This window comes from Tauraco erythrolophus, chromosome 14 (genome assembly GCF_009769465.1).
Source record: "Tauraco erythrolophus isolate bTauEry1 chromosome 14, bTauEry1.pri, whole genome shotgun sequence".
Lineage (NCBI taxonomy): Eukaryota > Metazoa > Chordata > Aves > Musophagiformes > Musophagidae > Tauraco > Tauraco erythrolophus.
Genome location: NC_141478.1, coordinates 13,660,908 through 13,732,996, shown reverse-complemented (window position 1 = coordinate 13,732,996; position 72,089 = coordinate 13,660,908). Strand labels below are relative to the sequence as shown.

General features: G+C 46.3%; 1 protein-coding gene across 1 annotated transcript; it reads right to left on the bottom strand.

The window, feature by feature from the left end:
* Window positions 1-24,798: 24,798 nt before the first annotated feature.
* On the bottom strand, window positions 24,799-33,533 carry MAPK6 (mitogen-activated protein kinase 6). Its single transcript, XM_009990361.2, is given in 11 exon segments — window positions 24,799-26,955; window positions 27,592-27,793; window positions 28,432-28,596; window positions 31,734-31,878; window positions 32,601-32,747; window positions 32,749-32,786; window positions 32,789-32,839; window positions 32,842-32,916; window positions 32,919-33,023; window positions 33,026-33,052; window positions 33,055-33,533. Coding segments are annotated over 11 exon segments (2,151 nt in total). The 5' UTR covers window positions 33,152-33,533; the 3' UTR covers window positions 24,799-25,856.
* Between the last annotated feature and the right edge of the window lie 38,556 nt (window positions 33,534-72,089).

Genomic DNA, 72,089 nt, shown 5'->3' with positions numbered 1-72,089 from the left:
CACCGTGCACTGGTGGGTCCCTCAGGGTGTCCCTGCGTGTCCAGGATCAGGGTGGGGACCGGGAAGCATGGGAAGGCAAGGACTGGATTTGCAACTACAGCTCAGGGAGCAAGAGGAGCGGTTAACGCAGAAAGGTGCTTGTGGTTTCCTTTGAAACTAAAAGGCCCCATAATATTTCAGGAGTCTGACAGCATCACTGGGTGGCTGCGGAACGCTCCATCCCGGGGCTGCTGGGGCGTTCCAGGGGTCCACCGAGGCTGAGCCCCAGGTTGGGGTGTAACACTCAGCTGTAGGTGCCCTGGAACAAGTACCTGTGAGGAGGGATGAAGAGGGTGGGTGTTGTGCGGGGGGAGGCAGCCAGGCCAAACCCAGCTGTGAAAGGACCACCTGCCAGAGTGGCAAGCCCGGCTGCAGCCTGACCACAGCTATTCCGGTGCCGAGCGAGGGCCGAGCATGGAGGTGTTGCCAGTAAAAACGCGCACTGGTGTCAAGCAGGGAGGGAGGAGGCTAGGATGGAGGAGCGGCATGGCGAAAAGACACCCCAGCTACAGGGAAGGCATGAAGGGATGGGGTCTGCTGGGTGCCTGCCGTGTGGGGAACGGCGTTCTGGCTGCGGTCTTAGAAAGGTAGGCTTGGATGTTTCGGGGAGGATGGCTGAATGATGGGTTTACAGCCTGCCTCCAGCTCATGGGTGTTTGGCAGGAGTTTGGGTTCTCTGGACCTGGCTGACCTGTCTCTGTGCCCCAGGGACATCTCTGGGTGCTGCGGTTTCCCGGTTCGCCGACCCTTTGCCTGCCTCCTTAGCAAAATTAGAGCAGGCCTGACCCAGAAAGCTGGATGCAGAAGTGATCAATAATGATGGCAACTGGTCGGCAGCACTGCCTGGGGGCTCTCAGTGGTTTAGTCCCAAAATAACCAAATGGGTTCAGAAAAACTGTAGGCAGTATGGCTCTGGTGGCTGGGGCATTGGCTGGGGGGCTTCAGCCTGTGGTCCGAGGGCCACAGAGGGCAAGGCTGCTGGGAGATGGCTCAGTTTACTGTGCCCCATCCCTTGTGAATGACTTGGGTCCTTCTGGTCTCCCTCACCCGCGATGGTGGGTTTGCAGCAGGTTTTGCTGCTCGAGGAGTGCGTTCTGCAGCAGCAGCGTGCAGCAGGCTGGGACGGGGGAGGTGGTGGGGGCCGGTGCTGCGGGAGGGGGACGTGGTCCAGGCAGCTCTGGGTGTGATGGCTCTGTGTGTGAGTGCCTGCGGAAGGAGACGCTGCTGCTTATCCCTGAGCGCGGTGCAGATAATTGCTCCTGGGCAAGAAAGCAGTCCCTGTGTTTAAGGAAACAAACAAATCCTCAAGAACGTCCTTCTGGAGGAGGTTCTTTTGCATCCCTGGGGGACAACGAGGGCTTTGTAGCTGCCCAGGGCTCTCGGGAACCAAAACAGCCTCGGTATGAGCTCAGCGGCTGTAAATCAGCGGCTGCGCCGGGTGCCAGCGCTGGGTACGTTCAGTGCTGATTGCTTTGATCTGAAATGCTTTTATTTCGTACCCTCTACAGAGATAGACACAAGGTCAGACTAATGGCTGATACATGAAAAAAAACGTATGTGGCCTGTATTGATTTTGCAGTGATTAACGATTCGAAGGGAGGGCGGGTGATTCATGCCCACGAGCGGTGCCTGGAAATGAGCGATGCCGACCGAGGTGGCCTTTTAATGCCAGCATCTGTCCGGCTCCCCACTGCCCGGGGGCACCGGCGCCACTCTCACCCATGTCCTTGCACCAGGCAAACACACGTCTGTGCGCACTGAGCTCTTGCACCCACGTCAGAGTTGCGTTTGCCGTGCTCTCGCTGTCCCTTTTGGAAGGGGATCTAGAGTAACCGGAGCTAAACCCTTGCTGTGCTCTTGCTGGCAGATCTTGTGGAAGCTCTTCCGCTGCTGACCAGGTGGCCCCAGAGGAGAGATGTGTGGAGGGCCTGGCACAGCGCCTTGCCCCAGCTCACGTCGGGAGGCATCCCCTGGGTTCAGCCCTTTGGTTTCCAGCCTGTGACCTCCCAACGAGGGCACTTCAAAGCTGGTTGCTGCATTCAGCCTTGTAGGCGATGGTTTTTGATATGCTTTTCCACCTCCTTGAGCGTGTGGGGCTCCCCGGAGGCTGCCGAGCCGCGGCGGGGTGGGTGCTTTCCTCCTGCGGCCCTCCTGTCTCAGCCCACCCCGTGGACGGGAACCGCAACCTCCTTGTTCGCTTTGTGCCATAGATGCAGCTGGAAACTGCACGGGGAAGTCATCCTAATTTTGGAGGGGGAAATCAGATCTGGGTGGCGGTTATGCAACTTTCCAGTTTGGGGTTTGAGGAAACATGCCCCTCCCGGCTGCTTTAGCCGTGTGACCATGACTACAGCCGTGCCACCCGGGCTGCTCGTGCTGGGTGCACCACTGGACGCGGGCTGTCTCGCTGAGCTGCCCACAGACCTGCTGCATCTCTTCGGGCCTGAAGACTTGCCACAGTTGGGGTCCCGCTTGTCGCCAGCACTACTGCTTATTTTTTTTCCCTCTCGCAGTTGCTGATGTCTTTCCCTTGCTCACAGCAAAGACGTGTTCTCTCTCGGGTGGCGTCATTGAGGACGCGATGCTTTGCTGTCGGAGCAGGTGGTGGATTACGGTGGTCACTGTCCTGAGGCCGTGCGTCCATCACACCCCACCAGGGGTGAGTGCTGAGGCAGTGGCACAGGGGTAAACGTGGGCAGGAAGGGGTGTGAGGTGGGACCACTGGCACAGATGGGAGTTTCCTTTGGCTTTGTTCCATATGGATGGATTCGAGGGGAGGAATTTCAGAGTTGGTGGTGATACCCGTGTGTGTATCTGTGTGTGTGGTGGGGCGGGGGGGGCGGATGTTGGTGACCTCATCACCCAGCCTTGTGGCCAAGCCAGTCAACCAAGGACAACTGATGGTGGTGCCGTACTCCAGTTGCCGGGGGTGCCTGGGTTCCTCTTTGCGGGAAGTGAACGCAGGTGAAGGTCCCCAGGTGCAGGGTGAGTTCAGGTTGTGCGGATGCCAGCACGCACAAACCCGTTCAGCCAGAGGATGCAGGGGATGCACAGCCATCACAGCCCCGCCAGGGCTGCCTCCCAGCCCCTCCATAGCAGGAGCTGTAGAGATGCTTCAAACGTGCCAAGGAGATGAGGGAGCTGCAGATGGCTGTGAACTGAGTACACTGAACTAAGCCCGTGTCCTCATGCTCCCCCAGCCTGAGCTCCGCAACCCTCCCTGGCCCCCCCCGGGCTGGCGGCACCACCTGGGCGCAGCCGGGCAGACATACCCCTGTCCTGGGCAGCCCTCACGCTGCGGCAGAGGCAGTGGCACCCCTCGTGCCCTACGGGAGGGGCACAAGAAATGTTCCCAGTGTCAACCCGAGGTGAAAACGTCCACCTGCGAGTGGCTGTGGTGTGGTGCGCACGCTTTGCCCTTCGCTTTGCCCGCCCTTAGCAGATGCTGGCTCCGGGTGTAACTGGTAACAGCCCCAGGGTAACAGCCCCAGTGGGGTCTCCATCCCTGTTCAGGAGTGGCCAAGGGCTGTCAGCTCCCTCCAAGGGACACTTTGGGGACAGGAGACGTTGGCCCCAGTGCCCGCGGCATGGCAGGAGAGGGTGGGGACCATCCCATGGAGGCACATGCAGACACTGTGTGCTCCCAAAATAGCTCCCAGGCCAGGTTGGTTTTCCTGTTTACTCCCTAAGTGGAAAATAGGAAGACAGTAAAAAACCTCATCCCCGTGGCTATAAAAAGGCTTCGTTGTGTGGGCACAGGAATTTTACCTTCTTTCCCTTTTTCTCCCAGCCTGGCAGAGCCTTGGCGGCGCCAGGTGTGTGGCGTGGGCTCCAACAGCAGCAAGGCCAATGAAGAGGGATGCCAGGAATAGCAGCAACCGCAGGAGATGCTTCTGGGCCCAGTCACCGAGCTGCTAGTGAACAGCAAAACATGAGGGTCCTGGACCAGACACGCAGGGTTTGTGTCGGTTGTCTTGGGAACATGAAGCCCCCATGGAGTATGCCCAGCGCTGCCCCAGCGGGGCGCAGGGCAGCTGAGGGCCACTCACAGCTTCAAAGAGCAGGACAAAAGGTGAGGAAACCACATCGTCCCTATGGCGTTTCTTGGGCAGATTGCAACAAAAGGTCGACAAGGTGGGCTCGGCCAGCGGAGCGAGGGGTTGGAGCAGATAAGGTACTGCCATGCTGGAAAACTGACCAGCGTGTGTTTTGGGTTTACAGGATCAGACTGGGTTATGGGGATCCTAAACCCTGCAAGCCCAGAGGTGTTGCTAAACCTTTTTGACCTGAGATTGTTTGTTCAAAAAGATACTGAGAGATGAAATCTTTCTTCCCTTCGTAATCTTATCTGAAGCCTCCCAAGTGTCCTAGAGACTCCTCAGGAGATAACAACTGAGCACAATAGAAGTCCAAGAGCGTTTATTTCTGAGGCTTGAGACTGGGGAGTAGCACGGGTTTCTTGGTCACCCTTATTTGTCACAAAGAGAAGGAAAGGACACCCAGAGGTGCCAGTATCTTGCTCAGGGAGCGAGAGGGCTTTCTTGCCTCCTTGCTCCTCTGGGGAACTGAAGCTGTTTTGAGGAGGACAGTCTCAAAGTCGATTTAGCTGATAACTAGGAAAAATACTGCACAGGAGCAGTAGGCTGCAGCAGCCCATGTCTCAGGCATCCGGCTGCCTGGGCCAGCACGATCTGTCTGTCAGCACGATCTGTCTTTGGTGCATTTGTTGTGGATAGCCTTCAGGTGAGAGGCTTTCTCTTGGATACGGTGGTGTCGCAGGCACAAACACTGGTGATTTGGAGCAGATCTGGTGGGTTGTAGGTGGCTTTGTCCACGCTGTGTGTCTACCCTCCCAGCAGGAGAGAAGCTCCTGTGCTGCGAGCCCATTCCTCTTGCTGAAGGTCTCTGCTGGGGAGGGGTTGTGGACACCAGAACAGACGTGTCATCCAAGCAGCACTCACACTGGGCCCTGCTCAAGCATCTTTGCTCCTAATAGGATGAGCCTTGTTAGTTCCATGAGGGTCCATCATGCTCCGTCACAGGGCTGGTCCAACCACCATGTCCTGTCTCTGAGTCTAAGCTTTAGCTGTGATTTTTTATAGTTGTCCATAGCAAAACATTTACTGCATGTCCAGTGTGACCACCTCTGGAGCCAGGACCTGGATTCTGTGTTAATTATGGTTGTTTCATCCAGGTCATTGATTAAAATTATGAAATTTTGAAGAGGGAAGAAGAAAATTCTTCTCAGAGTGTCTACTTGATGCTGGTTCATGACTTTGAATTTGTTTTCAGACCTATGAATTGGCCATTTTTTGTCACAGTTATGTGCTACATTACGCTTTGCATTATTCTAGTTCTCAGTCAAAATGCAATACCGAGTAAGAGATGTACTGGCGAGTAAGAAGGTCTACCAGTGAATAAGCATCCTGTGTCAGCACCACAGCAAGTTACTGTGACCAGATCTGTTTTCTGTCAACTTTTCTCCATTACCAGAAATAAAACATTTAAGGGAGGGGAACTGAATTAATCAGCGTGTGCCTGGACTCTGGGTCATGGTGACCCGCCTTTGGCATTATCCTGTTTACTCTTTCAAAATTCTGGCATCTTACTTTTCTTTCAGATGAGTCTCTCAGTGGCTGGAGTGAGGGCAGGACCCACGGCCGCTCCCCGTGCCAGTGCGGATGTCCTCGGTTAGTCCAGATACAACGTGTATTTTAGGAACAAATGAAGCAGATGTGAAGGATACTCCAATGTCGGGTTCTTCTGAGCAAAACGAACTAATGGGACAAATGAGCAGTTCGCCACCCTACTGTAACGAGTTTGTTAATACAAACCAGCTCACAGGCAGTAAGGACACTCTGTCAAAGCAAATGGATTTTTTTCCACCCTTTTGCTCACCTGCTGCAAGCCCTTGGGCAGCCACTGGCGAGGCTGTTCCCCGGCGAGCGAGCGTGCCCTTGGCTTTTTCGTGCTCAGCCCCGTGCTGCCTGCGGGCTGCTCGTCCCGCTGGCCTGGCCGAGGGGTTTTACCTGCTGTGGAACCGGCCAGCGTGGCCGAAGCCTGGGCGCGGGCCCTGGAGGAAGTGGGCGGCAGGGTGTGCCCCGTGCCACAGGGGCGCGGGGACGGGCACGGCGGGGTTAAAGCCCTTCGCCCGGCTCTGCTGAAAACCCACGTTGCATGGTTCGTGTGCGCAGGCTGCTCCGGTTCGCCTGGGGTTTACCACACGCTCCCGTCGCGCTTGCGAAACGCTGCTATCGCAAATCGCAAAACCCAACCTCGTCCTCGCCTGGTGAGAGCGAAACCAGCACAGCTCTGCACGGCGCCTCCGGCGTCTCCGGTCTGCCGAGCGCTCCTGCGGGGCGCGGGGTGACTGCTCAGAGATGCTTCGCTTTGCTGCTTTGGAACTTATTTTTTTCGTTGCAGACTCCTTGGCCCGTGAAAGCTGTCGGTAACCACTGTGGCCAGCATACCGCTGCCTTGGCTACTGGCCGTGGCGCGGCTTTTTGCCGAGGGCTGACATATCCTTTCCATGTGCGAATGTGCTGCAGCACAGGTGAGGCTGTCAGGAGCCGGCGTGGGGCTGCTCCTGAGCAGGGGGACTGGCTGATGGCAAAGCCCATCTCGCCTCCCCACCCCTGCCCCGTGGGGCGAGCAGCACCCCTCGCGGGGTCACCCTGTCCCGCTGGAGCGAGACAAGCAGGGCACCCGCTATCTCCCCACTGCCCGTGCCTGTGTTTTAACCTTGATATCTCGTTCTGTCCCGATAGCTCCTGCTGTCCCAGCCCTTGTCACCGTGATGGGATGATGGTGGGGATGAATGCATGGGGCCGTCAGCGCTGCAGGCACGCAGGGCCACCGCTCCTGCCTTCCAACACCATGTCATATAGGGGGATCATATGGCGCGTCTTGCAACAATAATCAAGTGACTCGGAAAATCAGGACGTGAAAGTGCTTTGGCAACGCCAAAAGCAAGATGTAAGGAAAAAATTTTCCCCTCTCCTTTCTCCATGAAAGTTCAATCCTGTGCAGATGATGTGAAATTTTTTTGCAGTGCTAGAGGCTGGCTGTGGGACACAAGTACTTTACATCAGGTACAAGGATCTTCTGCTTCTAAAATAGATGAGCCACTTCAGAGGGGAGTCTTTAGGCCTTCCAGACAAGAGATAATGACAGAAACGTAATGTTGTTGGAGAATGGCTGTAGGAAATGCAATTGCTAATGGCCAGTCTTGATGTTCTGCTGCACTTTGTACTTAAAAGTATGTGTTTTATCATGATGGGTGAAGGGAAGCTGAACTTTAAAGGGCTCACCTTGCTGTAGCAGGAGGCCTGCGGGTGAACATCCAGCTTGACCCCAGCCCAGGTCATGGCGCTGGGCAGAGCATGGGGTGGTCCCACTCTCTCTCAAATTCTTAGTTTTGCACCTTTTACTTTTTGTTAGTGCAAAGATCTTCTTATCCACTTGCAAGGAGTTAATTTTCCGAAGGCCTGTAGTGCTTTGCCTGGGTGCCTTTGGCACTGGCCATGCAGGCATGATGGGCTGCCATTTGTGCTTTGTCCTGCAGGACGGAGCCCGCCTGGGTTCACGAACCCCAGCAGGAAGGTTTTGGGGTGCCTGGGGTGTCTGTACCTCTGGACTAGGCATGTGGATACACTCACGGCGCAGGGCAGGCACAACCAATGCTGCCCTGGCACAATTAGTGTTTCTAAGTGAACACTGGGCTAACCATCGACGCTCGTAGTTCCATCCTCACTTGCCACCGATGTCAGCTCACTGCTGGGCGACACCAGACGATAACTAACTGCAGGGTGCAGTTCGGTTGGCACCACACACCCAGCCAAGGCAGCAGCTGAGCCTCTGCGTTAGGAGGCTTTAAACACCACCGCTGCTGCTGGAGCAGCTGGGGGCATGGGTGCTAGCCGGGCCCCTTGGGATCGGGCTCCCTGGCTGTCCGGCTTCCTGCGGGACCGTCCCTCCTTCCCTAACTCCGTCCCCCTGCCTCCTTCCTGCCCCGGCCCCGTGGCAGGGTGCAGGGTGGGCAGGGGCTGGAGGAGCTGCAGGCAGCTCCCACGGCTGGCCTGGCCTGAGCGGACGGAATGCATAGCGCCAACTGTATCTAGAAACAATTTATATATACATGCACACAGAATTTGTATAGATACACACAGGTTTGTATGTATATATATACACACGCGCACAAAAACATGTGTATGAATGTATATATCCATACACACATAAAAATGTGTGTACATGTATATATTTTATATACATATACATCCACGTATACACATATATACACGTATACCCACATACATATGTGTATATGTATATAAATGATATACATATGCATGCATATACGCAGACGTGTGTGTAATATGTGCATACATATGATGTGCGTATGTATATGAGATATATAGTGCATATATGTGTTCGATTTACATGTGCATGTGCATAATTTTATATATGTGTAAAAACTGCAATTGTAATATTTCAGCCCCAGAGCCCGGGAAGGTCAGAGCAGGCTGCAGCCCCCTCTCTTCCCCTGCCCAGCCGCCCCGGTCCCGCCGCCGGTGGGCGTGTCCCGCCGCCGGGGGTGTGGCTGCCCGCCGTCCCCCGTCTCTACGGGCGCCGCTGGCACGCGGAGGCGCAGCGCCGCCTGGCGGCGGGAGGAGGCGCAGCCGCCGCGGCACGGCGCTTCCCGGCTCCGCGGGGACCTGCGGCTTCTCCCGCCCTCCGACGGCGGCGGGGCCGGGCTCTGCGGGGCACACGAGCGCCAGGGTGTGCACAGCCCGGCTGGGGGCGTGCCCTGCGTTTGGCCGTTTTGGGAGGAGACCCCGCACGAGCCCGGCCAAAGGGTTAGCGTTGCGTCGTGGCGGTAGGAGGCTTCGCACTGCAGAAAGGTCTGAGATGAACAGGAAGAAGATGCAGATCCTTGATACAACAACCTCTATTTATACAAGTGTTTTTCTCAACCTTAAAGATACTACCCTTCCTGTTTAGGTCGCTGCATGGTGAAATCTAGATTTGCCTGAGGCGGTAACAGGATGGGCACGATGCCAGGTCAAGTAGGGCTTTGAAAAGACTGGTACTTAAAAATCTTATGTGATTCAGCTTTAAAATATATAGTAGAGAAATGGAAGAAATACCTTCTTCTGGAGAAGAACAGAGTTTTCAAATTTATCTCTTTTAGAAACGAGTTTTCACACATACACATCTTGCATCCCATTAGAGTTGCGCTGCTTGTGTTGTCATACCAAAGACTGTCCTAAGAGCTTGTAAAATTGAAGTCATTTGGGAAATATTTGCTGTGCCTGAGAGGAGTGAATGTTGAAAAGAATCAGAGGTAAAGCAGGGGGATGTCCTGGCTTGGGCTCAGACCCGCACGCCGTGGGGGCAGCCCAGCAGCAGCCTGGTGCAGAGCTGCGTTAGACTGGAGCAGCGTGGTGGGGCGGCTGTGGGCACGGCCATGCAGCCTGCAGTGGGGATTGCGGAGCTTGCCTCCTCCCAGGCCTGAGTTTTGGGCTGACTGAGGCAGGGCACCCTCCACCTGTGTCCAAACGGCTCACAAGGGAATGGTTTAGTTGCTTTGGGGAGCAGCTGCAGGGTAATGAGAGCACTGCCTTGCAGAAAAACTGCAATAAATGATCGGGTTTTGATCTCACTTGAACTGAAACAAGCTAAAAAAAAACCCCAACCCACATAGCACAACCTAGCAGCCGTGGATTTATGCTTGCCGCTGATTTCACAGCACCATAGAAGTGTGGAAAAGCTGATTGAGCTTCTGTGTGTGCTGAAGCGCAGGGGCTGCCTTGGATGTGTGGGGCCACAGCATCGCCTCTCGTTAGCAAAATCCCTGCCAAATGCAAACCCCTCCCCGTCACTTCAGCCAACACTCCCCTCCTGAGAACCAGCTAATCTTTGTCTGCCTCGGCCTTTCCCAACACATCCTGGTTCACGAGTTCAGTGACTTCAAAGTTGCATCTGATCATTAACCCTGAAAGATCAGAGATTACTGAAGGAGTTTAAAACGGCGTGTTTGAGATGCTGAGGGCACAAAGTTCAGGCAGGCACAAATCTGCGCCCAAATCCCAAGACAATCTTCTCAAAGTCCAAGAGGCAGATGCAGACCGAGCGTTTGGTTCAGCCATGTGATGCCTGAGCACCGTATCAGTTTGCGTCTTCATTTCTTTTTAAAGTTGCTTTCATGCAGCTGCTATTTTCAAAACCCTGAGTTTTGGGTGCTTCTGGCTGTGCGGTCTGTGGGGAGCGTGGCTGAGCTTACAGCTCCCGGGAATTCAGCTGGAGAGACAAGAGAGTTCAAGTAAAAGCCCTGCAGTCAGTTCTTCATTTATGCCAGAGACTTTGCTAGAAGGATACTCTTTCCTTGTGCATTTTCTGTCGTTTTATTCCTGATATGATACGTATAGAAGAAAGTGCTGTTGTGACCATGTTATACACAAAACCAACAGCAAAACAGAAGCTCTATCTATCATGGGTAGTTTTCTTTTCAATTTGTTGTTATTGCCATAAACTGGCTTTCAGTATTGGAACCACAGGGAAACTTAGGTTGGAAGATGCCTCCTGCGGCCAGCTGGTCCTTCTCTTGTCCAGCATGGGTCCAGCTCGATCAGGCTGCCCAGTGGCAGTGAGCCCCATGAGCCTGAGCAGCGTGAACCACGGCACTGCGGCAGCGATTTTGGAAGGATCTGAATGAGAGCTGAGTAGCAAAGACATTGGTATTCTCTTTGATGAGATTTAATCGTAATGCAACTCATTAGTCTTCAGGGTGGAAATCTTGAACCTGATGGTGCCAAAGGATTAATTTAAATCTAAATTCCTCAGGTATCACCTCAAAGAATGGGAGGTGAAGGTCACGTAGTGAAGGAGACCCATGAATACAGCCCAGTTTGTAATGTCAGCTCCTCCTGTGGGTAGAGGTCCAGCCCCAGATGCCCCCAGGGCAAAGCTGATAAAGGGCCGAACCCTTTGTGCCTTGCTGGTGCTGAGGAAGCTGCTGGAAGTCCAGGGTGCTGCTCCTGGAAGTCATTAAGGGGTCCAACCGTTCAGGAAAAACTACCCAAACAGCCAGAGTCAAGCACGAGCTGAGGTTGTTGCTGTTTCTGTTTATCAGCTGTTTTAAATCTCTGCTATACAGGAAACTCGGACCAGCGGGTAAGCCGGAGCCCTGCAGCATGGGTGCTCCATTGGGAGCTGATGGTAACGCAAGCTGAGCTAGTCAAGGGCAAGCAGTGCTGTCTGGAGAGCGAGAAACCATCTCACCTGAAAATCAGGACATGATCTGCATGCTTGCTCTGGAGCCAGGATGCCAGGACTGAGCCTGGCCAGCACCGGGACGGCAGCGGGCTGCCAGCCAGGCTGCCAAGCACGAGAGCGTGGTGGCCAGGCTCTCGCTGCACCGGATACAAAGCACGATTCGTCTTTTGTCTTTCAGCTCCTAAAATTGTCCCACATCGCCTGAGTGGGCTGGCATGTTTTCAGCACTGAAAACCAGGTGTTGCCAAACTCCCAGTGGTTGTTCTTGGTGCTCTATGCTGGTACTCTAACAGAAGTATGCACGTCACGCCTTGTGCACAAACAGGTAGGATTTACTCCCTTAACAAGGGTCAGCTCTGTTTTCGGCTGCCTTTCTCTCCGCAGAGATGTCTGTCTAGCTCAGAAATGTTGCCGTCAGCTTTCCATGAGCGTGAATTCGGTAACACCCTCCAAAGCAACACACGGTCCTCTCTCGGCCACTTGCTACCTGGCCTGCAGTAGCTGCTTGGTTTGTGTCTGCAAAAATACTCACCTGAATTTTTTTCTGCTGGTAAGACGACTTCTTTTTTCAATCTGCAGTTTTAGACATTAAAGCCAGAGTTTAGTCACCAGCTCTGTGCATCATAACCTGTCTGTGGGGGCAAATCTCTCCTGTGCCATTCAGAGTCCCCCTCGGACATGGGCTGGGAGGAGGGCAGGCAGCACAGCTCTGACGGCACTGGTGCACGCAGGGTAGGATGGCATCTTCCTGACTCCAGTGCAGCAAAGTTTTTGCCTTATCTTGCTTTCATGTGCACTTGATGCAGGCTGCTAACGGAAGCTCTCAAACCAGCCCCATAGCCACTGCTGCAAGCCACGCTCCTCCAGCACCCTGCCTTTCTGCAACGAATACACGGCAATTTTGGTAGCTCAGGGGTATGGAACAGAAAGCAAGCTGGGAAGGAGCACAGCATTAAAAATAAGCTAAGAGAGCACAGCAGGAAAAGTGTGCGAAGTAACCTGAGCTGTCACGGGGCAGCACTCACACCGTGGCCAAACCAAGGCTTCCAGCGAAGCCTCCAAGATGGCCAAAGAAGTGGTGCCAACCCACATGGACTGAGGCTTGCCAAGGGCTGCTGCCAGGAGCTGCTGCTTAAGTTGGCTTAAGTTTTAATGAGTGTGGCTCACAGTCTTATGTACGTCTTCATGCTGAGTGCCGCATCAGCCAGCTTCAAACCAGGAAAAATAAGCAAAATTCTTCTAGCAGATTTCTTCGCTTTTTTTTTTCTTCATACTTACTGGAAAAATAAAGTGGCACAATAACCATCTTCTCAGAAATGTAACAAAACAGTGTAAGAGGAAGGGGTGGGTTTTAGCTATAGCTTAGTTTTTGTGGGCCAATCACTGTAACCAAAAGGTTGTTTCCTTAAGGAATTGTAAGCACAAAATCCCAGTAGGGAAAGCGTTTGGTACATTTTTGCAAGCAGAATGGCTTCAGGCTGTCTTTTTACCTGATTTTAAAAGCCCCAGAGAAAAGCGAGAGCTACCTCTGTATACTGGGATACGGAACAGTGAGACTGTAAGGTGGGAAATACATGGTATGTCTTCGATTTGGCGGGGCAAATGTGGTGCTGTCACCCTGTGGGGCTCCACAGCACGTTGCCCAGGCACGGTGCTGAGAACTCAGCGGCTTCTGCCTATGGTCACATCAGCTGGGCACTTGGGAGGAAAGTGGCCTTAGTGCAGGTTTCTGCTGGATCGAGGTACAGGGAATCACCGTTGCAAGGGGCCGCCCTGGGCTCGGCGTCACTGCTGAACTCACTCCCAAATACCAAGCACTGGCAGTGCACGAGACTTGCAGGCTGCAGGTGCTCTGCCCAGGCTCAGCTTTACTTCATATGTTGAGTATATAATATATACCTACACGTATATAATGCATACACATTATATGTGTATATAATAGATGCACATGTAGGTGTGTATATACATATGTATGCATACAGATAGATACTATGTGTATATATGTGCATATAATATATGTGCAAACATATATGTATAGGTGCACATATACTTATATATGTGTAGGTATATATGTATATGCTACACATACATGTTTATATAGTACATGTATATATGTGTATGTACATATAATATAAAGTTATATATAATATAAAGTTAAATGATAATGCTATAGTATGCAATAAAACTTTTAGATATATATATATATATGCATACACATGTGTATATAATACAAAGTTATATTACATATAAGATAAGACAATATATAAGCATGTGACTTTATATATATGAAATATATTATATATGTATATATATTAAAAAAAAACCCAACCTTTTTTTTTTTGCTTCACATTCCCCAGCCCCATCCTGTTGCTGGCAGAGCCCTTGTTTTTGACAGCAGTACCAGCACCGGCGGTTAGACCAAGGGGCATCATTTCGTCCGCTTTGCTGCCATACGCAGGAGCCAGCGCTTTGCTGTAAGATGAGCAAACCGAGTTTTGCTCCTGACTTGCTTTTGGCATCTTATCGGGCATTTGGGGGGAGTGAAGGGGTCTCTGTGGCCCTGAGCGTACACAGGAGTGTGTGTTTCTCTCAGTACAACTCTGTTCTTCACTGCGATGGGATGTTTTCAGTACTAACAGAGCGGTGTTACAACGCGAAGGTGGTTCCAGCTGCGCGATGCGAGCCGTGCGTTACACTGCCCTGTCTTCTGGCTGTGAGGCAAACACTGATAAAGGATAAGTGAAATCTGAGCTTAAGCACATTGTGTTGAGGTTGTTTGACTGCAAAGGTCCGTGGACCCCTCTGGAAGCTGCAAAACACATCGTACCTCCTCCCTGGAGAGGAGAGGGCCGTGCCCTGGCAGCTGCCCTGCTCCAAAACCCTGCACCGGCATGGCTGCGTTGTCAGCACCCTGAGCAAAAGGGGGTCTCAGGACCTCGCTCTGCTATGCATTCTCACAGACACCTCCTGTTTAAGTTCCCAAAAGCCTTCCATGTACATGACTGCTATTAATTTAAATTTAAAAAGCTGCCGCACCCAGCCCCGTTGCACCTGAAGGCACACCTGAGGCTCGAGCACACCCTCTGTGGCTGCCAAGGTGGGCTCAGTGCGGGAGGTCTCAACACTCCGTGACCACTTGTAGGCTGTAGATCTACTTTTTTTCTTTTTTTTTTTTTTTTCTTTTTATCTGTGTATGACTTAAATAACTTTTGGAGTCAGAAGCACGTGTACTCCAGATGACTACTGATTTCCAAAAGGGATGCGACTGATGAATCACTGCAGGTCCAGCTCTGGATGATGCCCAAGTGCTGCTTCCCCCAGCGTTCACCACGCACCTGCCAGGAGTTACTGCCCCAGCAGGAGCAAAGGCAGCAGAGACAAGAGGAATGGTTCATTTCCTCCGTAATGCACCACAGAAACAAGCTTTATGAAAAATAGAGCACAGACCAAGATGGAAGGGCAACAGTCATTGTCGAAGGTCACACGTACCATTTCTCTCTGGCAAGTTTGCCGTCCGTGACTGACAAAGTGGGACGGATCAAGTGTCTTCCAACAGGCCGGGATTAAAAACGAAATCATGTTACTTGAGAACTGACAGTCCCACCAGCAATGACAGAGGCTGCTGACAGTTCTGGCTTCACAATGAAAAGCATCTTCCCCTGTTGTCAAAAGAGGCTTCTCCCGTACAGGAATAAATAAGACGTTATTTGAATGGAAATGTTAATGGCAAAGAGATATAAATCATATGGGTCTGTTGTAAAAATACACTGCAGCTGAAAAATGTGTTCTTGTTCTCACATCTATGAAAATATATATATGTATGTATAAACAATGCATATCTCTACATAACTCTCTCTATATATATATAATTCTACGCATGTGTTGTACACATGTCCAGTAGCTAAAAATACCCAGTAATGATTCCTTACCCTAAGAGCAAACGTTGGTGCAATGCACTGAAGGCTGTTGTGCAAGATTTGACTAAGTATCTTTCCCATCATAAAGGTCGTAACGTAGCAACCACTGTTTTCTGCTCACAAGACACTATTTTCAAGCTAATCATCGCTAGCCTTATTAGTGGCCACCGCCACGGCTCCTGGTGCACTGCTGACTGTGTGAGAAGCCCAGTGGCTTTGATCAACCACTGTCTTGAGGAAGCTGGCCATGGGGCACAGGCACTGCAAGCAGGGGCTCACTCTCCCTCCGATAGCATGCTCCGCCTCCGCCGTGGCAGAGTTGTTTAGCACAGGAGCCCGAGGTGCTCGGCCAGCCTCACCGTGATGCAAGCTGCGCCTGCCTGCAGGACCCGGCTTGTGGCCACGGCTTGGGAAGAGCCCGCAGCCCAAGGCCGTGCTGCAAACCCTAAATTGAGGGCAGTCAGCACGCTCCTTTACTATGGCATATGTCCTGTAAATATATAGACACACACACACATACATATGTACATCCCTTCATGCACATAGGGATGAAGGAGACCACCCAGTTTGAAGTTTGAACCCAAGGGACAGTATCTGCAGCCCCCAGCTGCTGAGCCTGGCTGACCACCACCACCATGAGAAACTGAGGTGTCCCCAGTGCCCTGGGGGCCGATACTGATGGGAACACCATAGGAGGCTCCTGCGGTTGCTGCTGTGAATGAGTCCCCAGGCAGAGGGAAGGAAGGGACTTCAACTTGAGAAGCACCGACCCCAGCACGTCTCTCCGGGCAGGCACCGTCCCTGGAGGGACAATGGCTGTGGACAGGACAGGGACTGGCTTGTGACTGCGGACTCCAGCGCGGTCCCGAGCCCATGCCCTGCCAGGCAGGCACCCGCACCGGGCACTGCTGGCGTTGCGCGTGCTCCTGCTGAGCTCGTAGCTGATGGAGCCGTCGGTTGCAAAGCCAATATGGGGTTATATAAAAGTAAAGTATTTATATAAGCCTATTTTATCTGCAAATCATTTATATTTAGAACACCTATTTCTACTGGAAATGCTAAAACCGTGTTACGTAAGAGCTTGTTTAAATCCTTGGCTTAGGGTTTGGGCTGGGGGGGTTGGTTAATGCATGGTGCATCCAGGCTGCGGTCTGTAATCACAGCCTCAACAGTCTGCCAAAAGCTGGTCTGGAAATCCGTTTGGCTTTCGCTCCGCGCTGCCCCGACAACAGCACAACGCTCCGCTGGCGGGAAATTTTCCTGTCCCTCGGTGCTGCCTTCAGGTTTGGAAATTTTCGTTTGCAACGCTGAAGATGTGCTGCCAACATAGCGGAGATGGCAGCTCAGCGCTGCCCGGCCAGCTTCCTACTGTCCAGGCTGGTACAGCGGGCAGGGACGCTGCTGACATCATCCGAGTGACAGCAGCAGCATTCTCAGAAATGAAAAAAAAAAGCATTAACTGGAACTGACTATTTAGCAATATAAAATGACTTACCTCTGCATTCATGCAACAATATTTTCTAATGAATTAATTATTCCCCAAGGCCTCCCCTGAGGGAAGGCAGAAAAGACAGTAAGAGTTAAAGCTGAAAATGACTTTTTCTCCTTACCTTAAGTCTTCTTGCAGGTGACTCAGACTCCAGCATCTTGGAGAAGCGCGGTTTGTCTCAACCCAGGCGATGCTTAACTGCTCCGTCTTCCACTGTCCCTGCTCTGAAGTGGAAAAGACAACACGCACGTTGCTCAGGGGAGCAGGAAAAAAGCTGTTAACACCCAACCCTGTTGCAAAGCCTTCTGAGACTTTCTTTCCTTCACCAGGAAGCAAAGGGGGCTTAAATTGTTTGAAAATGATCTCATTCTCAAATTTCTGTGAGCTCAGCTGTGTGGGTGAAGAGGCTGGGGAGGTGCACAGCAGCGGGTGGTAACAGGGTGCCCTGACCCGGAGGCAACGTGCCCTGCTGGCAAATTACTCAAGGACATGAGCAGTGAGGTCTCCAACTTGTTTTTACAGCAGTTTCCTGAGCGTTTTTAAGGAGAAGGTGGGGGAAGGACCAAGGTAGCCTGCCACTGACCTGCTGCCGCTCTGTCCTCACTGCCGGGGCGCAGGATGTCTGTGCTGGGGAGCTGCTGCTTTCCCAGCCCTGAGCTGCCTGAGCCTGACCTGCTGCTGGGCCACCATGGTCCCAGGGGACAGAGCCTGGTGCCAGGCGGCTGCCCTGCCTGCTCACCCTGCCTGCCTGCTGCCCTGCCCACGTCCCCACCGTTATGCATGACCACTCAAATAGCTTAAGCAAATTCGTCTCATACTTCACTTAACCCAGATGCTGTAAATTGGATTAAGTGATGCCTGAAGAGATTTCTAGAGCCAATATTTAAACTAACATGAGTTTGAACTGTTTTCTGGGCTCCCACAGGGGTAACCCCCACCTCCAGCGTGCAAGGGGCTTCCCAGCTGTGGCTCCATGGGTTTGAAGTCAGTTCTCCTGTGATACTGCCTGCAGATGCCAAAATTCATCTCAAAACCTGCAACAGTGAAGAAGCTCAGCTTAAAAAAATATATCTTTTAACTTCTGCTTAGACAAAATTGTACTGAAGCTGATTGCTAAAGGAGCTGGGCATCCCCTGCTCCAGGAGCTGCCTGAGCTCCCGGGCAGGCAGGCCCCTAAATCCAGCTAACTATTTCACTTTAGGCAGTCCATCACCTTCTAATATTTCTCACCTGTCACAGAAGTCAAGTGATGTAGTGAACATCTGTGATGTTCAGAGATGAGAGCAGCACTTTGACAGTTTCATCAACCTGGAAGGCAAAGCTGTCTCATTTTTGAACGTGGAAGAAGAGAAACGGAGGCTATAGGAAATACCAGTCACATGGGCATCCTAAGGACCCAAACCCAAGAGCGAAAGGCCCCAGTGATGGACGTGCAAGGGATCTGATGAGCCGGCTGAGCACCGTCAGCAGCCATCCCGGCTGCGGCAAAAAACCCTCCGAGGGTTCACAAACTGGCTACCGGTGATGGGTACCAGCTCCCTCATTTGCAGGGACCCGCTGCCCCTGCCGTAATCCACACCGGTAACTGCTGCTGTCAGCCCTGGAAGGAAAGGTCAGTTAGCAGGAGAAAAACAGTTGGGTTTTTATTTTGTCTTAGGCTGGAAGGAAGCCATGGATCGCAGCTCAGGGAGCAGACTGCCATCAGCTGAGAGAAATACAGGTCCCGAGTGACAGCTGAGCTGTGAAATAGAGCTTCGTTTCGCTGCTTGGCAGTGCCTCTTTATTTATCAGTTTAATAAATATGATGGCAGGCTGATGTGTTGCAGGGAATGGTTTTGATCTCCACCCGACGAAAAAGAGAGCAGGCAGGTGTTGAGAGAAGGTGAGTGAAGGCATTTGTGTACATAGCCATAATCCGTCATCTTTTGGGGGACACAAGATGCCAGCCTGCTGCCAGCAGAGCCGCGCTGCCGCTGCCGTGGGGCTTTGGGGTGCACCTACCAGCATGTGAGCAACAGGGTTTCCCCAAAGAGCCCCTGTGTGAGAGCCTCCCCGCTCCCGGCAGCCCTCCGCAGCCAGCCCGCCCTCCAGCCCGCCCTGTTCCAGCTTTCCACATCCTGTTTTCTCCGGGGTTATTTTAATCTCCCTGTTTCCCATCATATTTTTCCTCCTGCCCATGCCAATGCAGAGGGGACTGTAGCTCCTGGCAGGCGGGGCGGAAATCTCCTCCCTGGGCTGCGCCGCATTTTGGAGGATGAGCCAGACTCCCCCTGGTCGTGCCTGGCTCCTCTCTGCTGCCAGTGCTGGTACCTGCTGCTGGCCCCGAACCCCCACCACAGCCAACCGCCCACTTCACATTGAGTATTTTGAGTTCACTCAGCCACTAAATCACTCAGCAACTCTGTGCTTCCATATTTTGCTCCATGGTGGCTGAAGAACCAAAAATCTGTTTCACTGACATAATCGTGCTTTTAACAGGACAAGAGAAATGATGCAAGGTATTGATTAGCCATCCAAGAGCCACACAGATAGACAACTAAACTCTTTCATGTTCCTCCTAGCTAGTGGTGAATTTTTGGCAGCTGCAAATGGTGAGGCACTCGATGCCCACCCAGCTTGCCACCGCTCCACTTGGGCTTTCAGGATTTGCGTTACTCTTGGATCTCCTCTGCCCTGGATGATGAATCTCCTTGCCCTGTACAGGTCCCTACACCAGTCACAGGGAAGTTTTGTACCTTGTCTCCCTGGAAATCCATGCTGTGCCTTATGTGATGCAGTTAGCAAGGTCAATAGACATACAGCCGTAAGTGCCAGCAATACCCCAAGGACATTCCCGTCGGCTCTGCGCTTCAACAGCTGTATAGGCTGGCACCTTGCTGCTTCCCAGGGCTAGGTGTGATGTAAAATTGAGCGACTCAAAGAGTTGAGGGTCTCTCTGCATAAAGCAAGTAAAAAGAAAATAAAGATTCAAGTAAAACCAGGGAAATATCATGCGTAAGGGTCCAAAAACCAATTTAGTATGTAGAAAGTAACTTTAATTTTTCAGTATGTGTCAACATCACATTTGCTAAGAGACTCTGTAGCATTAGCAGAAAAAAACCTGAGGCAGACATAACGCAAAATAAACCCCAAACCCATCTGCTTTCTTAATCATAGGCTTTCAAAATGTCTCTGCTAGCTTTCCAGCTATTTCAAGAGCTATGCTGTTAAAACCTACATCCAAACAAACACAGAAGTCACAATAAATCTGTCAGTCAGCTATTCAGGTCTATGGCTTTAAACGATTAAAAATGATAAAATTCAAGACAGACATTAAACGGAAACGTTTCTCTACAGCCTTCTACCACTGAAGATGGAAGCTCTAATCCAGTCTGAACAGCAGCTCCAAGAACAAGAATGAGAAAACATCCTTTTATTGCCAGAATCCAGGTTTGGAGGACCCATAGCTGGAGCCTGACATAAACGGACAGCGTGTCTAAGGATCAACCATCTTGTAAAGCAAAACTCTACCCTGGCTACACTCGTGGTGTGGAGACACCTTTTTGGGAAGATGCTGTGGAGATGATGACACAGAGAAACGATTAGGTTTATACTTACCTTGCACCAGCCACAGTGGGATCAGTGTGGCAAAGTAGCTTCCACACTGGACAGCATGAGGGCCTTGGGGTATGGCTTGAGGAACATGGCAAAATTCGGGTATAAAGGAAAGCCTGTATTTTATTAGGCCTCACATCTCTTCTGAGAGTGGCCAGTAATCTTTAACCAAGCAGGCAGCTCACCTGCACACCTTGGGCTATACTCAGCCACGAACGATTACTAGAAGAATATAAGCCTAAACCAGAAGTTACAAGAAATTTGGAAAAATTAAAAGTGCGAGTGAAGACGTAAGAAATGTGGAACTATACCAAATTAGGACAAAAAGTATCAGCCTTCTACCAATTAGGAAACAAATGTTAAAACTGAAAAAAAAATCCAACAAACCATCAGCCACCAATTTAGCAATGACTCCCTATCCTAGGAACACCGATGGAGTGTTATTATCAGTAAGGGTAGATTAACCCAAGTCCCTCACTAATGCAGAAGTCCTTCCCCATGTCCTGTTCCGTATAGCTGTGCTCTTACTCAGCAGCCCTCCATCCCAGGGGACAGCAGGGGACCCCTGGTCCCGCGGCAGTGCAGGATGCACGAGCCGGAGCAGGAGCGCAGCCCCCTCGCCTGCAGTCCTGCGGGCAACGGCAGCCCAGCAGCTCTGTTTTATCAACAAGGGAACCGAAGCCAGGGAGGGTGAGCGGGTTGTGAAAGGCAATGGCACTGCTGGCTCTGGAGCTGGACAAGCCATAAGTTCCCTGTCTCACAGCCACCTGCAAAAAGGACACATTTGTATTTCGCACCACACATAACAACAGCCAGGCTGGGTGACATAAAGGTTAAAAGTAATTTTGGCTGCAGCAGACCGGCACATAGATTACGAGAGGAATTTTATTATCAGTGTTCACTATAGAAGGGCTGCTCTGCAGTCAGGATGCAACAGACAGATTCCAGAGAAAAGCCAACGACATTACGTGACTGCTGCCAGCTATCGACACAGCTATTTGCAGAGTGCGGCCGTACCCGGCTATCACCGTGTCCCCACGGGCTACCAGGGCAGAGCTGCCTCTGCCCATGGTCTGGTGCATGCAAATCACCTTATCAGCGATACTAATTCTCAGTCGAAAGAAGTCATTGAACTTTTCAACAGTCAATATTTTAAGGAGTTCTCAAATAGCACTCGGAGTAAGCAGATAACCATTTTAAATATAGAGACACGGGAATGGAACGCCGAGAGCACTGCGTGCCAGCAGTGATCTGGATTATTTACTTGTTACTAAATACCCCACAGCATTACTTCCCAGGTTGTTCAGCTCAAGCCTGACGCAAACGGTTGCAGAACAACAAACAAGAGTTTGAAGGATTTTGTAAGCCCTGAAATAATTCAAAGAATAAGGAACGAATTAGTTCAGGGCTGCTGTTGCTCAGGATTGCATCTTTGGAAGAAGGAGGATAGTTTACTGTTTAATTATGTGTAAAACCTCACTGAAGGTTTGACAGGCACTTCCAAATCTCAGCAACAGAAAAGCAACGTGAATATAAATAAAGGAAAGAAGACTTGTGAGAGCAGATTTAGTTCAAGGATGCTTTTCCCCTCTATCGATACCCAGAAATAATCTGCACCACAGCATGTCACTGAATTCCTCAGGACCCTAAGTACAATTCTCTGTTTTGCAGTATACACGCCTGTGGAGCAGGGGATGAAAGTCCACACATGGGAAATCTTGCTACCTCTGACTATCTCAGAGTTTAGAAGGGGACAGAAAAAATAGCAAAAATAACTCCAGAGCAACATTAGTTCCATATGGAAGAAAAGCTCTCCAGGAGGAAACCTCTCCTCCCGTAAAAAAAAAAAAAGCATTAAAAACCTGTTTGCAAACTCATGCTGCCAGGCAATAAGCCAGACCAAAGTGAGAACTTAGCAAGGCTTTAAACGCAAGTACCAGCCATGCTTCTAAGAGCTTCTGCAACCCAGAAAAAGCAATAGGTGACAGGAAAACAAAGTAAATTAAGGCATAGAGATTTGGCTGTAGGCAGCAGACTCCTTGCTGCAGATCCAGGCTATCCTGCAGCCTGGGGCCGAGAAGATGCAGCAGCAGATGCAGCAGCAGGGACTGCCCAGCTGCTCCGTTCCCAGCTGGTCTGCAGAGCCTGGTGCCGAGCCCACAGCCCCGGCAGAGCAGCTGTGCTCAAGGCAAAGACCAGCTGAGGCACACTGCTCCTGCTGTGATCACACCACCAACAGCAGCGTGAGCAGTGTCTTACATGATATACATAGCAACTCTTATTTAATTAAAATGAAATACAATTGTGAGAAAGTTAACTGACCATGACTGAGAACTCCTCATCAGAACAAACTGTCCAGCATTGCCAGTTTCCAATTATTAGATCTCATGTGATGGCAGTACATGTAGAATGCTCTGTTCTGGTCTGTTCGTAAGGGTAAACATCACCTCTTCTAGCTAAGGTTCTTGTTAGATACACTTAAAAATGCTGCCTTGTAACCAAAGCCCACGAAGAGAAGAAAAGGTATTTTTAAAAGATGGTTAGCATCCTCATTTCGTATTTGCTTTTTTGTTAAATAAGGGTGTTCCATTTTACTTGGCAAGCACCTTGGCAAGAAACAGTGGTCCCTTTATCTGGTTTATGATTTAAGCCTCTTCCTTAACTTGTTTTTAAAGACAATTCAGTTGCTAGGTCACAGTCAAAAGGCTACGCATGTAGCTGTCCTATTTTTTTTCCTGCAGGGAAGGGCATGGCTGATTAGTGTGGGACAGAGATCATCTTCCACCTGCTAGCAGCACCCCACGAAACCCTGCACTTTCTGCAGACTGCTCTCCCAATGCAGGACTTCTGCAGTTTGCCAAGGGAGAACCCAACACCACACTCAAGAGCGTCTTCTCTTTCTAGCAGTAGATTTCGTTTTGCATGGTCCTTACAATGCACTTTTACTTTCTTTGTCTTCACATAGGGAATTTTATGTACTAAGCCAGACTGCCCAGCTGTACCCTCCCATGATCGTGGATGGAGCCTGTTGGGAGAGCAGGGTTTTCACCAAAGCAGCCTGTACAGCATTGCTCCCCCAGCACAACTAGAAGTCAAAGACAGTGAAGCACTGCTTCGCTTGACTCTCCCTGTCCTTTCTGAGTGTAAAATGTTCCCTTTCTAACATCACAGGTTTCTCAAGTACTGTTGAGTTTCATTGGCGTTCTTAAAAACACAAAAAGATACTTCTTTTGCACAAGATGTGTTTTTAGCCAAATTTTGTTTCCAGTTTCTAAGCTCTTCCCACCCACTGCTTTCATCCCATCTCAAAAAAACCCTGCCACACCACTTCAAAACAGTCCCTTGCAGAGGAGAGGACCACCAGCCATTTCTTCCTCTCCACAGCCCCATACACACAAACTGATGCAGCTACATAAACATTCACATACCATGGCCAAGGACACACACTGTGTCCCATCTCTTCAGGTGACCATTTTCTGCCATGTCAAAGGGCAGCTCCTTGTTTTAGGCAAGTTACAGATGTGCTACCTGCCAGAGGAGCAGGGAAAGAGGGATGGAAAGATTTGGAGGAGTTAAGACATTGTCATGGAAAAAGTTGTAAAAGTTTGCCAAAAGATACAGCTTTAACATACGGCTAATTAACTCCCTCGGGAATGGTTCTGACAGGAGGAACTGCAAGAGAAATACATACTGATCTTAGGGCTTGCTGCAACAGAGACCCAAGCTGCACATCTTGAAACATCCCCCAGGAGTTACCTGGTCCTGCTCCTGAAGTCTCCTTGAGAAAGCGCTCCAGACAGGCTCTTGGCTGAGGGACCTGCATGATTACCTTCACTCCAGGCTGCCAGCAACACAAAGATGCTCACGGCAGCTTTTCCACTGTCCACAGCACTTTTTAACACTATCCTGTCTAAAAAGCTGATAAAGCAGTAACGCTCACTTATACTCTGGAAGTCAACTGTACTTTCAATAAAATGGCTAATGATGCTACTGTACACTTACGCTTCCACAGACATACCATTACCCAGGGTTTTATTCAATACAGGCTGTAGGCACTGGGACAGAAGTCTACTTCTGGAGTCTCCTTTCACTGCGCTGCATCCTCAGCAGCAGCACTTCTAGGGCAGACTGCAAGAATTTCTCGTGCTTCCCTGAGCACCGTGTTAGGGAGCACAGGCAAGCAGGCCTGCCTTCACAACCCAGCCACCTGCACGACAGCAGCAGCTCTTATCTGTCATTGTACAAAGCACCAAAAAACAACAGGGATTTTTGCTGGCCATGTTTTTATTTGTTTTTCGTTTTAAACAGGGGAGCCAATGATACATCCAGTATTTCAAAAGATCAGAAAGTAAAACAAATTTTCAGAAGACCGAGATGCTACATGCTATATTTAACCTAATTTTACTCATGCTTGCTTTTGAGGGGGGTTGGGAGTGGGACAGGAATCATTCAGTAAAAACATACAGTAAAAACAAAATGTCTCACCATATAGAACTTTAACCTACAGTAATGTTGTACCTTAATTATTTCCATGCACACAACTAACATTACAAAATTTTTTAAAAAATGAACACAATTAAGACTTCTAGGAGCATTGATAATAAAGCAATTCCTAATTTCTTTTGTAGAGATCAAGCACCTCCAATTACAAATTCCTATACACAGTGAGTGCTTTACTTGAAATGAAAACTAAAAAAATGAAAACAAAAAATGTATTGGATAGCCTCAGAATAAGCCGATGTTAATATATATCCAGCTATGTAGGCAATAAAACCATAGTGCTAAACAAAAACTTTTATCTGAAAAGTAACTCAAAAATTAAGTTGACTTTCTATAATTACAGAAATATACTTATTTGCTAAAATAAATAAAAGTGCTGCATATTAACACTTCACTATAAAGAATGCATACCAGAACATTTATAAATATTGAATGATTTTCAATAAGAATAGCTACTACAATAATGCTGGCTAAATAGAAGTGCATAATGAGAAGCACTATGGGTGGTTAATGTTTTGCCACATACTGCTGTTACCTTGAGGTAGATAACACATGCGTACCAAATTCTGCATTCATTTCAGTTGCTGCTGGTATCATGTGTCTAAGAAATGTGTACAGTATGAAAAAATCTAAAATATGCATGAATGAAAAATGTTTTGGGAAAAATAGATATTTTCATGCAATTATGTACAGTCTCACTGTGTAAATTTCAAGGCAAGGTTCTTTTTCTGCAAAACATGGACACTGTTTTACTGAGAGAATGTTTTTTTACTTTGTTTAGTGCATTTTTTGTTACCTCCTGCATTTTGCATTATTTTGCTCTATTCTTTTAATTTTGTGTGCAAACGACATGCCAGTTTAAAAACAAAACTAACTCATGTATAGAAAGCAATGCTGGATTGTAAAAACAATGGTAAACAGAAAACTAATGAAATCCATACCAAAATTACACTGTCTGATTCAAGTAAAAAAATTACTTACACTAGTAATAAAAAAAGACAAAACACATCTCATGAATATAAAAGAAATGTCTGCTGAGTGTTTTAATTCAGGTGTTTCAGAATGCTGCTGTACGTTTTGTGGGGAATCTGGGGAGATGATTTCATCGCAGAAGGCGTTAACGTGGCCTGTATCGATTTCAGTGGCGAACCAACAGGGCTGTGAAACTGAGGAATGCCTATAGCCTCGAGCTGCTTGTTGAAGAGGAGCTCTCCACTGTTACTGAGAAAGCTCTCTTCTCTTTCCTTCTCCCCAGGCTTCCCCTCTTCTACTGGCTCAGGTTCTAGCATTTCAGCATCTTCTTTCTTACTAAAAAATTTGTCCAAATAACTGGTGTAAGTATTTTCTTTTTCAACTTGTTCATCTTTCCTTACTTCGCAACAAAACTGGTCTATGAGGAAGCACTCCTCCCCACTGCTTACAAACTGACTGTCCCAAGAAGTTTGGTACAGAGCTTCTAACTGTGCCAAATTAGCCATTCCTTTCTCCTGCTTCTCTCTGCTTACCGACTTTGATATTAATCCTTTCAACTCTATTTGAGACACTGAGCTATTCAAGTCATTTAATTTATCAACATCAGTAGACTCGTGTTGTAAACTAAGCTGAATGGTTTCTGCTATAAATGAATCAAAGTCAAATCCTTGATTCTTCTCCCTTTCTTTTTCAACAAGTTGCTGTGATGCTTCCTCAAGCGCTATCTGAGCTTTCACCAACCCATTCTTTTCACATTTAGACTTGCCTTTCTTATCAGACTTTTCTTTGCTCTGTTCCTTCCAGTTTGAAAGATCTATAATAAGCTTGGGCTCATAGTAATGGTTAACTTCACTGTCTCGCCAAACTAAATTATCTAGGTATGAAGATGACCTCATTTTGTAATTACAAGTGTGACTACATTCCAGATCACAATACTTGTTTTCATGGTGATCTGAATACTGCCAGCAAGGCTCAGTAGAGAAGTGGGTGTCAAAGGCAGGATCCTCCAGATACTTTTCACGATCTCCATCCAAATATTTGCGAGGATCTACTTGCACTTCTTCCTCATCAGTAACATCAGAAAGAGCCCTTGGATCACGCTGAACTTCATCAGCTTCATAGTTATTATGAATAGGCCAGTCATGGTCTGAAAACTGACTTTCATGGTATCTGTAAAACAATTTCCTAAATGTTAGCAGCTAAAAACCAGTCTTCTACTCCCCAGACACAGACAGTTAAGTTTACAAATCCTCTTACAGAATAACAACAATTTAACACAGATAAAAGTTTTTCCTCAATCCAACTGGGTGCCTCTTCCAGGTTTTTTATTTAAACTGGCATAAAGCAATCCTCATACACACATCAAAGATTTAAGTCCAGAATTATGTACAATAGCTCAGTCCATTTACAAAACTCTCCCTTAAAGTGTCTTTAACTGACTTTAAACGACTACTGTAAACCTCTTTACTATTACATGCGCTAAGCATGGGACAAGACGATCATACTTGAACTCTCTTCATTTAAAGTTTAGTTTTTAGGGAAATATTTTTTGGGAAAAAAAAGTAATGAAGAGATTAACTTTAGACTCTAGAGTCCTGAGTGCATTACAGGAATACATAAGCACATCCAAGTCAGTCTAATGAATTATAAACCCAATGACACTCCACTGCCTATAAGGGAAAAGTTTATTCTCAGGTGAACTTAAGAGGAAACAAACAGAAAACAAAATGTTGCTTCATGGACATCACTACTTCAAGCACACAACCATTCAGTTATGTTACATGCTACAGTAAGTGATAAATTTACCTTTCCCAATTATAAATATGGCTGTGACTTTCATCCATCAGCAGAATATCATCAACTTCATCTTCAATGTGAAAAGGATGACTTGAAATAGGCTCATCCGTTGGAAAGGAATAAATGCTCATATAAGGATGGGACAAAGCTTCTTCCGCTGTCAATCGATCCATAGGACTAAATGTCAAAATTTGCTCCAGAAAGTCCAGTGCTGCAGAAAAAAAGTTATCGTTAAATAGGAGAAAAATGACATTTCAGACATCTACAATTTAAGATTAAGGTGCAGTGCTTTGCTCTAGAGGCATGCACCTCCTTAGAAGTAGCCACCTGTAAAGTATCGGCAACTGACAGTATACTGCCAAATACTCATTCTGTAGCCATAGGAAAGTTAGAAGAGTAGAGATCAAATCTAACATCAACAATAATTTAACTTAAAGCAGGAAAAAATACTAAGAGACACAATGCTTCAAGCTGAATCACTATCCACCAACAGCTACCAGGAAACATTGCTGTCAGTTTGGTGGGGGGACTTGCTTTTGAAAAGATCTGAAAGATATTGGTTTATATTGACTCCATTCCAATGTTGCCTTATATTTAGAAGGCAAATATCTCAAAACATAGCAATTCCAGAGCAAACAGGTCCAGCAGAGATTCACAATTCCACTCAAAGATGACCAAGTAGCTATCTTGTAAGTAGAACTTTTTTATTACAGCAGAAGACAACCCTCCTTCCGAGAACACACAGATTCTTCTAACTGAAACTTGCTTTTACTAATCACACACAGGAACTGAAAGATGTTCACTATTTTACGATTTTGAAATACAGAAGTATTTTTCTGAATTACTTACCTTCAGGACTGATGCCTGGTAGCAACTGAGTTAAAGGTTTGTGTGGCTCAGTCATATCATTTCTAATGTAAACTGGAATTACATTGAGAAGCTCCTGACGGTCCTCCTCATGTACAACAGGAATTGATTCTAGAATCAACTGCATCTGTTCAAGTTCATGCGCACCTAAGCACCAAGAGAAAATACAAGTTGTCATTTCAACTTCTGATCCCTGTATATGAAAGGCATGTCAAAATTTTGTGCTCCGAGCAGCTATTTTCAGTAGTCTATTATCTCCTACAGCAGAGGAAAGGCTCAGGTTCTAAATTTGAATAATAATAAATCTGAAGAGCTCTCAAAAATGTTGTAGCATATGAAGAATTACAGAGCTGCTACACACAGATAAAGCGACCTAACCTCAAGCTTTTGCAAGGATGTTTTCACCATTGAAGAGGTTCTCTACAGCAACACCCTCTCTTTTTTGTTATATACTATATTCTGCAATCCTCCCTTTTCAACTGATTCACCTAATTAATTCAATATTTGACCTCACTTTGAATTATGTGTCCCTTATTAATAAAAACAGGAGTGGTTTAACAAGAGATCTTACAGGCCATAACCATCTGTATTAATATTCTGCTCCAAAACCCTGTATTACTGTCAGGTGCAAGACAAAAATCACCTGTCAGTTAAGCAGTGTAATTTCTTTTTTCTAAAAAAGTACTGTATTATGATTGAAATTATAGTACACTTTTAGTACTATCTGAAGTTTCCCTGGGTAAGAACTATAAGGACCTATAGAGCAGGTCAATTTGGAATAATGAACAGCATCTATATTCAGTACCAGTATAGCTGCAGTACCCAGAAATACAGCTTGTTTTCCTCCATTTATTGTTCAGCTCCAAGAAGCGTGTAGCACCCTAGAGATCCAACCAGCAGATGAAACTATATAGGGTTATTTGCATGCCTGTGTTTTCCTCCTTCACCAAGCAGCTCTGGGCAATCATCTGCGATACTGATGCATGCGACATTCAATACAAAAATAAATGGGGCCAGAAAGAGATTACACCATCTCAAAATCTATACACTATCAGGTTCACTTCAGCAGTTTGCATGGCAGTCTGCACCGCACGTCCTACCACACACCTGCCAGATGACTTAAAGAAAAGCTGAGGCAAAGTCTCTACGGAAAATTTGACCAAGAATTACATTCTTCAAATGAATCAGTACCACCTCATGTTAACTTACTTGCTGGACTGAAAAAACTGTTTTGTCCTCCTACTGCAGACTACTACAAACTACTTAATATAATCTATCAGATGTTATACTGCCTGTAATTTACTGGAAAACAGATTCTACTGTATGATTATATTAATCCTAAAAATTAATCAGTTTGCTTTCCACTGTAAGTGAAATGAACATTTTAAAATATTCATTTAGAAGAAAGAATCATAGAAGTTGTTTGGAACAGCTATTGAATTCCTCTGCCTCAACTTCCCTTCCCTCCCTCATCCCAGGTACTCTGCAATTTTAATCTGTGTTCTTCCTTCCCATTCCCGTCAGCAGGATTCCTAAGGGATGGTTCAAAAGTACACAGGAAGTTGTAAATCAATCAAATCAAGCCCTACAAACAACTCTGCAAAAGAATTTTATTCAGTCTCAGGATAGGCTAATCGTCATATCTCCAACTGTTTTCCCTTTCCAAATGCATGACGTTAAGTCCACCCTTCTTTAGATCAGGAAACTATGGCAAAGGTAAATTTCAGAGAGACAGAGCCATATCTAAAAAATATTTTTCTAGGTATCTACACAATGCAATTAAGACACATAAACAATCCTACAAACTTGCGATTTTGGTTACTGAGACTGAGTTTAAAAAAAAGATTTCTCACTGCACAGCTATTAGACCAATAAAAACTTTTGACCACTACCAATGCCACTCAAAAAAAAAAAAAGCCAAAATGCTAGCAGTTGCAATCAATCTATGCTGAAATCTGCACTTTCTCCCACTATTTCACTACTTTCCAGTAGAAGTGCTTGATGCAATGGAAACCTAATAAATCTCTTAACAGTTGAGCATTTAATGCACTGGAGACATTACTCCAATAGTTAGTAACTCCAAGAGTTAGCAACTCGTTGCAAGTTAAGGAAAGCCTCTTCACATGTTAATTGCAACTTCTACAAAATAATGATTTCAAGGTGACAGTACTCCATCAACAGTACTTGATAGGAAAAAGGTCTCAATTTCTTTACCTTGACATACAAAGCTAAGCATTACTGCAGTATGCTTTTAGTCCACATGGATCTAAAGGAATGTGAACTCTGAAACGCAAGCTCAGCTCTTAGAGGTTTTATCTGTATACTCCAGTAATTCAGACCGATGAGAGCAAACCCGAGAGTGAGCCTGAATAAGACAGCTGCTGCTGAGGCCCCAGGGTGCACACAATATAAGCATTTCAGGGGTTTACTCTAGACTAGCTCATCTGCTCCCATGGACTGAATGCCTATCAGCAGGTGGAGCACACTGGGTGATCTACAGTGCAAATGAGTTTCATTTTATCTAAAAAGGCTCTAGTTTATGCACTGAGCTAGATCAGCAATGTGGTACAGGATGGCTATCAAGAGATACGCCTCAAAAATTTGCTCCTGATCCTAACGAAAGCACAAATGTAGATGCACCCAATGAGACCAGAGCATTGCTTCCTATCTTATCAGAGACATCTGGAGGTTACACATTTCCTTGGTATGCCGCACAATTTTAAATCTTAAAGAGTCCTCCCTATAGCACTGAAACAAAGATCAGGTAAAAATGGCCTGTAGATGATGAAAAAAAAATGGAATGGGCAAGAGAGGGCTATTCTTTCGCAACTGGAAATATAAAGAAGTGAGAATAATTAGGTTGACTACATTAAAAAAATCTTTATGAATATAATACTCAGGGCATTCATAATCCTCAAATACTCCCTGGATACATCAATTCACTAGAATACATGTATTTAGAACACTTCTTAGGCATCCAATAAATTTAGCTTAACCTAGTTACAGGCAGATTTATCATATAAGCACCAAATTAAATTGTGGTATTTATCTAAATACACACTGGTATGAAAAAAAAAATTAAAACATCTTCTGCTTTACAATACATCAATTTATAGTTTGCTTATACAATTTACAGTTTTATTTATATAAGTGCATAATAATATAGCACAACCTGATAGTCAATAGCTATTTATATGAGTCATGAGAATCAACCTTTATTTAGGAAGATAATTAAGTAGTACCAATCCTTTAGGAATATACACATACATTTTTATTCTACTCACCTGCAAAGAGGGTTTTCCCAGTCAGCATTTCAGCAAAGATGCAACCTGCAGCCCACATGTCAATGGCTTTAGTGTAGTTGTTAGGAGAAAGCAAAAGACGGGGCGATCTGTACCATTTAGTAACCAATCCTTCAGAAAGATGGCCCTAATGAAATTAATTTAAAAAAAAAGAAAAAAGCATACTTAGATTTTTAAGAGGTACCAGTTTTTTAAAATTACTTGTTTCTTATATTTTAATGCACTACTACAAGATTTTTGGTCTCAGGGTCCTACGGATAGTACCATGTGCCCTCTACTAAGCCTTTCTACTTTTTAAAATGGAACAGTAAAATCTTTATGAGTGAACAGCAACAATATAGAAGTATGACACTATTTATTAGTTAAATGAGGTACTGCAGCAAAACTTTCTTATTCCCAGATGCTGAATAAATGCGGAGATGATAATGAACTCTCTTGTGAAACATCATGTAAACCAGGAAGACAGTACCTCTACTTCAATCTGAAAAATTAGCCACACTTGCACACTATGAATGGACCAGTTATGAACTTATCTAAGGCTTCTATGGTTTACACCTCTAAATGTTGTGCTTAATCTCAGGTTCCACATTCACTGTTAGAAATCTGCTTTTCTGAACACATCTAGTGAAAAACAAGGTTGGATTTTATGCTTGGACAAAGCATGTCATCCTGAGATGTTTTACTCTATTTGCAAGCATTTCAGGTCTTCTGTATGATCCCTAACATTATATCCCACCTGCTAATGAAGTCTTCCACAGACTATCTACCTCTGCTTAAAGGGAGAAAGGTGCTATTTTAAGAAGGCATAGTTGTCAGTGCATCACTTAAATGTTCCCACTCTTCACGTACCTTGTGGGAATAATGAGGATCCATGATTCGTGCAAGACCGAAGTCACCAATCTTCAGCACCAAGTCTTCAGTATTAATGAAAAGATTAGCTGGTTTGAGATCTCTATGCAGAACATTTGCAGAGTGAATATACTTGAGCCCACGTATGCAGCTGGTACATGAAAAGTCTGGCATGATCTTCCAGTAAGGGCCTTGCTCTAGCAGATTAGCCAGATCTGTCTCCATGTATTCCTGGACATGTAAACACAGTTCAATTCTGTAAGGGAGCCCACGTCATCTGTTAACTGGCTTCCACTAGGACCAAGAATTTCAAATACTTGACAATGTTATCGTGGTCAAGTCTTCTAATAATTTTGATCTCACGTAGAGCATGTTTAACACTCTGGGGATCTGTAAGGACAATTTTCTTGACAGCCACTCTTTGTCACAGTCATTATCGACAGCAGAAAAACTAAGCCATTTCCACCACAGCCCAGTGGTTTTAAGTCCATATACCGAGAGCCCAGATCAAAACCATGAATGTTCATGAGACTTTCAAATTTTTCTGCCATTTTAAAATTCTTTACGTTTCTTTTTTCTCAAACTACTATGCTTCTGTAAACACACGGAGACAATTCCACTGGTATCTGAAGGAAAGGTCTTACAGAAAGGGAGAAGAAACACTTGGCTTTGACTGCAAGATGGTTTCTTGACACTCTCATTTCATTATGAGCCAGCCAGGCCTGTTGTGTCCCTTGAATTTAGAGCCCGTAAGCTCTAGAACTCAAACCGAGCATAAGATAGAAAGATTGCAGCATTCATAGTTCAAGAAAGGTGCAGCATTTCTGCAGACATTAAAGAAAATACTCACAAGAACTCAAACGGAATGAAATGACATACTATGCACTCAGCTCTACTGTGCTAAACTGGTTAACATTTAACAAAATGTGAATAAATATGCACATAATAGGCTTCTTTAACATCCTCCTCCTCACAGTGCAGATACATTCAGTGTTGGACTGGTCCTGAGCAGCGTCATTCTATGGTGCTGGTAAGCACTATTTTTTTTTTTCCTTCTTCCTCTTTTTCTCTCCTTTGTTTACAGTCTAGTTAAACGGGAAACTGGCAGCTCTTGATTTACAAAAGATGCCTTCTGTTAATGATCAGGTGGCTCCAGCTCACCACAATCACAATCGAAGCTACCATCCATTTTACTCCGTGACAACCTGAAAAGGAGAGAAAAATACATCAGTATTCCAGCACATACAGAAGTCTTCCTCCTCCCCCAACTCCTTAAGTTGTCCTAAACATACAACTTATTTAGTGTCAGGTTGCAAAATAAGAAACCATTGCAAAAGTTAAAACTAACTAGAAATGACATACACTTTTCATACCTGTGGAGGAAAACTGACAATAATCACCAACCGCCATTTCTAAATGTATATTGTGAAAGTTTTAGATATAACCTATTGAGGCACACAATGAAAAATCCTACTGAACCTTAATAAAGAAGGGAACATCACAGAAAACTTGGTAATTCTCCAATACAGCTGTTAAGAGACAAGTCAGAAACAATAATATCCTGCACCTCAGTCACTAAATTTTGGAGTAATTCTTTCCACTAAACTTTTACTCAAAGACAAAAATCAGAGTTTTAACTATTTCACCATAAGAGATAACACAAAAAGGATAAGGTTTACACACTCCTGGTATTTATTGACTTTCCAGAATATTGTGTGCTGTGACAGCACACAACCAATGCCACTTAAAGCTTAAATCCTTGTGATTTTTGCATAAAGTCTACTAACATCTCAAATCATAATTTTGCCTCCACAGATTCATTGTTACAGGTATCACAGGGGTAATTCCTACATATTAGACAATTATTATTACTTTATCAATTACTTCTACACTTATCCAACCTAGATTACAGAGAAAAACTAACAGTGAGTAAGTTTTACACAGTGGCTGATATATTCTATAGCTGTTTCTCCTAAGTTATGGGCACTTTCAGACATATATTTTTTTTAATAGTCTAATGAATGCAACTACTATTTATAAAAACAAAAGCAGTAATTTTCTCAGTAAGTTTCCCTGTCTGCAGCAGCAGAATGTGGTCATAAAGACCACATGTTAAATTTTTGCAAAAATTCCTAATTTCTTGTAAAAGCTCGAAGATGCCACAAAGAGCCAAAGGTGTACCTTTCACAGTGTGGTAAGGTTTGGGCAATTCCATTACGAGTCACTTGTACGTTCTTCCCCAACAACTATAGGTCACATCAAACCACTAAATGTCTTCTCTTCGATCTTAGATTCGGCTCTTCACCCAGCTCTCTAAATAAATCTTAAGTTCTCCAAACTACCCCATCACTTCAGAATCAAACTGTATGAGTGTATCCCCTTAAAACTGTGATAGCACTTCAGTGGGACAACCAGGACCAAGCAAAACAAGTCTCTCCACTCCTAAGAAGGCAGCAAGCGCAGCTGACAAATTATTAACATATTCTAAATAATGGCCTCAATTCACTAAAGTAATCAGAATTGCAAGAAAAAAAAAAAAAGAGACACAATGGCAAACAGAAACAAGACTGTTTTAACACATTTAAATATTACCACTCCTTAGGCCCAAGCCTGACTGCCACCAAGACACACAGCCCCAGTGCCCTGGCTCGCTCCCTCCTGCCACACACCACCTGCCTCCAGGTATTTGTGCAGCCACGTGACAAACACTGGAAAGAAGAACGAAGCACATGCTATCCTCTGCTGGGGTTTTCTTTTTAAATAAAATCACCAAGTGTAGTATTTCTAAACCAAAGAACGTTGAGCTGCCCTCCACTGATGTGGTACAGTACCCTGCCAGAAGGGTGATCTTCAGAGCTTTCTCTACTCAGCACATACAGCTACTGCCTTGAGATTCCTTTCTTCGCACACTGTCAAGAGACCTAATTTTAGACAGTGTTTCACAAGGGTTATTATAACCTTAGTACAAACAGAATGAGGTAACACTGGTAATTTTCCCAAAAATATCTTGAATTTATATCAGTATTAAGACATCAGTATTAAGAACCCTTCTTGTAATAGCAATGAATTTACTTAAAGAACAAATATAAAATTTGTCCTATAATTAAATCAGGATAGCATCAGTGACTACCAACTCTATGTTCACAATTATAAAACTAGAAGTCTAGCCTCTTGATTTTTAACTTTAAAAAAAAAACAACTAAAAACATTTTCTCATTCACACGCACCACTTTCAGGCTCACTCATTCCGAGCTGCTGCCTGTAAAAAAGTTTACATCACCTCACATCATTTTCCCTTACTTCCTCAATCTCCCAAAAATTTTTAAGAAAATTCACTTTTGTAGCTTATACTAACACCTTAAATTTCATGTTAACTCGATGTCCAAGCCTCTGTCAAAATACCCTGCAGTAAGCTATGTTTTATATCCTTGAGACCCATTTGCATTCTTCCCCATAATTTGGCTTACTGTTTCACATGCTGATGTCTTCAAAAGGCAGCCATATCGAATCGGTTTGTGCCAGCTGGGTGACACATCTGAACCTCTCTTTTAGCTAGTTCACTAAACAGCACAGGAACAGGTCTGAAAAGATGCCCACCAGTAGCAAGGAGTAAGATGTGCTGAGCTCTTCACCGTAACTCAGATCTTACCCCTTTCTGCCACGTCCTAAATGAAGGCAGCAGCAGAACTACAACATGAAAGCAGTAATGACACTACTGCTGCACGCAGAAAGGGAGTTATAGCCCATTTGCTTACTGAAGTAGGAGCCCTAAAATTCTAATTCTGTATCTCTGAAATAATGCATTTTTTTGATCATCAGCTTATACTATATCCTTCCACTAGGTGACCACTAATTACAGCGTTTTCAGAAGGTACATAATGATTTTCAGAATCAAAGCAATTTAGCTAAGAAAACAAATGTTGACAACATAAGCAACCCATTGTAGCCTTCAATTTGACCTGAACTGCCTACAAACTTACTATGTAACTACAAGCAATGCCTTAATCTCAAAGCCCAAAAAGCAGGGCCAGCTATCATTCGAACAAGATCTAGTCCCAGCAGCTGACCAAGAGGCAGCTATTTACCAGACACAGTACTCAGGTGAGTACGGTGAGGACAATTAAGAGATTGTCCTAGCAAAAATGCCCCACTATTAAACAAATTAAATTAAGATTCAGTAATTGAGAGTGATGTTCCGTTTACTGCTGCTGAAAATCCTAATTTGGAAACATAACAGATGACAATGCTGTGGTCATGTGTCCTTGTCTAAACAAAAAAATACAGTTCTAAACTAACCCCCATGCATTAACTACACTTCTCTCTCTTCACATTAAAGATCTACTTCTTTCACTATGCCAGTTCATCTCTCACCCAGTGCAGCTCTTTGCTCATGTGCTACAGCCCCTTCACTGCCGTCACCCATGAGCTGGCCCCTCCACCGGGACTGCAGCCCCCAGAGCGTCACCCACGCCAGGGGCCAGGGAAGCAGCTGAACTAGTTTCTCCATCCACAAGTTAATAGCAAACAGGCATTTAAGACAATAGTCCTGAGGATCAGAAGCAGATAGGAGGGATGAAAATAAAAAGTTACCCCAAACTTTCTTTCACTCTGACTATGATAATACTTACTTAAAGGGTAATCACCTAGAAGAAATCAAGGCTTTTCTCAAGCCAAAATGAACTCAAAGTAACTCATTTTCTTCTTTGCATTTTAGAGTGATTTTTAACTTGGAAAATAGTGAGGTGTTCTTTTTAAAACACTAATACTTGAAGAGTGACACCAACACCTATTAGTTTATAAATTTTCAGTGAAAGTTGTAACTATCAGCCCAACCCTCTGTTGGACTACACACACTAAGTAAACAAAAACGACAAGTTCCTCTTCAGTTATGTGTAACATGCTCTAACCACTTACAACACACGACTGACTACAGCATAAAAGGGGGTGTTCATCACCCCAATTTGTATCGAACAGGCTATTCACACAGGCACTGCTGTTTTCATTTAGGCTGTCACCTTTCCAAGGCTACTGTTTTTTTTAAGCAGTATTTTTACTCCTTATTCCCACAAAGTTTAAAGAGGGAAACACAAAGATACTAGTTTCTTAAGTGGTTTACAACTATGCTTTTTAAAACAGAACAGTTCTCGGAAAGAGCACAGAAGTGACCCACAGAAGGGCTGTCGTCTTTGAAATTATTCCTAGTGCTGGCAGACATCACCACACATGACCAGCTCATGCATTATGCAAGCAGCCCCTTCAATTCGTGCTCAACTTCTGCACGTGGATTTATCTCAGTTTTCAGGAAACAGGATGTACACTGAAACACAGTCAAAGTATGAGACGTTTACTTTTCAGAAATACAAATAAGACGGAAAGATATCAGTAATTTGATTATGCACACCACACAATGACCAAATCATTACTCACAAGAGAAAGACCAAGAATGACTAATGACATATTATACAACCTGCTAAGTACTATCCCTTTGACTATAAAAATACGGGCCACAAGAATTTTTTTTAGATCAGCCACGTTTGCAGTCAGTAGGCAGTGAGTCATCGTCCAACTCGCGAAACTGCTGCTTTTCTAAAGCCTCCTACTTGCTCCCCACACTGTTAGGGAAACCTGTGCTGGCAGTCAGCAAATGGTACTATTAGTTTATAAATCTTCTGGAGTATCTGTAAAAGCACACTAAAATCCACCACTTCTTTGTGCATCATAAATAAAAATGTTTCTGTCCTCTCTTCGGATAATTCCATGAAAACTCAGCACTGAAGAAGCCCACCATCAGCTAACCAAAGCCTTCCACGCCTCGGCAGATCTGCTACCGTCTGCTGTTCCACTGAACAGTTAACTAGTCAAGAGTGAATTAAAGATACGATCGCACAAGCAAGGACCAAACCTGAGCGAAAGGTTGAAATGAACGTTCCCATTTTAGCTTACAGCACACATTTTCCGAACCCGATTATCAAACTAAAATCTACCTCTGTTTCAAGCCACCACTTTCTGGAATTTGTAACAGGCTTATAAACACATCATGCTATCACAACGTTATTTTTATATATACACACACACATTTATATGTATATAAAAAAGCTTGTTGCACAACGTTTGCAGTGGCCATATGACAACACTTCAATCACCGTTCCGTTTTCCACGACACAATTAACTTGGCCATTGTCAGGCTGATGCAAAATGGCACTGATTAGCCAGAGAAAGAAATACTCGTCATGCAGAAGCCAAGAGTGTGCATCCTGCCTGCCTAGCCGAGCGTACCTGTTCTTCCAAATCCTGAAACTCGAGTAGCCGCTCTTCGAGCTATTTTCATCGAGGGTTTCAAGCTACTCATCAAAAGTATTAAGTCGCTTTTTCCACGAAAGGCGCTCGAGGTTACCAGGGGAGCCTGCGGGCACCCCGGCTGCAGGAGCGAGCGGTACCTGTCCCCGCGCCTCCCAGCACAGCGGCTGGTGAGCGGCGCCGCATCCCCCGCCAGGAGCTGCCAGCGAGGCCCCGCCGGCACCGAATTCAGCAGCAAAACTTCCGCCGACTTCGGAGAGGCCAGGCTCCCCCCGCGCCGGCCGGGCCCGCCGGCAGCCGTCCCGGCAAAGGACATCCTTCCTCCGCCACCCTTCCGGGACAGCCAGCGTTCTTTCCCGCACACCCGCTCCAGACACCGGCGCCCGCTCCGGCAGACAGGACTCACCCTCGCCATGCCACCGGCCGCGGGATGGGGGGGTGGGGGGGGGGCCAGCCCGGCCCCCAGCCGCACCGCACCACGGCCAGCGGACCCGGCGCCGCCGCGGGGCCGCCGCAGCGCGGGATTAGCCTACCTTCAAACGCCCTTCAGGGCGCGGCCGCCGCCCCCAGCCCCGCTCCGGCGGGATATGCGGACCCCCCGGGCCCGGCAGGCGCCGCCTGGGCCGCGGCTGTCGGAGCGCCCCCGTTGCGGCGCCGCGCGGCCGCCCCCGCCTGCCCCGTCAGAGCCCGCTCGCCCCCTCGCGGCCCCGCGGCCGCCGCTGCCCCCGGGCCGCTGCCGCCGCAGTGCGGAGAGGCCGAGCCGGGCTCCGGCAGAGCGGGGCGGCGCGCAGCGGGCCGGGCCGGGGGGTCGCCGCCACCGTCCGGCGGGAGGGAACAAAGCGCCTTTGTGCTAACGAAGCCGGGCCCGCGCGTGCGGCGCCCCGAGACCCCCCCTCTTCCTGCCCCACCGCCTCGCCGGCTGCCGCCGCCGCACTCACGGGCCTTCCCAGGCTCATCGGGGGCTGCGCTGCTCACACGGCCCGGCCCTGCGGCCCCGCCACCGGCTCCTGCCGAGCGCCCGCCCGCCTCGCCGCAGTCGCCGCTGCCGCAGCCGCCGCCATGTAAGCCGGCGCGGAGGGCAGGGAGGAGCGGCGCCGACGGCGGCTCCGCCTCCGGGGGCGGGGCGCAGGGCCCGGGGCGGCCCCGCCGGGGCAGCGGCGGCGCGGGGCCCGGCGGCGCCCCAGTGGAGCGGCCGGTCCGCGAGGCCCGTCCGCAGTGCAGGGCCCTCCGGGCGGCGGGCCCGCGCCCTCCCGTTCGGAGGAGCCCTCGACTCGCTTCTCGCAGGGGGGTCGGCCTGGGGGGCTGCAGCGGGAGCTCTCCGCTGAACCCTCCCGCTGAGCGGTCGCCCCAGCCCAGCGTGTCCTCACGGGACACGGCGGCTCCCAGTATCCCGTCAGTCCAGGTAGCCAGAGGGGTTTAGCGGAGTCTCACAGTCTGGTCGAGCGAACACTCCAGTGCGGTGGGCCTGGTGGAGCTGCGTGCGGGGGCTACACGCCGCCACCGACGCTGGTGTGAACTGGAGGCCTAGGGACACCGGTAGTGGCCCTCCAGCGCTCGTCGGTGCTCGCAGCTTCGGTTAGGATTGCCGCTGCCTCCTGTCTGATCTCTGCTGCCCGACGGCTGCTCTAGTCACTGACCTCTGCTTTGGAAACCTGTGTTCCATCCCAGTCCGGCAGGCCCAGGGCTTGCTTCCTTCAGCGTTCCCCTGGGCTGCAGCAGAGCGCACCAAAGGAAATCCCACAGGCGGAGGAGGGAGCGGGGATGTGGGTTCTCTGCAGCCGGGGGATGTGGGGAGGAGAGCGGGGCTGCGGTTCCGTGTCCAGATTGTGGGCCCTGTGACAGTCAGGGGGAGGAAAGGGAGAGTGGGCCAAGGAGGCGCAGGATCAGTCGTCGCCGGGCAAGCGCTGCTCCTGCCGGTGTCGGCGTGGGGGCCTGAGCAGCGACAGGCGGGGAGTGGTGCTGTGGGCCAGTTCAACCATCCTGTCGCTGGAGGGGCCGTTTTGGCTCAGACGTTCTGCAGTCTTAGTGTCATGGGGGATCTGAATGTTCTTCCCCCAAGCATCTACAGACTACTTGCCATTGCTATCACCTCTGTAGCCACCAGAAAGGATTTCTCTTGTGCTATCGCATCTCCCTTAACAGACATAGGCAGAGATGGTAAGTCTACTTTTCCCTGAAAATCACAACTAATACAACAAAATAAAGCAAAATAATAAAAATGTTATTTTTTTTCCCTGTGAGACTTTTATACAGGAGCCGGTGGAGAGATAGAGGCATGAAAACACCAGGCCTGTAGGTATCATAAGAGTCTTACGCTTCCACTAACACAGTTTCTGTACAGATCTGAAGACAGGGTGCGGTTTCCCTAGGTCCCTCGTATGCCTACTCAGTGCAGGATGACTCAAAAGAAGATAAAACAATTAATACTCATTTTTACTGGTTAAACAGAGATTATCTGTAGTTAGTACTAGGACAGAAGTTACTCACATTGCTTAGAGCTCTGTGGCTTGCTCTGCTGCCATCTGGACAGAAGCATCCAATTGACCCTTGCACTTTCAAATCACATAACTTTATTTTTTTTTAATAAACAAGTCATACATCAACATTCAAGAAGCTCCCTACTTAGCTTCTTAAAGTTATTTAAATAACTGTTAAAACCCCTTCAATTATGAAGCCAAGCGTTAGCTGTTTTGATTTAGTCAGATGCATTACTGACTCTGACATTGCCCCTACTAGCAGGAGAGGTGACTTTGGCATTTGATAATACAGCACTGCACTGTACTAATAGCAAGCATACAGAAGTCAGTAACTAAACTGATATTTCGAGTTGCAGTATTTGCTAATTTACAGGCAGCTAACCATGTTGCCAACAATGGACAAAAGTCAGAAACAAAGCTGAAGTTCTTCAGCCCGCCCAGCAAAACAGAGTTAGAAGATTACAGCACTGGCTGCTCCAGAAGGCCTGTATTTAAATACACTCTAAAAAAAAAACTGCAGGAGTGCATATTTGGAAGAGGTGATGTTAGGACAGCAACCAGAGCCAAGCCACAGAGGAGTATTTACTTGCATTAGAGGAAGAGATTTGGGACTCAGAAAAAGGCAGGAGCAGCAGTGGTTGTATGTCTAAATCCAGAGCTATTTAGTTAATTAAAGAATCCTTCTACCCACATGAAGTATTTCATTATGAGAGACAAAAGAGCAAGCTGATCCTAGAGTACTGCAGTAAGAAAAAATTTATATTACAGACTTAGATCAGCACCTGGAGAGCCCATCATCGTACTGTGTCCATTGGGACTATTTGCCAATACCACATTGCCATTTCAGTCAGGTGGAGAAGTTGCACATCCACGGAGTTTGCTCTGCAGCAACCCAGACTGTTTGAAAAGTAGTTGAGCAGACACGGAGGAGGCTTGCAGTAAGTGGCAAGCTTCCTCGCCTGGGTAGCTCACGCTCACTCAGAAATCTCACATAGCCAAGATGTACCACCATTTTCCTGGGTTCCTAATTAATAAATAACAGCAACTTTTTTTTTCTTCTTTCATTTTTTTCCTCCAAATTCTTTTTTGCCATTCTGAGAGCATCAGTCTGTGGTAGGATCTAGTGAATGAGATGCTCCAATCTAGAGGGAAATGGTGCAACAAGTAAGAGCACGGTGCAGGAACGGCAGCCTCACTATTTGCAGAATTACGATGCATGTGACAGAGAGTTGATCCGAATTTAATTGTGCGTCACATGGCAATTTGTAGCTATCTAATCCAGCAAATTGTTTGTCTGTTCTCAGATTTTTAATATCCTATTGATTAGACTATAAATTACTGCGCCAAGTTGTTTCCCATCGCCCACAAGAATGCAATTACATGGCATGTAGGTGATATGCTATACGACACCAGCCCATTCTAAAACACTTGCAGATATTGACTGTCAGTAAAATGCAAAGTAGGAAAAGAACTGGACTTCGAGGGTCATAAAGCCCTGGAATTAAGTAATAATTAGAACCGAAGCAATGATTCATTTATTATATCCAAGTTCAAAAAGATCAAACAGTAAATTCCAGTGTAATATTTCAGTCCTGTGTGTGAATTGTTACTTGTGGCATAAAAAGGAATTAAGTATTTTTAAGTGTCCACACCCATTGTGATTGGCAAGGGAAGAAAGATTTTGAGACGGTTTGAAAGGATTGCCCGAGGTGACTTGGCAGCTCCAGGCTTTTGTCTCAGTTTCACTGCTTCGCTGGGCTTTTCTGCGGAAAATCTTTGTTCTCTGCCGTTTTGCAGCTCTCTAATGATTCCGGGTATTTTCAGAAGAGGCTGAACTTAAGTGTGTACCTCACATCAAGCAGCCTCCACCTCCAGTGAAAATCAGGGTATCTAAGATGATACCTGGTTCTTGGCCTGTCCTGCAGGATCAGTCTCCTGGGCAGCCGAATTCGCTAAGGCACTCGGGAAGACTGACAGCAGACAGTACCCGGGGCGCCCACACAACCGCTCCTGCTGCAGCTTCCCAGAGGAAGGGAAATGTATCCTAGGATACATATTTAAGGACTGTTCCTGCTTACCTAAGTTCTGCAGGGTGATCTGGGCCCTGAAGTATGATTTGGTTTTCCTGGCACAGCTCCCAAGAGTTTTAATATTGATTTGGTCTCCTTTAACTGCTGCCTTCTCCAATTAGCCTAGTGCTCTGCAGGTGTTAAGCAAAGCCTTTACAAATCACTTGCTCTCTCAGTTTACAGTTTCATGGTGCTGACGTTCAGCAAAAATAATCCAGATAAAACTGAAGTTTCACTGACAACACAACAGCTTCACTTCTTGGCACCTCCGTTTCCTGGAAAAGGTCAGACTACACCTTTCCGTACTGAACACAGAGGGTTTTCATTTGTTCTTTTTAACACAAACACATTTTCCTAACAAATCCTCTCTGGGTTTGCAGACTTTAAAGTTTTCCCAATAAATCTGAAAGTATACTTTATGTCAGCATTATTAGCAGGTAACCACACAGAAGCTGCCATGTTAAAATGTTTCACAAATTTTGCGTCAAATCCTTTTAAGTTATAGTCTAGTGGTAGCCAAAGCGGCCTGGGAACAGACAGCATGCTATCACCTCATTTGCACTTGTTTGGTGGACCTGATTTTGCTAGAGCAAGCTTTGTACTGTCTAAGTTCTGATCAGGAAAGAAGCTATGAGAATGTTAGGGGACTTGGAAGAAAGGAAAAAGGCAAACCCTAAGATCTTCATCCCTGTGTGAAACAACAGAAAGACTGGAAAAGAACAGACCATTAACAGAGACCAATTCAAACCAAAGGCAGCAAAGTACAAAGGGCAAATGAAGGTGGAAAAAGAAAGTCACAGAAAATATTCTACTTTGAGGTTACAAAGAAATGGGTTCTGTGACATACTTTGGAAATTCTGTGAATCTGCAGGAAAAAAAGTCATTAAACACTTAAAACAGGACAAGTCATTCTTCCCCCTTGGTTGATGATCAGCAATCTAGGACACTTCGGTACAGCTAGCTGCATGCGGGCTCCCCGCTTAATATCACACGTTTTTATGAAGTCAGGCAATTCCATCGCCTACTTTTTCTATATTTAACCAACACTTAGCACAGGGACAGAGCAGTTGCCTAAAGCAGGAGTTGGCAAAGCCATGGCGATATTGGGAGAAGAGGAAAGCTTAGAAAACTTGCCTGGTAGCTGGGTCATCACTGAAAATGTCAGCCCTCTGTGTGTGAAATTCACTTGTAGGGCTGGAGCTTTCCCAGATTTCTCAGCCTTTCAGTAATTCCTTGTTAGTTAACCTTGCATAGAGGTACCTATCAGTATTTCATGCACAGAATAGCAAACATAGAAAAATTTACCAAGGTAGGCAATTAAGGCAGTATGTGTTAGGTTTAATCACCTTTAAAGGATGACTAGTACCAGCATTTTCACACTCGGGTGCTCCAAGTGACCTGAGTTGCTTCTAACTTTGCAGCATAGGACACAGGAGGTGTTTTGGAGTCAGGCTGTAGACGAAGTCAGTGGATGAAACTACAGCTGAAAAACATTCTGCAGATAGAGGAACAGGGCTGTTGTGACAAGGCAAAGCATAAGGATGAAGTGGAAACAAGAAGCACCAAATGCTTTTTTTCCCAGTACTTCAGAGAGAGTACAAGAGAATTCTGTGTGCGACAGTTCTTCCCCGTTCAGACCTGCCTGAAGGCACCGCTCCCATCCCCACTCCAAAACCTGAAGTGAAGCAGTTAGGAGAACACTTCTGTCCGCTGAAGTGGCACCAGAGCAATTGTCTAAGGCATCTCTGTGCTAGTTACTGCATTGGCTACAGTGCCGCTAGAGTTGGAAAGCAGCACGTTACTGTACAGATATTATTTAAATATCTGTAATACCTTGAGTACTCCGATGTGGAGAGATGCCCTGGAAGCAGGGCGGGGTGCTCTCAGCAAGAAATGCCTTTGGTTTTGGATCCCTACTGGAAAATACGTCAGCTCTTGAGCAGAAGTTCTAAAGTCCTGATGATGGATTTATGTAGAACAATTATACGTTTTTGTAGGCTCTTGCATTTAATTGCAGAACTATACATATTGCTATGTAGAACTGTTCTAGTTCATACCTATAGAACCTTCCTATGTGCAGCATTTTCATTGCTATTGCGTTACAGAGACAAAGCCTCCACTGTGCAATTGTAAATACAGCTGGAGCTGCAGTGCTTGTCATTTACAGAGAAAAAAGAAATCGGACTCACATTTGCTAACATTTTCACCAACACCGGAATCCTCTTGAAATACATTTATGGGGCAAAGCTCAGTACAAATACATGGGCATCAGCTAATACGCTGCTTTAGCAGCCTGAGGCTACGCAACTTTTACATATCAAATAGTAACAAATGTTATCTACAAGCTTACAAGGGGATAAAGGAGGTGCAGTAAGTTCAGACATTTCAAACACTTTCAAATATTATTTTGCAATAAACTACATATGAATAGCATGGCCAGAAGCGGATCTTTGTCAGCCCTCAAGAAGGTGATCTGTTGCTGCCACGAGAAACTTGGAGGTTGGAAAAGAAATACTAATTGGTCATAGTGGAAGAGTCTCAGACCTCTACTGCTGCTTAGATTTGTACCCTGTAGAGGCCTTCATGAATGGGACATGGACCCCAATCCTGCTGAGTCCACCTGAGCACTGTGGTACTTCTAATGGTGGTTTGTGGAAACAGGATGAAACAAGCTGGATTGTGAGACACATTCAGAAATCGTGTCTTTGTGACTGCTCAGGCAAAGGCCATCCTCCACTCACTTTGCCCTGCACACAGAGGTCTCACCATGCCCAGAGCTCATGGATGCAGCTGTTTCACAAGCGAGCAGCATTTTGGATGGCTAAAGATAAAGAGGCAAGAAGCACGGTGCCAGCAGGGTCAAGGCAGGCCAGTGGGAAGCTGATGTGAGTGCTGCTGCTCAGGGTGCGTTTTGTCTGTGGCCAACGCGTTTTTTCAGGATTCCCAAAATAGCACTTAACATAAACAGCAGATTGACTGGGAAGCACGCTGCTTCGCTTAATGCCTCCTACTGTCCCTGCCAGACTCCTACCACTGTCAGTCTCCTGAAGCTAAAGGGATGGAAAACCTAAGAAATATCAAAAAGTAGAACCTTTTTATAGAACATTTACCATCAAATTATATGGCAAATACTCAGCATCGCAAAAGCTACCTTGAGTAATTTTTGTTACATCTTCAGACATCAAAACCCAAAGTTTTTATTTTCCAACAAATAAATTTTGGAACCACGTCCTCTCGCTTAACTCCCTGTAACTTTTTCTCAGCGCATGTTGCACCATCTATTTCTAAAGATTTCCACTACAAATATATGGGACTATTCAGTTCCCCATATTCCACAACTCCATTATATCTTCGCTTTCATTAAGATTTTCTAGGACATTTCAGGTTTTCTCAACAGTTTTGAGACACTTGCTGGGAGGGAATACATTTCCAAACTATTTGTTTTCTTATGAAAACCGAGTTTTGCCTATGTGCCAGAATCAGCAGACAATTTATAAATAGCTTTGGACAGATGACAGGAAATGATGCAAGATGTCAGGCCACTCCACAGAGGGCAACTGTCTGAAGTGCTCAGAAAGAGGGACTTGCACTGTTGACTACTACACAAGGAAAAAAAAATAATGCACAGAAGCATCATTTACTGCAGAGGGTATAAGGCTGATGAAACACAAGATCTCTATCTTGTAACAGCTCAAGCAAAAAGTCTATTTGCTTGCAACTACACTGCAATAAAAAACAGGAAAATTAAATTTTCCTTGAAGAGGAAAAACTGACCAGAATTGTCTAATTTGCTGCTTTGTGTTTTACTCTTGAGGAGGAGCTTTCCCCTCCTAACATGCTGTAAATGCCAACACATGCATTGTACGTTCTCCAGACTCCGGCTGGTGCCAAACACTGGGATCATCTTCTTACCCTGGCATTTCCCATCAGCTCCAGCAAAGGCTCTTCCATCACAAACTACTTAAATGGGCTCCAATAATAGCTGCTTAGAGATTAATCTGTATCTATTGATCTGATCCCAAGAACTATCTGTTCCTCTTTGCAATAGTAGTACAGAATGCAGAATCAACTCACTGTCTCGTTTTGTTTCTATCAGCTTCCATGAAGAAAAAAATCCAGTAATTTATCCCCAAATAAATGCTTGATTTGGAACAGGGGCAAACTCTCAGCTCTCAAGTCCGTGGCAAAACTCTCAACAGATTTAACCTCAACGCAGTGACGCCAGCCTTCTCCTCACTACCAAGTTGCTCCTCTTTCTAAGAGCAGCAAGCGCTTCTCAGCCCACGCCTCACCACGCTTTCACGCCGCTGAGGACTGAACAGCATGCTATACGTGGAAGACCACAAGTGTTAAAAATAGATAGTGCACCTTCCCAGAAGATGTGCTTTTCAAATCATTCTGTCCAGAGCGCAATGCATTTGAGTCTCCTACGTTCTCTTATTGCAGTTAAGCATTATGAGGGGCTGGAAGAGTTGGCCTTGAAGCAGCCACGGACCACTCTCCTTTCTGCACTGGGCACTGGAAGTGCAAGAGTGTGTGAGCGCATCACTCCTCTGCACCGGGGCAGCCCAGAACCACCCACAGCACCTTCTCTGCAGACCCAGCCTGGGGGAGCCTCGCCCGAGGCTTCTGCTGAGACTTCACTTTAACAGAGAATTGTGTCTTTGATCCCTCTCGCGACCATACCTCAGAGGCATCCTGCTTTCAGGAGAGGATGGTTTCTGCCCATCCTTTGGGAGCTATCTGTTCCCATGACAGTCAGAGCAGCCTAGAAGCGCTCCTACCTGTGAAAGGCGTAAATAATAGATGACACGTTTTTTGAGCTTTTATACTAAGTAACTGATTTTACCCATGATCTAAATTTCTGTAAGTCTGAAGAAGAACTTGACCTTTTTTTTCATTAAAGACATTAAATCTGACTGAATTTTTGTTATTTTGGAAACATAATATTTATTACCTCCATTAGAGGTGTGACAGTGCTGAAACTGGGCCATCCCAAACTTTCTCAGTTAAAGACTTTGCAAATAGAAATGGAATTCATTTGTCCGTGTATGCACTCCAAGGTGTAAAAGCAAATCCACTTGTTAGTGGGCAGTCCTCGTATAGGTAAACGATTCACTGTTTAACTGTATGGTTATGCCTAGAGATTCTTTCATGATCTGAATAGCAAGATTTACTTTGCAAGTGAGCTGGAATTAAGGAAGATTAAAGAGGTAGAGAAACCTTCTGCTTTTTGGTGCATCAGCATTCTCTTGTCTCTAGCATATCTCTAAACACTTTTCAGTTGCATTCGATCAAAAGCTGTTAAACCAAAACTTTAGAGGTATCACATACATCTAAAGCTATATTTTGTGACAGAGGAAAAAGTATTCCTGCCTCATTCTTTGTGTTTTATGAAACACTGGAGAACCATTTAAGCCTCAGTTAAAATAAAATCATTTGCTGATAAACCTATTTTAGTAAACAAAAAAGTTGCTAACCGTTATCTTAAATTTCTTCTTGTTGTTTAATCTGGACACTCCCAAAACAAAAGCAATCGAGATAATTCAAAGAAGAGGAGTTTCAACCTTTGGACCAAGTCTAATTACAGTACTTAGTTCTCATGATTGCTGCAATTCAACAGACTCCAACACGATCATCGTGTTCACGTGTGCTCTGTGACCTGCTCCAGCATTGCCTTGGATGACAGCAAGAGCTGCCACGCGCTTTCTGTCTGTAATCTGATGTCCCCAGTTACTCGCAGCACCACAAACCAGCTGAAAGACCTTATTCTGTTCCCTTGCATCCATTATCACAGAAGTTAGGTGCACAAATCCATTCACTTGTGTTAGGTAGTGGGAGACTATTTGTGAGAAGGTCAGGCTGCACAGCGGGAGATCTCACCTGGTCACCCAAAGCAACGAAGAATCAGGCTTCAGCCACCAGAAAACAGTGGGCAAAATCTTCCTGGTAGTCTGTGTCTTGAAATGGTGGCCCAGAGGGGGAAGACTGCAGCTCATAAACCTCTCGTCTTTTCCTCACTATTAACTTTCCAGGACAGCCAGCCTCTCTAGCTACAGGCTGTCTTGGAAAAGGTATATCCCAGAAATCAAGGAGGAACACAAGTCTCAGCCCTTGCTTTCAGAGTCGAACCATCCTGCCAGAACTGGACTAGGAGACTCATTACTGCTGCCCAAACCATCCTGCTCCAAGGGCAACTCCAGGGAGAACTTCGCACTCTGAAGCCTGTCTGTCAGAGACGCTGCACAAAGATTTCACAAGACAGCGCAATATTCATCAAAACCAAGCTGGTGGTTTTCCCTTCAACCCAGCAAAGGTTTCAAGATGTCAGCTGTTTATTTTTTCCTGACAGACTACCCAGGCTGGTATTTCCACAGCTGCATGGGCTATCGAAATGCTTCCCTAGTACAGAGTAAAGTGAGACTATTACGGTTTGTGATAATATTCCTGTTTAAATAATTAAGGCAATTCATTGGCTTGTAGTAAAAATGATTCAAGGACTACATGTGCGATTTGCGATCAAAGTACTACCCTGTGCCCCGTGTTTATCATCCTACGTCCAATATTTGTTAGTAAACAATACAAATGTAATCATTGCTCGGCGATGGTAAATCAGTGGCAAGGCTTCAACAGGCTCTTGTCAAGTAGGAAAACTTCAACCAAGAACCTGTACTAACTGCCGAAATCAAGTGAAACAGCAGGGTCGTAATGGAAACTTTTGAACCTTTTCACACAGAGGAACAAGAAAATTTATCTTCTTGATTGCTCTAATGTTTCAGATAGCAGGAGAACATGGGAATATGGGCCTTAATGTCAGCCAGTAAACGTCTCTGACCTTTGAAGGGAACTCCATGTGACATGACAATCACAGTAATCAGAACATGCTCTATCTGCTCTGATACGGCTTTACTGCATGAGCATATACTCCTTTTTCTCCTCACAAGTCCTCAGTGCTCTGTTTCGTTCATTGCACAGGACAGATAGTGCTCACCTGATTGCCAGTGATTTGATACTAAGAGAAAAATAAAATCACCGAACTGCCCTATGTCTTATTCATCACATATTGCCCCGGTCTGAGGACAGACCCACCAGGGTTTAAGGGCTCTGCAAATACGCATTAAGTTAATTTCTACAGTCTGTAAGAACGTCAGGATATTATTGTTTCCACTTTCTGAACTGAGTCACAAAGATCAAGGTCACAGTAGCCCTTAATAGCAGCTGCACAGTTTAAGATTGCTGGAACTGAATTTTGCAAGCGATTGGTACTTATTCCACTGTTCAATCTTACAACGCACTTTTCACCAAGCGCAGATCCCCAAAGCTGTGAACTCTCAGTTTCTGCAATTTATTCTAGGCTTTGTCCGGCCAGTTCTGATTTTCCCCAGCACCAGAAGCCCCCGAGTAGCTGTGTTTGCACGCCCTCCACACCAGCCTCTCTGCTCCCTCTCAGCTGCTCAACTAGTTTCTGCAAATCTCCTCCCATTTCTCAGTTTCTATTTTCTTTTCTCCTTTCCAATTCAAATCTCATTTTTACAAGCTTTTTCTCTCAACCTGCATCTTAAATTTCCTACCTATTCGGTCTGTGTTCCTTCTGCACGTGAGTCAGGTGGCTACCTCCACCTTCTTAACTGGAGCCATCAGGAGCCACTAAAAGCAGCACATGGGAGGAACAGCCCAGTGGTGTTCAATTAAGGTGCCCAAACCCAACACAGCCTGCAGCAGCTCATGGATGCAGTCACAGGAAAATTTCTGTTCAGAAGTTGACCGGGTTGGAGCACACCCAGGACCAGACAGCGTGGGAATATATCTGCTACCGCATCTATCCAGTCTGCAAAACCTGAGGTCTCCAGTTCGCAGACATTAAGAGATTTTCCACAAAGATAAAATGCATGTCTTTGATTCTGGATTTCAAGAGTGCTCTCCTCTTCTGGAACAGGCAAGAGCCTTTTGAAAACTTTTCTTTTGTTTGCCTGTTTTTAAGTAGGGCAAAACCAATGCTTCCTCTGCCCCATTTTTTTGTAAAATGACAAAATATTTGAGCTAAACGTTCTAGCAAAGTTCAGATTTGAAAATATACCTGGCACAAAAATGTTTCCATGCAGAGAATTAGCTGTCAGCGAAGTCATGGTCTGTCGAAACTGAGGCAAGCACTGAGACCAAGGCAACCCCAACACGAGAGCTTCCCAGCCTTGCCCGAGCCACCAAGGGGCTGCAAGTGCCACGTTCTGCTTTGCCATGCCACTGCTCCCCACACATACAGCCTCTCTCCATCACCACTCCTCTGCTGGGACAAAGGAACAGGCACATTCACACCTTCTCTTCCCCCAGCAGAAGGTATCCAGAAAGCTAACACGGGCTGTGTCACCTCTCCAGGCAGCCTTCTCCTGACACCCCTGGTGCTGGAAATCTGCTAGCTGTTGGGAAGGTGGTGGTAAAAGGGTCCTCCTACACACCAGTGCATTAGGGAGGTAAAAAAACGGACCAGAGAGTTTCGGAGAAAGATATGGCCCCATCAGTGTCCTCCCTGTGGGTCGGTGGGAAGTTGCTGGGGGAGCTGTCAGAACGTGGAGGGTCCTATTCAAGCTTCTCTTCCCCTTTGCAAAGGTATTTTGGGAAAAAGCTATCAGCAGTGGAAAGCAAGAGGATGTTCCTGTAAGAAAATATCTCACTCTCCAGGGCAAAGTTTCTTCCTATTATTTTGCTCTGACGAGCAGTCACGCAGACGCTCCTACCACCCAAACCCTGCTGCTTCCCTTGTGTCCTGGGGGCAGACCCCACGTCCCCTCGCTGCAGCTGCCGATAGTGGGGCAGTGGGGCTGTGGGGCAGCCAGGGCGGAGTGGGCAGGAAACCCAGGGTTACAGGGAGGAACTCCAGGAATTAGGGGAATGCAACAGTGAAGGAGGTGAGGAGACAAGTGTTTAAGCAATCTCCATCACCAGCTTCTCTGTCATCTTAGTTTTTGGCTGGTTGGAGGGACGGACAGAAACCACGCATGACTGTGTGCAGGGGATGAGGACAATAGCAACATCAGCCTGACTTTCTGATTGTTACAGAGACTGTAATTTCTTTTTATTTCCACTGTGTCCTCTGTGAAAAGCATTTCAAGACCTGCCCCACCCCCAGATCCTATTATGAAAAGCTGGATCTCACAAAGCTCTTTTCCAACATGTCAAATTCAGGTTTTGTAGCTCTCTGTGACAGTTTTATGAAGACAGCATTAACTCCTGACTGAATGTAAGCAACCAGGTCACTGAACACCAGGAGTGCATGACTCAGTGCCCTGATGCCTTGTCCCCAATATGAGAAGGACGCGGAGCTGCTGGAGAGGGTCCAGAGGAGGGCCACGAAAATGATCAGGAAGATGGAACACTTCTCCTATGAAGACAGACTGAGAGAGCTGAGGTCTTTCAGCCTGGAGGAGAGAAGGCTCTGGGGAGATCTTATTGCAGCCTTTAAGTACTTAAAGGGGGCCTATAAAAAAGATGGGGACAAACCTTTTAGCAGGGCCTGTTGTGGTAAGACAAGGGATAATAGCTTTAAACTAAAAAAGGGTACATTTAGACTATATATAAGGAAGAAATTTTTTACAATGAGGGTGGTAAAACACTGGAACAAGTTGCTCAGAGAGGTGGTAGATGCCCCATCCCTGGAAATATTCAAGGTCAGGTTGGATGGGGCTCTCAGCAACCTGATCTAGTTGAAGATGTTCCTGCTCACTGCAGGGAGGTTGGACTAGATGACCTTTAAAGGTCCCTTCCAACCCAAACTATTCTATGATTCTATGTTTTTCCATGTGCAGAGCTGAAGCTTTGAGGCTTCTCTCCCTCTGCAGAGCAAACAGAGCATTTACAGGAATAAAGCTGTGCTTATATAAGCTTCTGAGAATGCCAAGTTGAATGTCTGACAGAGGAAAAACTCCTGGTCAAAACCTATTTTTTGTCTTTTTGAGAGATCTAATCTATCTCTGTGCATTCCTGACCTTCAGAAAGTATTTTCATCTCACACGTTAAGTATAACAATCCTCTTAACAAGGGAACATTTTGTGAGAGCTTTAAATTGGGTTACGTAAATTATTTGTAGTTCTGACAGCAGGTTTCACTTCCGTCCACGAGGACAGTTGTTATGAGATTGCTACAAGGTTCACTTGCAATCACTGTAGATAATATCTGAAGGGATTGTTTGAAATGAGATTTTATCTTGGGGATATGATACAAGTTTATCAAGATAAAAAGGCTTTTTATAAAAGCAGCATCTTTGCCAAATAATTTGCAATACAGTAACTTGCACAAGAATTAGAAAATCCCTGATGTGAATGGTAAATTGAGAAAAAAATAAATTTCCAACTCCCATAAACTTTAGGAGGAACAGAACACAGAGGGGAACCCCCCCCCAACATATAGATATGTATATAGGTGGTACTGAGCACGTCTCAATTCATGAGTTTACTCTAGTTGGCTGCAGTGGGTATTGCAAACAGCCAGGATTGGGCTCTTTGTTGCCACTAACTACTTGTTCAGAAAAAAACAGAGTGGAAAAATTATTCAGAAAGTAACAGCATTACTTTTATCATTACACCACAGCAGTCCATGACTTGGGAACACATTTTGCCGTACTCTCTTTTCACTCTTCCTTGTCCCCAGCCCCGAACCAGGCGTGGGGTTAGACACTGATTTTGAATGGGAAGAGTTCTCAGGCAGTAGAAGCCTCCTGCCTCCCTTTGTCTCATCCTTAGTAAGGCTGATTGGGAAAAAAGTTTCTACTGATTTCTTCAGGAGTGGGAAAAGAAGGGCATTGTTTATAAATTGGCTTTTTTTCTTTTAGGTTTCCCATTATATTTTTGAGCTGCTTAAAAAAACCCAACAAAGCCATAAAACAATGTTTTATTCAAATGGAAAGCATTTTGTTTGAGTTTAAGAACACTGATTTACTAAAAGAAAAATTTAAAGTGAAAAATTTCAAATCAAAACACACACATTTCATTTAAAAAATCTTTGTTAGAGCATTTCAGGCTTTTTTCTCCCTAAGTGACAAGAGCAGCAAGTTAAAATTCAAGGAAATTTGGGAAAAGTTTCATCCAATGCTAAATGCAGTGAACCCAATTTCTACACACTCCTACTGGCATTGAGTTCTTCACAACAGTGGTCCAGAAACCAACAAACCCAGCCACCCCTTCTGCAGCATGAAAATACTCCAAGGAGCGACATTTTCAAGGAGTAAAAAACCTGTGGGTTTGTAAACCGCACACACACAAACACAAGAATCATGCAGAAGGCGCTCAGCAGAGGAGGACGTTTACCCACAAAACTTAACCTCTACTAACGTTTCTAAATCTGCCTGGGAATGCTTTACCTTGGTATTTCCAATCGTACTGAGCTAACTTGTGGTGTTTTCTCTTTCCTTCATACTCCCTCCCTTTCTTTCTTTGATGCCAGATCTTTATTTTCAGCAGTCTTTACAGAATTGTCTCATGATTTTAGTAGCAGTCTCTCTTATAATACTTTATCTACAGAGAATACAATGCACTAGTGCTTCTAGGTTCAATGTTAGATATTCCTCTGCATTATCTAGAGAGAAACTAGCTGACTAACGTATACAGATATTATTTATATAAAAGACAATATATGATCCTTTTGGTAGTTCTCAAAGAGAGGGAGATGTTTGTAAGTGTTAGTTAGAAAGATTGATCTTAATCCTTTATATCTTTTTCTCTCTAAACAAACAGATCTCATGGCAGAACACACACAGACATTTAACTTACCATTACTGAAGCTATCTTTTGACTTCCTCAGTATCATTAATATTAAAGCAGAAAAAAACAGAACAAACAATTATCCTAATGAAACCACACCAGAACTAACAAAGTGATTTTTAAAAAGTCATCCAGAAGAAGTAAGAAGGTCGACCAGAAAATGCAAGTCAGGAATAGCTGTGCTCCGACGAGGAGAGGAAGGTTATGTTGCTGTGATATGAGTAGAGCACAGCTGTTACTCTAGCAATAATTCATCATATTAATATTTAAATGAGGGGAGAAGGAGGGCACCAGATTGTGTGTGACTCAACAGTCCCTCCCAGTCCTTAAGCAGAAAAATAGGCCACCAATACAGAAAGAGCATTAGGAGCTATAGAGTGGGAAGGTTTGTTTTTGTTACCTCATGACTAAAAGTGGGCAAACTGGTCCCCAGAGTCTAGAAATTATCCTGGTTTTACTACTGAAAGTCAAATTCTGTTTCTACTCTCAGAAAAAATCACTACCTAATGAATAAATTGATCTGGCAACCAGTGCTCTAGGTCTGTACATGGTGTTTCTTGGATTTCAGTATATTTCCAGTAAGCTTCTATGCTTCCTGCAAAGAGCTGCCTGCAGGAACCTCACCTGGCAGTTCCTCACAGGGAACTGCTGAATTCCTGCTGCACTTCACCATTTGTCTACAGACACGTTGATAAAACCCATTTCTTTCATCATTACTTACCTCCAGGCTTGTTCCCTCATCTTGGCCCATCGGGTTCTCTGGCATGGGCAGGCTCAGGAGACCTGTGGCAGCTGAGGAAGAGGAGAAGTGGCTGCCCGCAGGAGGGGGTGTTGGGAGGAACAGAGCCTCAGCCCCAAGGAGCCTGGGGGAGCTTCAGGAGGTAGAGCAGCAACACCCAGCAACAGCAGGCTCAGCACAAGGTGGAGGGCTGGAGGAAAGAGCTGATGCAGGCATAACCCAGACAGATGTGGGTGGCATCCCTGGCAGGAGAGGCAGCCTGTCCACACTTGGTTGCATCCAGGGTTGCACAACTTTATCCAACAATTCAATATAAACACACCTCTCACATGCTAGTTTTTTTGGGAGTTGAGTTTTCTCTTTTTACTTCTGTACAACTCCTTCTTGTGTTACTATGACACACCTGGCTGAGCATTGCCTTCTTGGCTATATAACTCTGTAAAGGTAATAAGCAACCATTAACCAGAAATACAGACACAGACTCTAGAAATGGCTATGAGGCTAAATAACAAATAGTTTGTAACAGAACAAATCCACAGAGAAGCATTCAGCTAGGTGCTCAGCATGAAAATACAGGGTACACAAAGTACAACAGTTAAGAGATGCCAAACGTGCAATAGCATCAGTTCTAAGCACACCAAGGTAAATTCTTCATCAGAATTTTTCTATTTTTTTCCTATTCAGGTAGAGACATTTCCCCCTTCATTTATTTAGCCTAATCCTTCAAGATCAAGTTTGCAAACAGCCTGAGTTAATGTTGATATTATTTTTAGCTGACTGATACGGAGGTTTTATTTGCTGCATCCTGTACAACAGGATTTGTGTTATTAATACATTGCAGAAAACACCACTTCTCAGACCTCCATATCTATCCCAGTAGAGTGACCATTTAAAACTGGTCTTCATAGCTTGCCACAAAGATTTATGCATAAAGCGGAATCTGATCCGTGGGCACGTTGACAAAATGGGGAATACTGATCCAGACTGATCACAAGAGTAGATGATAGGGGCCTGCAGGAGGATGATCTCCTCTCTGTATTGGTAATTAAATTAACGCAGGAGAAATTGGGCTCCTTCTCCTTAGATTTTGGGAGTGCTGGAAGAACAGACCTGCCCTGCTGGCTGTAATCCCTGGCAGAGTCCTCCCTCCAGCTACACCACCCCTGCTGCCTCATGGGTTGGACAGATACAGGAGGCTGGAATTAGCCACTTACCCTGTTAGCACTCCCAGCTGGGATTCACATGTTCCCAAGCACACGGTGGGGTCAGAAACCACCCTCCGATTCCTTGAGCTTCTGTGTCAGCAGCCTCTAGTGACAGCCCCAACAAATATCATCTGATTACCATGAAATTGAAGACCGTTTGCACTCCCAAAGCTGCACCCTCAGTAGTATCTCAGCAATTGGAAGGCTCAGTCTTCAAGCAGCTTGGATGCTGAGTTGTGTCACTGGCCACAGGAGAGCTGAGCAAAAGCACTGAAAGAAGCAGAAGACTCCCTAAAGTAACAAACCTCTCTTTCTACATGAAGGGCTTGGGTCTGGTCCACTGGAATGCAAAATATTTGCTGCCCTCTGTAGTAGTAGTACCAAACATGATTTAAGATAAGTCAAACTTGCTCCCTTCCACTTCGCACCTCCTCCTCCTCCACACTATCTACACATACTATTTCAGAACCAAAATCCTCTTTGTGCAAGCAGTTGTCCAGGTTTCAAAGCATTCATGTACAATTCTTTAATCTGCAGAGCAGCCTCCAGTTTTCCCATTGATCTTCAGTATCCTAAACAGGTTAGCAAGCCAAGGAGGTCTCACTACTATTTCCTCCTTCCTTTTAGTCTGCATTTTAAAAAGTAGCTGCATGAAGCGTAGTAATACACATTAACAAGGAGAGAAGGCTAATGCATCATTTTAAATCAGAAGAAAAAGCGTGGACAAAGGTTAAAAAAGTCTCTGCAACCACTGAATTGTTAATTGAAGGCAAATGTGTGATAGAAGATAAACATTTTCAGATACAGATTGGGTCAGCTGACAGATATAATAGCTTCCATAAAATACCACATTGCAATGGCTTTTATGTTGTCTGTATAGGCAACTATCAATTTCCAGCTGGGCTTGTTGGCAACCAGATCAATGTACAAAGTTCGAGGAGGCCCAGAAGCCCAGGCTCAGATTTGCTCTTCTTCCAGTGACAGAAGTTACTAGTTTAATCCAAATCCATTGTCTTGATTCAGAAGAGGCTTCAGCTGCTGTTGACAAGTACCTTTGAGGTCAAAGCTTTCAGGCTTCATCCAACGTCTGCCCAGATTCCGTGCCATTCCAGCCTACACTCTTACATAAAAGGGAAAAAAGAAAGACAAATTCACCCACTTTTTTGTTGTTTCTAAAATACAGTGTGAACAAGGAAATCCTGCCCAAGGAGACTACCGCTGATTCCTTGAGTGCCCTTGGGTGCACTTTTGTGCTGAAATTCATCTCCTATGGATTTGAGGGTAGCCTCCGTTCACCTTGGAGAAGACATGTGCCAATTAGAGAAGGACTGAGTACAAAATTCAAAGACTGGCCAGTGAAAGTTAGCTCTGTTGGTTGGTCTCATTTCAAGAGAAGTGACCTAACTCAGGAGGTATTACACCATTCATCCATTCCTCTTATAACCAAGCATCAGGTCCCCACCACGGTCACAGAGCAACTCACGGAGACAGAGGTGTTCAGCGCAAGGCTGGCTGCTGCACTTGTGCTGGGAACAGAAGGGTCAGTGTGAAGAGCCACGCACCAAAAAAAACCCCAAACCCTCATCGCATGCAAATTTTAGTTTAATTAGCAGCGCTAGGGTTTAAAGGTACAAGCACCAGATGCAGACTGCTGACCCCAGCCCCTTGCATGGTCAAACACAGCCTGCACTCATGCCCAACATTTCCTCAACCAGATGGGCTCCAGAGCTTGGTCTTTCTAGATGAAACCAGGCAGTCATGCTCCCTGAAGGCCACACAAGCAAACTCACTCTCCCCCGGCTCTGCAAAGGCCACACGGTCCACTTGAGGAACTAACAAGTGCTCTCAGAAGTGCTGCGTCTAATTTAGATTTCGAGTAACAGCAGCAAGGCTTACATAGTTGTTTATCCGTCAAAAAAGAGGGGTAGGCTTTTTATAGTCTAAGCTTTCTGAAGTGATAAAGATCTATGAATCATCTAACATGCAGTTTATCTACAGACAAATAGGATTAAAAATAGAGCAGGTAGTTTCGTCTCCTTTTATTTTTATTTTTTTTAATTGGAATGGAAACAAAAAGAAACCTGGCAGATGAGGAAGAAGAAAGCTGCTGAGGATGCTGAGCATAAGGCTATGACTGAGGTCTGCAACGAGAGCTTCCTCAATTATTGTACCTCTCTGATGAGAGGCCAGATCTTAGGCACTTTCAAGCTGCCTTTTTTTGTATCAAGGATCTCAGTATTCAGCCTATTCACATTTTTCATTTCTCTGCCCTTGGTCCAGGAAATCGCAAGGCTTGGCATTTTACCACTGGAATAGATGCAAAGACTTCTGCCTTTTAAGTGGTTGGCTTTGCCTCAGAGTTTTTTAATCTCTCCTTTCCTACGTGTAACTGATTGATGGGAGCATGCATCCCTGGGTCAGTTTTCAACCCATGACCCAAATACCTCCTCTTGGAAGAAATCCCAACAGTTTCCCAAAGAATTTTCCTTGGGACAGTCTGGAAACCCTCCTTGTCAATGAATAATTTCTACCAAGTGAAACACTGACAGAGCTTCTCTGCTCAGCTAACCATACTGTGAAACATTAACCTCCTTCCCTGCCTCGTGGTAGCAGAGACTGTGTTTTGCTGCTTCTCGACCCATGAGTGACCTCACTGTGGACTCCAGTATTTTCATCACACCTCCCTGAGGGTCGGGATTGAGTTACATAGCATCTACATTTAAAGAAGCAGATGGGAAAAAGCAGTTTCCACTTCTTCCTTGTCTCCACTGGGCATTATATACAGTGAGAGGGGGTAGATAATGCCAGGACCACCTGTTCCTCATACAAGGATGCTCAGTTTCCCTGACACAGGAGCCTGGCAGCAGCACTACCTGATGTAAGGGGCTCTGCCTGCCCTCACCTAGGGGTCCTGATACTCAGAAGAGCTGTGCCTCCAAGGGCTGTGGAGGAAGAGGAGAAATATGCTGCCAAGGAGAGCGAAGGCAGGTGCCTGCTGCGAAACCAGATGGCTATGAGACTGCAGGGGCCACCCCCTGTGACCCAACACGTGTCCCTGACAGCTCCCTGGATACAGCCATGCCAGCAGTCAGTAGCACAGCTGGGCAGCACCAGCATGACCAGTAGCACCACTGTCACCAAGACTGAGTGACATGGATGGCACATACTTGAGTGCCATTACATGTTTGGTTGTGCCTGCAGTGAGACAGGGCACAAATTTGTACCCATTGCTGCTCGGCAGGAACTGTGACACTGGAGACACCAGGGCTGTTGTTCCACAGAGCTCCAGGACTTCATGATAAATTCCTGAGGGTTTCAAAGGGTGAGATGCTCTGGGAGACCCCTCCTTACTCCAACAGCCCCACAAGAGAGGGTTTGCCTGGAAGAAGGTCATGCATGATGCCAGAGCAGCATGTGGGCAGGAGCCATCTCCCCAGTATCCTAACTGACTCCTGTGCCTCTGGCTCTTCCCTATCCACTCCTTCCAACCTCACCCCTCCACTGAGTAGTTTCTCTACACCCACACTTCTCCACACCCACAATTCTCTCTCCTCCACCTGTCATAATATGCAGCCTGGCTGTGCTGACAAGCCCACGCCTCAGTACTCACTCTTGCTAGCGAGCCCAGAAAGGGAAGGGCGTTGTTCGGACCCCTACCTTGGGGTACAAACCGTGCAGAGCACCAGGTCTCCTGTCCTGCCTCGCCTCCAGAGGAGCTTTACGCCTGGTGGCATTGCCCTGCGCAGGTATCCATCTCAGGAGGGCTGTGTGGCTTTGCCAAGCCTGCGCCAGCATCCCAGAGCTGTTTTGTAATAAGAATGCTTCACTCGAGCAAGAGGAGTTGTTAAAAGAGACAAGTGTAGAAGAGTGTTTGTGGAAAGGGCTGGGTAAGGAAAAATAAGCCAGTGTAATGTTCTCATAAAGAGCACTGATCCAGAAAAAAAAGGGAAATATTTTTCTTTTCATTAAAACCCAAAGCAAACCCAACCCCACTTTTCCTTCAGCGCAAGCAGACGGTGCAGCCTCCTGCAGAAAGGCTGTCACAGCCCTGCGAGCTGGCCCAGACTTGACTGTGCTGCACTAGGAGAGAGAAAAAAGCCAAAACAAACTGACAAAACCCCACTCTTGCTCAAAAGTCAGCTTTCTGCCTGCAACCTGCGCACACGAGTCACAGCACAACCAGGACAGCCAAGGAGAGATTAGGTCAATTTATGGGAACAAGCTCATACAGCTGCGAGGCCACAGCTCCCTGGAGGGCCCCATGCTCTCAGCAGGGCTGGCTGAGCCTGGCATGGGCAGGTCCCTCTCTCCTCCCTGTCTTCAGGCTTCTCTTGGGAGCTTGTGCTCCCAGGGGCCCTGGGCAGCTCCCGAAGGACACAGGGAACAGAGTACATGCCATGTCTTGGCCAAGCTCTGCTGGGCACAAGGTAGCAAAGGGCCCTAAGCTGCCTCGTACTTCTGGACATGAGACTCAGGATTTGGGCTGTCCACTTGTATGCTCATTAAGAGGTGTCTGGTACCAATCTGCAAGACTCAGTAGAAGAAATCCAAAGGAAAAGCCACATGGCCCTCAGCTGTCTTGATGTCCTATCAGCACCTCTACGAGGCTGGTAACGCTGCAGATTTGGCTCCTGAGCCTCAGCACTGCCACCTGCATGGACTGCTCTGCCTGCTGGGTCCTGGCCACTCGGTGAGTCCTCAGCCTTTTGCTGGCTCAGCATGAAGTAGTTGTCAGCGGAGCCATCTATGGGATACTCTCTTGGCTGACATCTCCCTCCAGAGCTTGTGGCTGAACTCTCGTTATTTTGCCTTCAGCACCAGCAGCTCTCATACTTTCAACAGAGATGCTAAAGCAGGCTGAGATATTGCTTGAGAAACCTAGCTCTCTGCTCTACCTGCTTTACCTGCTCAGCCTCCCTTACAGCCCTCCCTTGACCCGGCTAAAGTCATTTCAGCAACTTGGACAGCAAAACATTTAACTTTAAGGTCACTGCTGGGAGGAAGCTGTAACAGGGCAGCATAGACATGACCATCCTTATACAGTACTACAAGTTCTCTGAAGACAAGTGGTTGCACATAGGAGATGGTGTTGGTGCCTGCTGTGCATGCCCAACCACGGGAGGTAAATTCATAAGGAGCAATTCAATTCACCCTGCTGCCTACTGACCTGGCCCAAGAGCTTTGGATATGTATATTCAGAGGCTAGAAGCATAACAGCTACAACAGGGACACCACCCCAAGCATGGATGTATTCCTGCCACATCCTCACTGTAGCATTTATAGTCTTGACCCTGTAAATGAGCAGTGCCTAATACCGGTGAAGGTAGCAAAACCTCTCTCAGGAGCTCAAACTCTAGAACAAAACAACTGTTACAGGGAGGGGGAACAGGGAGAGAGGAAAGGGAAAGAAGGAAGGAGAAAATTTCAACAGAGATAGTATTGTGTGTGGGGATCAGGCAGCTTAAAGTGCCGTAAAATCCCTTATACAAATGTTCTTGCAATAAAACGAAATAGCAGCTATTCTCAGGGAAATGGTAGCTACCCTCCGTGGTTATTGCAACAGCCTGAATTATGTGGTATTTTTTCCTTTTTGAACCAGATGCTATCACTAGTGGTATGTACCTGTATACTTATAGAATACTTTAGATCAGCATATCAAGTTCAAATGGAAGCTGTTTAATACGTTTATACACCCAGGCTGGATAGGGCTTTGTTCAATAACCATTTCTCATAGTGAGATAAGGGACAGAATGGAATGCAGCCATTAATTGTCAATCAAAGCACACATGGGTTTATTCATGACTCTCTTTACCCCTGGGAAAGGATAAACAGTTTAGATATTCTTCAATTAAATCTCTCCAAGACCACCTAGTCACAGATCTGCTTTCGATATCCTACTTATAAAACTTTTTGTCCTCATCTACTGAGTTCACTACAGGCAGTATTGGTGCAGCATTACACTTTTTTATTTAAATTCTTGCTTTTGCCAGAAGCTTAGTTCACATCTTGAGTCCTTCCCCACTTGCTCAGACAAAATCTCACTGATCACAAAGATCAATGGGGCTCATTTCCTCATTTTGTCCCATGGGACAAGAAACATACCTAATAACGCTCCAGGTTACATATGGCTCATATATACTGCCAGGGCCTTCCAGCACTGCCTGTTCCGGAGCAGATTTCCTGTATCCCAGACAGCTTCCCATTTAAAGAGGGACACACTTCCTTCCCATCGTGCAGGTGGGACTGTAAGTACCTGCAAGCCTGCCTCACTAAGCCCATGTCTTCTGAGCAGGTCACAAGGGCATATTGGAAGCAGCGGTAGCGTTTAAGCCACAAAACAACTATTCTTTCATCAGAGCAGCAGCAAAACCAGCACTGCCCAGATTCAAAGAGGAAACTCGGCCATAATAAGCTTAGATCAGAGTCCAGAGTAGGTGGAAACATGCCAGTTAATGACTTCCAGCTCCAGCATGGAGAGCATGCTGGAGGAGGACAAACGGAGCAGTGTCTGTCCTCAGCTTGAGAAGTCACAGAGCTCCTTTCTTCTAGATGCTCCATTTGTGTATCTGGAGGCGGGGTGGCTTTAAGGATGGATTCACACAATGACAATTAGAAACATGCCACGCATTTGGATCTAAAATCACACAGGGTTCCCTAACATTTTGTAGTATTAATAGCTGGCTCTTCATTTAACCCGTTACAGGACAGAGCTATTACATGAATTCAGACGTTGCACTGAGTACTCGGGTCCCTTCTTTCCTTACAAATTCCAGCCCAGGCACTTCCAAAAGATACTGAACTTGTCATAGAACAAAAAGCACATCCATAACCTCATCCTTCATAGGACACAGAGAAATCCTCCAGCATGCAGCCAAGGCATCCAACCAGGACTACAGGACAAGGGAAGGGAAAGAAAACTACATCTGTGACCTGTCAGTGGATTAGCAGTGCAATAAAGGTTGAGCTCAATGATACACAGCCTGCCCCAAACCTGGGCTTGATAGGATCCCAGATACCACCCACACAACAGGACCAGTAACTACCTGGGAACCAGCAACAGGCCCAGAGCCAAAGAGAAGCAGGTCAAGAGTTGACCTTAGAGAAGGTTCAACATTATATTCAACACACATGACCAAAAGAGCCAAAAAGTTTGCAGGACCATACAGATAAGCAGCAGGACAGCCGCAGGCCATGCTATCACTCCATATCATCATCCCCACTAAAGAGGGTTGACCTGTGTTTCTCAGGTGTCCTCCTTTTCTGTTCATGACTCCCACAGTCAGAGGGGAGTCTGGGACTGAAATTCCAGGTTCCCACCCTTTTTGCTGTTGAAGCACCCAGCCATGCAATTCCCCTGCTCTTCAGCTAGTCCTCAGATTTGAAACCGTCCGGGAAGATCACGTCCACTCTGTCCTGCCTCTCTCCTCCACCGCCCCTCCGGAGGCTGAGCAGTGGGTCCCATCACCCCCATCACCTCTCCTCCTGTGCAAGAGCTGACAGTCAATGTGTTACCAGGCAGCCAGGCAGCGTGTGCTGTGGGGTCTCACTGCCACGTGCAGCAGATGAGGTTGGGGTGCCCTCGCTGATGGAATGATTCAGGCAGATGCCAGCCAGAAGCCCCTCAGATAAAACCTCCTGGAGGTAAGGCTGAAGAGGGAGAAGAGTGACAAGCAGAAAGATGTGCGTTGCCTCTGCTCTTGCCGAGAGACAAAGTTACACTCCAGCACCCTGGGACCCGAAAAGAGGGTGTTCTGAGGCTGAACAAATCTGAAACTTAAACTTTCAGAAGTTTGCGTGAACGTTTCTGCCTGGTTCTTTTGCAGCATGTGGACCTCGCTTTGAGCGCAGGTTTCCACCCAAAACTCAAAGCAAAACTGCTGAAACCACAGGCTTTCACAGAATTGTCGCCCAAAATAACTACCTTAGCGCAGTTTTGCTCAAAATTCAAATCTCTCTTGTAGGCAGGGCACAGGGTTTCAGGCTGGTGAGGAAGGCAGCAGCTGGGGGCTCCAGTGGGGAGGACTAAGGCAGAGAGAGACCGAGCAAATCAGGAGCCCAGCCCTGCTTGTCTGAGCAGCAGACCATGCTTGGTGCAGCCCAGCAGCTCTGCATATCTACTGCTTGAACCATCAAACCTGTTCCTGAGCTGTCAGCATTTCTGAACGTAAATCCCTGTACGTGACGATGAGGTTCTTTGCCTTAATTACCTCGTCTGTTTGCTGCCCAGTGGGAATCAGGACCGTAAACCTTTCCAACACTTGCAGGGGTGCTTGATGAAGGTTCTGCTCACCAGCTTTGTGGCCACTCTGTGGGTTGAGCACCCCGTGGTCTGCCCTTGCTCCAGCCATGACCTTGTGCCTTCCCTCTCTGTTGTAATCCAAGCTGGGCGCCTACTTCACTTACTGTTTTTAGCAGCCTGTTCTCCTTATCTGTTATAAACTCAGCAATGCTAAAAACGTAGGGCACAATAGCACTTGGATGGGATGCCTAATGTCAGGAATACCTCCCCTGGCTCCCTGAGCAGGACTGTGGCTTGACAAACCTCGCTTGACAAACACCATTGCAAACCTTGGAGAACATGGGAACAGCTCTTCCCTCCTGTGTGCTGAATCTGCTGCTGTCATCCCCGGACAAAAGGCCATTCCGCGCCTTTCGGCTGCCGTTCAGAGCTGCCAGAACAGCCAGAAGCTGCTCTCTGCTTTTTTTTTTTTTCCCCCCTATAAACCACAGACAGAAGAAAACCACAGAGGGAAGAAAAGCCTTAAATCAGCATTAGAGATTTGGCTACTACACTTCAGTTCTCTCTTTTATTTTTTCACCAGGCAGATCTCTAGCAGAGATAAGCATATGCTTAAACAGTTTGCTGAAACAGAATCAAAAGAGCACTCAGATTCTCCACTCAAAAGTTGCTTTGATACTTCAGTTATGCTATTCACTTAAGCAGTACATGTAAGTGAAATATATCTTCTTTTCCCCATGGTTTTGATGCTGATGTTTCTGTAGGGAAGACTGTGTATCCTGTCTCTAACAGAATTCTTTTTTGTCAACAAGATTGACGCTGCTGGGTGGTACAAACAAGCGGTCACCTTGTCAGAAGTGACACTGATGGTTGATGGGCTTTGGTCCTCAGCAGCCAGGCTGCTAAAGGCAGTGTGGCAACTCCCTGCTATCCAAAATACTCTTAAATCTCCGGTCTGAAGACTCAGTCTAGACTAAAAAAACCCTTGACATAACAGCCCTGTCTCTAACACCAGATTTTCTCAATGCAGTAAAAATGACAAATAGTAAGGGTACTGGCAGATGCTGGCAGAGCATCCCCCAGTTCAGTAAGGAAAATAACCTAAACAGGAAAAAAGTCATGTTGATTTAATTATACACCTACAATAGGATTTTAATGATACAGAAATAGCATAAAAAAAAATCTTTTCTTTAACCAGCACTTCCTTATTATCGTAAGCTTCTAATGTAGGCCTGGCCTTAGGGACTTATGGGACAAATTTAAGCTGTAAGTCACTTTATGCTGGAAAAATCTGTAACCATTTTCCTTTGCAGACGCAGAAGTCAGTGCACCCTGCTACACAAAGCAGAATCACTTGCTTTGGGTTTTTTTAAAAGAGGCCACTGTTCATTTGATTTTAATTTTCCCCTGTACAATAGAGAACAACCCTGAAGAGTTTTGCAGATAGCTTTTCAAAATAAATATGCGAGGTCACGCTGTTATGGGGAGAGGGGAAAGAACAAGCTCTGCTTCTTGGAGGCAGGAAACAAGTGCCGGGGAGCAGGAAGCCCCGCAGCAAGGACAGCAGGTCCCCTAGAGCACCCAAGGCAGGTCCAGCTGCTCCCAGCCCCGCGCTCACTGAATCAGTGCAATGTTGTGTCCATCAGACCAACAGCCTCAAAGCCAGGCTTTGTGGTTCATTTCTGAAAAGCTTTTTATTAAGAAAAAAACCAAAACAAACCAAAACAAAGCAATGCTTACATTTGAACTTACCTACACATAGCTTTATATCTTAAAAATCATCACAGGGACGATAGTACTAAAGGATATGACCTCCTTAGCTTCACATATAGTTCAGTGGACTGTAATCCAACATTGTTGTTATATATCTATTTTTATATATGTATGAGCTGAAACCCTACATTAATTTCTATAGTTAATGACTGAGAGGTTAGCAAAAGCAAAAGCTGCAAAAGCAGCCTTTTGGAAAAGGAAAAGCCATTTGGAAAAATGCTCATCTGAGTTTCAACACTGATCAAATAGGAGGCTTGCAAAGCAGGCCTAGAGGAGTAATTAGAAGAGGTTGACCTCAGCATTAAAACATCCTTCCTTGCATTTTCTCCTTGAAAGGCAGATGATTGCATGCAATCAAGTTGGAACAATTAAAAAAAAATTAAAAAAAAATTACCATTCCAGCAGCTGAAAAGTACCACCCTGATCAGTTCCAACTCCCTGCAGCAGGTGACTGGAGGTGTCCTGCCAGGTTATGCACTGGGAACAGAACACAAACAACACCAGTTCACGTGTCTTTGCCGAGGGAGTCAACGCTCCCCTGTGACCAGAGCTGGTTCACCCATGATGCTCTGGCCATCCTTTCTGCCTGCCACACGGCCTCTTCTAGGGGGCCCTCAGAGCGTGAGATGTGGGACTTCCAAAATTAGATAGGGAGGGAACTGGCTCTGCTCTCCCTTTGGCTGTGCTCCGGCAGCAGTGAATTTGGCATCAGTGCCAAAGCAGCGATCAACACGCTGTGCTGCAAGGAGGTGGGATTTCGGGTTGCTGGACCAGCTAAAGAGGAATATCGTCATTCCCAGCTACAACAATGCAGCAGTTTGGGTCTGTTTCTGAGGAAAGCATCATCTTGCACAGGGTAGAGTGACAGCAGCCTGGGGGTGCTTGGTGGGAAGTGGAGGTGTCTTTCTCTTACATAGACTACCACAGCTGTATTAAAACCAGTGAGCACTTCAGTCCAGTTAAGTTGCCCCCAAAGTAAGCAGATATCATCCTGCCCTGCTCAAGTTTGTTTTGCTTCAGCCTCCTGCTTTTTTCCCTTGTTCTGACAAGGAAAGGCCAGGACAAAAAGAGGGAAAACATGTTTGCTGCTTTCTTTTGAACAACAGAGGATTCTGCAATACACTGATCTGAGAGGCAGCAAATACCAGGAAGAGCCAGAACGGCGTGAAACCCCTTTGGCCTGCTGAAGCTGTCAAGAACTTTACCATTGACCCTATTAGCGCTGTGTGGGTAAAGCCCAGAGACTGTTTATGCAATAGTGGGTATTTTATGTCTGAGCAAGAGGTTTAATTAACGTTGATCATGCCAGCCATAGCAAAGATACCATTTTTTTTTCTGTTTAATCAACTAAAAAACCCATCCTTTCCTAAACTGTTAAATTCTATCAGAATAAACATCCATTTGGAGTCTATACTTAGTTTTAGAAACGAGGGGAGGAAGCCGTTTCCCTTGACATTTCCTCTGTTTAACCTTAATACAACGTAATAAACAATTCAGTTATGCTGCCGTTGTTACTAAATCTAGCATGGAGATGCTGCTTTTCTAAGAGGGAAAAATTCAGGCATAAATTTTCAAGGCGTATCATCGCTCTGTAGCTTTGCTACGACAACACCGAGCCCTTTCCTAGACAGAAAGGCTAATGATTCCCCTCAGAGAATGGCACCGGTTTTGGCTTATTTCCACAGAAACAGAAATAGGAAAGTCGGTGGGAAGGCCAAGTGGGTAAGCAAGGCTCCACATTGCAAAAAGCTGAGTAATCTGGTGAGATGCCGAGTTGCTCCGGGTAGGGGCTGAGGGCACGCGGCGCTGGGCAGAGAGGCTTTAGCATCCTGCAGGAGCAAGCTGTTACTACTGAATTCCTCTCTTTTGCAATCTGTCAGGGAACAGCTGTGCCAAAGTGGAAAAAATCCCGGGAAGTTATTGAAACATTCTTACTATTAAAGACCTCATGTTTCCACTCCAAATGGATAAAACTCCCAGTGAGATTTCTGGTGTCTTTTAAGGTCAGCGTTTGTGGTGTTAAAAAACTTCAGGCATTCTGTGACGCTGTGCTCACAGAGTTCGGGAACATTTTTAAGAAAGACTAGAAAAAAATTGCAACTGGCTTGTGATTTACACCACTGCTTGCCCGTAAGCATGCGTAACACATTTACTGTCCTTTCTGTCACTTCTCAGTACTGACCTGACCTCTGTTTCCTTGTGTACTTCCCTTCTGACTTTGCCCCAGTTTCATCCAGTGACTAGGGCTGCTTTAAAACAATCTCCCATCGCCTGCATTTGAAATCCCTAATGAGAGGGACTACAGTGACTTGGTATGGGCCTGCACAGCACTCTGCTACCTTTGGCTGTAAGGATAAATATTCTGTTCCTGTAGATCAAACTGGCAATCCCAAAATGAAGGGTTTAAAGAGAGGCATCACAGCAACCACTGTCATCCTCCTTCATCTACACCAGTATCCCAACTGAGGTGGGGGGAAAGATTGCAGACAGCAGAATCAGCCGTACTGCCTCTCTCTGAACTGCGTTGCTCCATTTTTCCATAATCGCTAGTGTATAATATCCCTCTTGGGAAACAAACCCTTTTAGTAGCAGAACTGAGGATCACTTCAAACTGAGAGGGTTTTTTCCCCTTTTTCATCACTCTCGAAATGCACTCTGGATCGACAGATTTTAATATCTCTTTTTGGCGAGGAGAGATCAGACACTAAATGGCATTCCATGCAAGTGAGGACTCATTACTGTGAAGCTGTTGTTTCTTGCCCAGTCAGTTAATTGAAGCCTATAAAATTTCCATTGTTCAAACCTGGAATATCTCACAGGGTATGCCTGGAGAAGGCAAATTCCAAACCCTTATCTGCTGGACTGATACATGGGGTCCTAAACAAGCACAGGATGGAAAAGTGACCCAAGACTGTGCCATTTGAGCAGATTCTGTCCGGGGATCTCCAGTGGAGGTTTTAATCCCATCTGTAGAAGTAAAGACACTAAGAGGTGAAGTCACTTGCCCTCAGGCATGCAGCGATTTAGTTGCAGAGCTGGAAATAAAACTGAGGAATATGAACATGCTGGACCATGCTATAATGAGCAGATGCTATTGCTTCCAAGGTCTAATTAAAGAGCTGTCATTACACAAAAACCATTTGTAGTTTGCAGTGAAACTGATAAAACTCAATAGTCTGGAGTACTGGAGGGGAGGCGTATTTTTTTTTAAATCTCCCAAAGATTATTTTTATTTCTGTCCGCCTCAGCCTCTGTAGCTAGCTGATCCCAGCTATAAGGTCTCTCTCTGCTCTAACAAACCCAGGATCCTGCCAATCCAAATTAAGTAATGCTTAAAATATGTAGTCTACACTACAATTTCCTACCTGAGACTGTTTGTGTGAAAGAATCTGAACTGTAGCACTCTCATGAAACAGACAGAACAACCGGTGGGAAAAATAACAAGTCTGGGAGAAAACAGAAGCGGTTGATGTGCTGCAGCCATCATTAACACAGCTGGCAATGTTTAAATGCATGAAAATAGGTGGTAATCCAAATATAAATGAACCAATTTGATGTCTTGGGCATGCAAGTGCACACACAGACACACATGAATACACACATTTCTCTGCAAAGGGAGCTCCCGCTGCCAGCTAATACCATGCCTAGCACCACTCCAGCAGACGCTCCACGCTGAATCCAGCCCCAGCATTAAGGGTTTGATTACCTTAGCGCTGGAGCTGCTGCTGGATTTACTTCCCCAGCTCTGTACATGCCAGGCTGGGGCTCAGCACCGCTGCTCCTGCCTCTGCTGGGGGCTGCCTCGCAGGGACCACAGGCTGCCGGAGGCAGCAGGGGGGCCGGTGGCAGCACGGGGCTGGTGGCAGGGCCCTGCTGTGGCGGGGTGCCAGCACGTGGGCAGGCAGTGTGTTTGGGTGGGGGGAAGGTGTGCCCAGGATTGCTCAATGCCAATGCCTCCAGCTGAGTAAGGAGCAACAGAAACTGGCTCTCTAGAGTCCTGTCCAGCCCTGCTCCTTCAGACAGATAGCACAGGCCGTCGTGAAAGATGAAAGGACGGGGCAAGTGTACTTCTCCATGTTTCCCAAAAAATGAAATATCTCAAAGATTTTCATACGATCCAATGATTACTTGGATTTCTTACCTGGTGGGTGCCCATTGCTGTGAATACCAGGGGGTGCAATCACTGCTGGGAGCACAAAGAAGCTTTACTTGCAGCCAGATGAGTCTGGGTGAACTGCATCAAGCCACAAGTGACTGAGAGCTGGTGTGTCCCATAGCTTCCAGTATCAATTTTGCTAAGAAAAAAAAAAAAAGAGCTTGTTTTCAGGTCTTTTTCCCCTGTGTACTCTGGGATCCCAGGTGTTACCTTCCCGTCACCAAAGTCTGCCATGGATCCTGAGCACAGCGCTGGGCTCAGACCCAAACCACAACCCAAGGTGAGGACTGCTTTCTGCAAGGCTGCTTGCATGCTGTTGTTGTGGGCCCAGAGGAGAGCCCAAGGAGGCTGATCCTTTATTTCTGTCACTCCCACACGCTTCCCCCAAAGATTTTCCACTGGGCACAACCAGGCCCATCTTAACTTGCAACTGCTAAATCAATTCCCTTGGCAAAGCGGGATGCCAGCAACATCCATCCTCCTCACGTCCTCAGCCTGAAGGTGCGGGGCCATCAAGCTGTGCCGCTCCATGGGGTTGTGACAAGCCTGGAGCAGCTCCCAGGAGCAGCCCTCCCTGCCTGGCCAGGGAAGATCTCTGCCTGCCTGCCGGGAGCGGGAACGGAGCATGGTTTCTGTCCTGTGCAGGGAGGCTGGAGACAAGAGACCAGACCTTGCTGTTCCAGTTGCTGAACAGGCTGTACTGCAGAGGAGCTAGTGACCATTCTGCTTATAATTCACTCTTCCTTGCCTTCTGATTCATGGCCAATGTCTCACCTGCATCAGG